The sequence below is a fragment of the Nicotiana sylvestris genome, chromosome 2 (assembly GCF_000393655.2).
Source record: "Nicotiana sylvestris chromosome 2, ASM39365v2, whole genome shotgun sequence".
NCBI classification, from domain to species: domain Eukaryota; kingdom Viridiplantae; phylum Streptophyta; class Magnoliopsida; order Solanales; family Solanaceae; genus Nicotiana; species Nicotiana sylvestris.
Window position 1 is genome coordinate 103,160,591 of NC_091058.1, and position 72,089 is coordinate 103,232,679.

The window sequence follows — 72,089 nt, forward strand, 5'->3', positions numbered from 1 at the left end:
AGCCAACCAAAGTGTTATTTTCGGGGTGTCATAACTTCATCATCTCGGTATAAACACCAACTTGGAAAAAGTGGTGGACAAGCTTTGAAATTACCAAACCAATCAGGGTCAGATCTTTGCATGAAATCGAAATTATGTTTGATATCTATCCAAAGTCCGCGTCTCGCTGTAGCGATAGGTCTGTTACATCGTACGAGTACCAAAGGCGGGATTACGACCACTATACACTTAGCACGTCCGCAATCCTATTCGCCATACTAACGTTACATACCGATCTATACTTCCACCTCTTAGGAAAGGACGATAGCTTACTATGATGCTTTAAAACAACCGGTTCATCCTGCCTTATTTTTGCATCCGTGCGCATAGTGGGTAATTTATGTACAAAGTATAACTAATGTTTCACTATTTTTGCGTGCATCGGACGGGATCGGACCGGGGCCCGAGCTCGAGATCCCAACGGGCAAAGTATGTCAGCCCATAAGAGGCCTAGATGCGATTAATGACGAAGCCAAACTCGAGACTACCAAATCTAAAACCGTCATTCGAGTACGAGATAAAGCGAGTCATCCTACAACGCTTTGCTCCTTTCGCCGACTCATCAGGTCAAGGTAACAAGCAATTTCATTTGAGCTTAACTTATCGTTTTTCTTTTTTGGATCGGGATAGGAACACGAGTACTCTCACAGGCGCGCGAACAAGGAACAAATACCGCCGAACACGTCAGAACAACGTTTCGTACCATACCACCTCGCAGGCGACGGTCGAGCAAGACCCTCCACGCCATGCCATATTACAAATAATGGACAAATAGCTCAGAACAAACCAGTATGATTAAGAAAATTTCCATGACCTGGGACTGGGCAGAACGTAAGCACAAAAAAAAAAACTTGCACGGCTGCTCGTTATGGCAATCCTATGCCGGTTCAACCGACTAGATATCACGAATCACGCCTGAACTGCATTCGAAATTAATCAAATCCCAAGGCCTCCAGAAGCACAAGCGACAAAATTCATCGCCCATCCCGCCAAAGAAGGGACTACACAAATCGGGACTCACTCCAACAAACAGTACTCTCTAATGAAAACAAAATAAAACAAACCGGGACTCACCCCGACGCATGCATAAACAATGCAACAACGTGTAATGTTCTCTAATAAAAGTAATGCAACAGGCAAATCTCACCACCCCACCAAGCCATCGACCAACGCTAAGTGAAATCAAAGTTCTACTTCGTTCGAACTCGCAACGAGTTACAATTTTGACCTCGCTCGAATTTATACCCTTATAGCCAATGACCATCGCCAAGTGAAATCAAAGTTCGACTTTGTTCAAACTCGCAACGGGTTACAATTTTGAACTCGTTCCAATTTATACCCTTATGGCCATCGGCCATGGCCAAGTGAAATCAAAATTCAACTTCGTTCGAACTCGCAACGGGTTACAATTTCGACTTCGCTCGAATTTATACCCTTATGGCCGCCATCGCCAAGTGAAATCAAATTTCGACTTCGTTAGAACTCATAACGGGTTACAATTTTGACCTCGCTCGAATATACAAGTTAAAACTGACTTCGCCCAAGTTGGTAAGTCTAAATTCGACCTTGCTCGAATATACAAGTCAAAACTGACTTCGCCCAAGTTGGTAAGTCTGAATTCGACCTCGCTCGAATATACAAGTCAAAACTGACTTCGGCCAAGTTGGCTAGTTTGAATTCGACCTCGCTCGAATATACAAATCAAAACTGATTCCACTCCAGTTGGCAAATCAGAAGTCAACCTCGCTCAAACTTGCAGATCAAAAGTGACTTCATTCGAACTCACAAAACGAGATCAACCTCGCTCGGATCAAGCAAACTGATCCGCTCTCATTCGAATTCCCAATTAAAAAATCAGGGACTCATCACAGAGAAATCCAAAGATCCTCTTCAAAAAAAAAGGAGGGAAGGAGAAAGAAAATCAAAAGATATATAACCAAAGGAAAAGCAACTATTTTATTTAAATGTACATGCGCAACCGCCATGACTTACAGAAGGCCAAAAACGGGCCCTCAAGAAAAAGATGAAAATAAACAACAAAAGAACAAAAACAACTAAGTACAAAAGCTGCAACAAATTTTCACTCGGCGTCATCTCCACCGCCGTTCTCCCAAACATCATCGTTATCAAAAGGAAGCCCATCTTCAATCTTAGCACCCTCACCAGCCTCTGGTGTCGTAGGGTCATAACTGCAGGCAAGACGAGCTTTGCGTGCCTTCGCCCGACCACCTTCAAAAACGGCCTCAGGAATGCTCCCCGCTTCCCACAAGCCTTTATATATATCTCGTTGGGCCTCGACATGAATGCATAACTCGTACAAGCGGCAGGGGACAACATCAGAGGCAGATTATTGAGGGCGGGCCTGAGCCAACAGCTGTGCCTTCTCAGCCTCGAGAGCCGTAACTCGATCTCCCAAACTCGAAGCAACCGATCAAGCTCATCGATCCGCTCCTTAAGTCGTGCCTCCCTTAGTGTGGTCGTCGCCCTCTCGGCTTCCTACTCAAACCTAAGAACGCAAATAGTGTCTTCCACCGCTTCCGCCCTTGCCAAAGCCGACACCCGAGCACATCGGCTTTCTCCAACTCGGCCACTTTCTTTTCTAGCTCATCCACTTTCTCCATCCATTCCGCGCTTAGGTCGGCGACTCTGGTGGCGTTCTATTCAAGTTCGGCTCGCAATGACAACACCTTCGCCTGAAGGTCTTCGCACTCCACCGCAACCCCCTTGCCCAATTCGAGCTTCTCGTGTTTGGCATAGAGCAACTCCTCGAGCTCACTGCCTCATCCTTTTTCTCCAACTTCTCCCTAACAGATTGAGTGCTATCGCCCGCCCTAAGCTGCGCATGCATCTCACGGCACTTGGTGTGATATCGGTGATACTTCGCGGCCATTTTCAGAAAAAATTCGGCCTCGATCTCGGCCCTACGAGCACTCTCGATCTCCAACATGTAAGTCTAAATAAAAAGGAAAAAGAGGGGAAGAATCAGCAAAAACAAAATAGCACAAAGGGGGGGCAAAAAGAAACTCACCCTCAAGGCCATCCCGGCCACACCATACGACAAGGCGGAATCATTAATCTCCCGAAGAGACTCACTTTCAGCGGCGGAACACAGAAGGTCAAATTGAGGCACCAACTCCACCATGTCCTCCAATAGGTTAAGATCCGATGGAATCTCGAGTACACGAGAAGGACCCTCCGCCCTTACATCGACCCTAGTAAAGCCTTCCTCGAATATCCGTATGTCCTCAGGATCGATGTCGGAATCCGACGCATAATCATCCACCACCACACCCTTCAACCTCTCATTTGCCGAAGAGGGGCGCGACCCTGCCGAAATGATGATGGACCACTTGGAACAATCACCGCGGGCCCCGAACTCTGTCCCCCTGCCGTGGTGGTCTCCTCCACGACCAAAATGGGCATCGCCTCTGCGCCCAGGTCGGTGTCACCACCGTATTCAGATACAACTGTAGTAGGGTCGCCCTTAAAGGACGTCTCAACCAAAGATGCCCTCGTTGCAACCTCCGTCTTTTTTATGGTGCTTCTTTGCCACTGTTGTGAGAAGGTTCATTAGTTGAACAGACTGTGAGAACCGGAGTGTCTGACTGGGGAGCAACCTCCAAACGAACAGGTCCAGCCGCGGGCATGGTCTGCCAAGTAACCAAACTTTGGGCGCCACCCGCAGTTGCCCTTGGAATGGGCCGAGCAGAGGAAAAGCAAGTGCAGGAGCCTTTTCCCTTCTCACTCCTCTCTGACATACCAACAAGAAGAGTATCGATCAAGCAAACAAGAGGCTTGCGCCCAAACTTCTCATGGAAAGGCGCCTATTCGAGAATATCCATATGGGGAAGAATTGCGCTCACCCACTCGCGAATATCAATAACTGGCAGAGGAGGTACTCTCTCGGCTACAAAAACAAAGACAAAAACAAACCCTCAACGAGGTCATTAAAGGGAGATGACCGACGACCATCTTAAGAGAAAATGCATAAAGTAAAAAGGAAAGAAGACCTACGGGCGAAATTCCACGTCTCAGGAAACCCCGTCGGGTCCGACACGACGTGCTCTGTTAGATGTAAAAGAAGCTCTCCCAAAAGCGACAATTTGCCTTATCATCCATTTTTACCACCAAACTCTTGGTTCCTCGGTGACGCATGTGAATCATCGTACCCCGAAGAAAATGGGGGGCGAAGTAGTGAAGCGTGTGTCGTAGAGAAATTCCTCAGCCGTTCAGCGCCGCGTACTTGATGAGCATAAGGAAAAGCTTGTACGCGTAACGAGAGAGTTGAGCCGGGCACACCTCATATAAGCGGCAGAAATCCACCACCAAGGAAGGAAGGGGACACGTGTACCCGATGACAAAGGGATACACATAAAACGTGCAGTATCCCGGACGGTATAAATGCACTATGTCCTGATCCGCCGACACCAGTTCAATGTGATTAGGGATCCCCCATTTGGCTTTGAACGTCGTGAGCATTGCAGCATCCATCGTAAAAGGAGCGGGCTCCGACTCATCTCTAGCAGGGCGCTATTAAAGTAGGTCCTCGCCTTCCCCAGGCGGGGAACCACCTCATCTACCGTCAGAAAACCTACATCCTCCACCATCTCCACCTCCTCTTCGGTTAGGGATACATCATTTTCCGGCACCGGAGCACCAGCAGCTCTATCAGAATTGAAAAAAGCACTAGCCATTTTTCCTTTGATTAAAAGAAACGAGAGTGATGAGGGAAAAAAGGTAGCAGTCACGGCAAATCCTCACAGAAGCAGAAATATGAGAAACTGGAGAAGAAGAATTGTAAGAGTCTCTTGAGCAATTGAGAAGCGTAACATTCAAATTGAAGATTTTCCCCTATTTATAGGGATATGAATTCCCTGAGCGGGAAACCCAAACGCCGCCATTTAGAAAATGGAAAGGGCACGGGAAACGATGCAATGCTTAGAAAATGTGCGCCATAATAACGCATGAGAAGTATTTATGACATCATGAATTGACGTAACGATCCAATCCTGAACTAACGTAACGGTTCGATGCAGCTCTCGAAATGTCATGTCACTACCTCGCCATGAGGTGCTCACCTCTCGCACAAAGCGTTCAGATTTCTCCCCATTTTCGAATCAACAGAGTTCGCTCATCGAGCTCGCCAAGAGACGACCCCAACGGGCGGAGGGACTAACTGTATGGGTTAAAATCTGAGCAGACAAGAATCGGCGTGGGAAAGGAAGGTGAAAGGTTACTTAGAATTGTCATGTCCATACGACGCAGTAACGATACGCACCTCGGCCACGATCGAGGTCGTGTATTTAGGATATCAGAGAGGCGAATTGGATATCATGGCATTTCAAGGGGTCAACCCGTAATAAAGTCAAATGACTTAAATACTATGGTTAATGATCGCTGGGTAAGAGAGAAGATCTAGTATATAAATTAAGTGAGAAGAAGAAGAAAGGGGGGCGGAACAAATCAAAACACAGACATATTCCCTAAAAAGAGGAGGGATCATCATCTTTCTCTCTCCATGAAGGAGAAAGAAGCAAGGAAGCTCAGATCTTCAGCATAGATCGTTAGCCTTATCACATGCAATGTATGGGGTTCTACCTTATTAAAGATCAGTGACCTTTCCATCCAAGTATTTCTCATTGATTGTTAAACATTGTGGAAATCGTCATCTTCTTCCTATATAGTGTGATTTAATCAATATTATAGTTAAATCTTATGTGTGCTATGCATGCTTACTCTCATCTTCTATCATAAATCTAGAATAGATTATCGTTGGCTAAGATTTACCTAAAGACTTCTTATTTAATTAGTTTAGAAAAACGCTGAACACTTTTTGGTAAAAAATATGTGGCCATTTTTCAAAATATTATGCGTCAGTTTCACCTATGGTTACTGAATTTTATTTACTGTAGCAGTAAAATCTATTTTATATAAAATCTCATCTATAATCTATTTGGCATTATGATTTGACTCTAGATGATGGCCTAAAAAGAAACATTATCAAAATGCTCTCCGATAGTATTCTATTCTACTTATATATAAGGGACAGTTAACGAGCTTCGGGTCGTGCTGTGTGTTTCCAATCGGGATAAAACTTAATTTGTACCTTCTTCTGTGTTATTTTGATTGGATCATTGTGTATTATTACTGTAGCCCTTTTATTTATGTTTAGTTGTGAAGACCAATTTGCCCATCTTTGATATCTCATTAACGTGTCACTTCGCCTGCGAAGTTATCTCATTACTGTGGCCCCACAAGAATGAGGAATCTACTCATTGAAGTTTCACTTTGGAGAAACAACGATTTTTATCTTTAGATTGTTGATAGGCTTTCTTCCTCCCAATATATAATTAACGATATTAACAAAAGGGGTTAATAATATTACACAAATAAAATACTTAATATAATAACTTTAAAATATTGATCATTTGAACATTACGACTTGCGAACCTAATGGTTAAAATAAGCAGCTTTTGTGTATCCCCTCATAATTGCAACAAAAATAAGTATATTTTTCATTGAAATTCATCATACTGTTCCAAAATAACTTATGAATAGGAATATATATATATATTTCAAAGTTTGGAGTTATAACATATAGAAGTCCTTATTCATCCTCAATGTTCATTTTATTAGTTAGTTCCCAGAATAACATTGGTAGAAACACCATAATACCACTCAGCTTGATAAATTCATCCTACTTATTTAAGTAATTGTAAGTGCTATGTTTCTGGAATAATTTAAACATCCATGTGTACATATTTGTGGTTATAGAAGTCAACAGTTTTAAGGGGGAAAACGAAAAGTCTTTTGAGAGTTTCAATTGATTATATGATTGAACAGTTCTTCTAAATGTCTAATTGTCTTTACAAGAGTAAAGTACACCACATTGAGATGCTAAACAAAACCCATTACTTTTACAATATTTTTCAAATGTCACCAAGATTATAATTTAAATTCAAAAAGAGAGTGTTACGACCCAATTGCCCCTCCGTTGGGTTTCGTGATGGCACCTAGTCTTAAGGATTAGGTAAGCCTAACATTTACGGAATAACAACAATAATAAATAACATCTAAAATTCTTCTGGAATGAATCCTTTACACAATGAACATATTCCCAAAACCCGGTAGTAAAAGTCATAAGCTCTACAAAGTTAACTATCACTGCTATATAAATTGTTTGGAAAAGAGTGAAAACAGTTGAATGTAGTAAGAAGGTGACTCCGAAGCCTGTGAACGCATCAGCAAGTTTACCTCGAGTCTCCTCAGCAATGATCCACACAGCTACTAACGATCGATACCTGGGATCTGCACAACAAAAATGTGTAGAAGAGTAGCATGAGCACACCACGGCTAAGTATTAAGACTAACCTCGGTGGAGTAGTGACGAGGAACTGTCAAGACACCTACCGATCTAATAAACTATACAAATATAAACATAGGAACAATGGAACATGATGCATGTATATATAGACTACACAATATGGTTAACAATACAACAATCACAATAAAGGAAGAAAACAACAAGTAACAACGAAAATACCATAATAATGACATAGAAGAGCGAGCGAAATTACAAACCCAAAACCTAAATCACAAATACAGTAAAGGTAAGCAATAACTCAGAACCTACGACAGTGTTCACATCAGGTCTTAGCCAACAAACTCCATGAAGTACCGAACCTCAGACAAACTTACAGCTTACAAGTCACAATACCTAAACCCTAACACTTGGCATCCTATGCCCCCATCACACCTCATGGTCATGCTGACAACTCACTTGCTAACTAGAGCTACTCTAACATATATGACAAGTAAACGAGGGTGTACATCTATACTCAGCAATATAAGTAGAAATTCACATTCAATAGGAGTGTTCAACTACGTGTATGCTTGCGCAAGTGCTCTAACCTAGTTCCAACCAGTTAATAAGCATAAGGAAAAGAACGAACCGCACGTAAGACATTTTTGTCACAACTTTCCATGAGATAAAGCTCATACAAGTGAACGTACTACAACACAATATCAAACAGCAAGAATGCCCCTGGGCCATCACAAATCATCACAATATCTGACATAGCCCACCTTGTCTCGCCACGTTTGCAATTAATAACATAATAAGTGCCCGCCTTGTTTTGCCATATGTGCATAAAAAGTGTTCCTACCTTATCTCGCCACATGCGCAAACCACATATAAGCATATAGATACATATCCCTCCTTGTCACGCCGCATGTGCAATATATCAATAGTAGCAATAACAAGACAGAGACCTCGTGCAACCCCATAACAACAACCACACGGCAGAAATCTCATGCACCACCACAACAAGTACAACATCAACAATGACAGTATATATATGAACATGACAAGTAAATCAACTCGAGGACTTTCGATCACAAGGACATGGTAAAACTAGCTCACAAGGAATAACCATAATAGAGAATACTAAGCGTAATGAGAACAACTCAACAAGGGAGAAAATAATATGTAGCAACGATCCCACAATATATAGTTCAACAACAAGGAAGATAACACAAGTCTAATAATTCCAAATAAGGAAACATCAACTAAATATAGGATATCTAAACTTCTTTTAAGGTTGGGCAAATTACAAAGAATATACAATAATTTCAATTAAGGATGAGCAGTGGCAGATAATCATAACCTCAATTAAGACTAAATAATTACAGGAGAGATAATAATGATTTCCAATAAAGACAAGCAGTTATGAAAGATAGCATGACAATAGAAGAGGTAAAAATCTTCAGTTAAGCAAAATAAGAGTCAATTAGGCAATAAGAATGAATCATAAAGTAATTAATTCCAATTAAAGCATGTAGAGGTGAAACTAGTAAATAGGGAATTCAATCATATCAAGAACAACTTCATACTCAGTGAATATAAGGTCCCAAGAACTCAAAAAGGCCAGCTTTCCATAAATAAGTCCGAACACGCACTCGTCACCTTGCGTACACTGACTACAATCAACATAGAAGACTCAAATCCTAAGGGGAAGTCCCCCACACAAGGATAGGCAAGATACTTACCTTAAAGACGACAAACCGATACTGTAAAATGCACTTCTCGGGTGAAAAGGCCTCCGGACGGCTCAAATCTAACCAAATTAACTTCAAAGCACAAATAAAATACATAAGAAACTATTCCGGATCATAAAGTCTCAATCTTTAACAAAATCCAAAAATCGGTCCAAAAGTCCACCCTCGGGCCCGCACCTCGGAACCCGACAATTTTACAAAAATCGAATACTCATTCCGATACGAGTTCAACCATAAGAAATTTATCAAATTCCGATACCATTTGGTCCCTCAAATCACAATTTTTCATTTTAAAAATTTTCTTTCCAATATTTTTCTCAACTCAAAACACAAATTAAATGATGAAAATGAAGATAAAATCATGGAATATGTTAGATTCTAGGTAAAGAATACTTACCCAATCGATTTGTGTGAAAAGACCTCAAAGAATCGCTCAAAACCGAGCTCCACAAGTCAAGATATGAATAAAATGGTCTAACCCTCGATTTTGGGATATATTCTGTCTGCCCAGGCATTTGTGCATCGCAAACGCGGAGGGAGGATCGCGTTTGCAAAGAGAAAAATAAAAGCTGACCAGGTTGCTCATCGTGAACGCGAGAATGAGCTCGCGAACGCGGAGAAGGAGAGCAGGAACCTACGCGAACGCGTAAGGAAGGATGCGAACACGAAAAAGGAAAATGCAGGGGTTCGCGAACGCGAAGTGCTGAACGCGAATGCGAAGAAGATTTCGAGGTGTTCAGCAACAAAGCATCGCGAACACGAAAGGCTGTTCGCGATCGCGAAGGAGGATACCAGAAGCAGAAAACAGCAGTTGTAAAATGGAAACAATTACCCGTAACACACCCGAGGCCCCCCGGGACCCCGTCTAAACTCACAAACAAGTCATATAAACTAACACGGACTTGCTCGAGGTCTCAAATCATATCAAACAATGCCAAAACAACAAATCACACCATGATTCGAACTTAGGAACTTTCAAATCTTCCAACTTTCAAAACTCGCGCCAAAACCTATCGAATCAACCCGGAATGACGCTAAATTTTGCGGACAAGTCCAAAATGACATAACGGAGCTGCTCCAACTCTCGGAATCGTATTCCGACCCTGATAACACAAAAGTCAACTATGGGTCAAACTTCTCCATTTTCCAAACTTCAACTTTTCCAACTTTCACTGAAACGCCTCAATTTACCCTACGGACCTCTAAATCTGAATCCGGACGCACGCCTAAGACCCAAATCACAATACAAAGCTGTTGAAATCACCCAAAACCCATTCCGTAGCCGTTGACTCAAAAGTCCAATATCGGTCAAATTCTCACCGTTTAAATTTCCAAAACTAGAATCCTTCTTCCAATTTGACTCTGAATCCTCCGGTAACTAAATTCAACCATGCACGCAAGTCGATACACATAATATGAAGTTTTTCAAGACCTTACGCTGCTGAACGGAGCTTAAATTCTCAAAACGACCGGCCGGATCGTTACATCCTCTCCCTAAAAACTATCGTTCGTCCTCGAACGTGCCAAGATTCGCTTCGGAGTCCTCAAGACACTGAGTGCACACTTCCAACATACACCAGCGGGTGATCCCACGTCACCCCAATCCACATAAACCTGACGACGCCATCTCAATTGAAATTTATCCTTTCTAGCAATACCAATAAGCCTTAGAGCCAGGCTTCTTATAGCGATTTAGGTGTCCATGGGTCTCGGAGTACCCGTACCGCACAGTTCCCACAACCTCATCAGTAGAGAGGTTGCTTTGAGTGTGGAGATACTAGCCATATGGTGAGAGATTGTCCCAGACTTCGGGTTGATGTGTAATAGAAAGGTATTCAGGCGAATAGAGGGCGCCCAAGAGGAGGAGGCCCATCCTGTTAATGTGTTTTCATATAGTAGGCTTAAGGCCGCTACGCCAGATGATATCATTTCAGGTATGATTTTGATTTGTTATAGAGGAGCACCATCCGTAGTTCGTTACAGTTCTGCTTATCGGGGGTGAGTTCCTCTATCTGTTGCTCCACTTATGGATGTGTTTCATGATTTGCACTTTGTTTATATGATTACCTTGTTGGGAGGTTCTATGAGTGATAGCCGTGCCTATCGTCTGTATCTAGTCCTTGTTGAGAGTTATGAGACTAGTAGTAAATTCCTGTTGTCCTTTTCGATAGGCTTGATGTGATTTATGAGTATTTTTTGCTACGGGCCGTGATGTTTATGCTCCATCAGTGTGGGAGCCAACACTTGTTGTAAATTATGACTGAATTGATCTAGTGAGAGTTTCCAGCTGGTTTGATATGTACCCTACTTGTGATACAGAGTTGAGGGCGGGACCCTCATAATTTTGTGTGATTGATATGTTGAGACCGGGTTGTGTACTGCGGTGGAAGTTATAACAGTATGAGATCCTTGTGATTCTTTTATATGCTTTAATTCTTTCTTGTTAGATTGTTTTGTAGATTACTGTTTATTGAAAAATTTGTGCTTGTCCAGCTTGTTTGAGTGTTCCCTTATGTGTTTTCCTTTCCATATTCAGTCATTTTTGTTCTATGCTTCTTGAGTTTTAGCTTGTAGGGTGTGTGCCCGTTAGTATTTGCTATGTTTTGGTGATTCGGGTATTTAGTTATGTGGCTTTCGTGGTTATTCTATCGCCGCTAGTGTTGCGGAGGTTTGAAACTAGTAAATAGGAAATTCAATCATATCAAGAACAACTTCATACTCAGTGAATATAAGGACCTAAGAACTCAAAAAGGCCAACTTTCCACAACTAAGTCCGAAAACGAACTCGTCACCTCGCGTACACGGACTACAATCAACATAGAAGACTCAAATCCTCAGGGGAAGTCCTTCACACAAGGTTAGGCAAGATACTTACCTCAAAGACGACAAACCGATACTCTAAAATGAACTTCTCAGGTGAAAAGACCTTCGGACGGCTCAAATCTAACCAAATTTACTTCAAAGCACAAATAAAACACATAAGAAACTATTCCGGATCATAAAGTCTCAATCTTTAACAAAATCCAAAAGTTGGTCCAAAAGTCCACCCCCGGGCCCACACCTCGGAACCCAACAAATTTTACAAAAATCGAATACCCATTCCGATAAAAGTTCAACCATAAGACATTTATCAAATTCCAATACCATTTGGTCCCTCAAATCACGATTTTTTATTTTAGAAATTTTCTTTCAAAACCAACATTTTTCTCAACTCAAAACACAAACTAAATGATGAAAATGAAGATAAAATCATGGAATATGTTAGATTCTAGGTGAAGATCACTTACCCAATCGATTTGTGTGAAAAACCCTCAAAGAATCGCTCAAAACCGAGTTCCACAAGTCAAGATATGAATAAAATGGTCTAACCCTCGATTTTGGGATATATTTTGTCTGCCTAGGTATTTGTGCATCGTGAACGCGGAGGGAGGATCACGTTCGCAAAGAAGAAAAATGAAGGCTGACCAGGTTGCTCATCGTGAACGCGACAATGAGCTCGCGATCGCGGAGAAGGAGAGCAGGAACCTACGCGAACGCGTAGGGAAGGACGCGAACGTGAGAAGGAAAATGCAGGGGTTCACGAACGTGAAGTGCTGAATGCGAATGTGAAGAAGGATTTCGAGGTGGTCAGCAACAAAGCATCGCGAACACGAAAGGAAGCATAAAACAACAGTTCCAAAAATGGGAAAAATGACTCGTAGCCCACCCGGAACACACCCGAGTCCCCCCGGGACCTAGTCTAAACACACAAACAAGTCATATAACCTAACACGGACTTGCTAGAGGTCTCAAATCACATCAAGCAACGCCGAAATAACGAATCACACCATGATTCGAACTTAGGAACTTTCAAATCTTCTAACTTTCAAAACTCGCGCCGAAACATATCGAATCAACCTGGAATGATGCCAAATTTTGCGGACAAGTCCAAAATGACATAACGGAGCTGCTCCAACTCTCAGAATCGCATTCCGACCCCGATAACACAAAAGTCAACTATGGGTCAAACTTCTCCATTTTCCAAACTTCAACTTTTCCAACTTTCACCGAAGTGCTTCAATTTACCCTACGGACCTCCAAATCTAAATCCGGATGCATGCCTAAGACCCAAATCACAATACGAAGCTGTTGAAATCACCCAAAACCCATTCCGAAGCCGTTTACTTAAAAGTCCAATTTATGTCAAATTCTCACCGTTTAAGTTTCCAAAACTAGAATCCTTCTTCCAATTCGACTTTGAATCCCCCGGTAACTAAATTCAACCATGAACGCAAGTCGATACACATAATATGAAGTTGTTCAAGAGCTTAGGCCGCTGAACGAAGCTTAAATTCTCAAAATGACTGGCCGAGTCGTTACATCCTCCCCCTCTTAAAGCTAACATTCGTCCTCGAACGTGCCAAGATTTGCCTCGGAGTTCTCAAGTCACTGAGTGCACACTTCCAACATACGCCAGCAGGTGATCCCACATCACCCCAATCCACATAAACCTGACGACATCATCTCAACTGAAATTTAGCCTTTCTAGCAATACCAATAAGCCTTAGATCCAGGCTTCGCATAGTGATTCAGGTGTTCATGGGTCTCGGAGTACCCTTACCACACAATTCCCACAGCGTCGTTAATAGAGAGGTTGCTTTGAGTGTGGAGATACTAGCCATATGGTGAGAGATTGTCCCAAACTTCGGGCTGATGTGTCACAGCGAGGTATTCAGGCGAGTAGAGGGCGCCCAAGAGGGGGAGGCCTGGCCCGTTGATGTGTTTCATATAGTAGGCTTAAGGCCGCTATGCCAGATGATGTCATTTCGGTATGATTTTGATTTGTTATAGAGGAGCACCAGTCGTAGTTCATTACAGTGCTTATCGGGGGTGAGTTCCCCTATCTGTTGCTCCACTTATGGATGCGTTTCATGATTTGCACTTTGTTTATGTGATTACCCTGTTGGGAGGTTCTAGCCGTGCCTATCGTCTGTTTCTAGTCCTTGTTGAGAGTTATGAGACTAGTAGTAAATTCCTGTTGTCGTTTTCGGTAGGCTTGATGTGATTTATAAGTATTTTTTCCTACGGGCAGTGATGTTTATGCTCCATTAGTATGGGAGCCAGCACTTGTTGTAAATTATGACGGAATTGATCTAGTGAGAGTTTCCAGCTGGTTTGATGTGTACCCTACTTATGATACAGAGTTGAGGGCGGGACCCTCATAATTTTGTGTGATTGATATGTTGAGACCGGGCTGTGTACCGCGGTGGAAGTTATATCTGTATGAGATCCTTGTGATTCTTTTATATGCTTTAATTCTTTCTTGTTAGATTGTTTTGTAGATTAGTATTTATAGAAAATTTTGTGCTTGTCGGGCTTGTTTGAGAGTTCCCTTATGTGTTTCCTTTTCCATATTCAGTCATTTTTGTTTTATACTTCTTGAGTTTTAGCTTGTAGGGTGTGTGCCCGTTGATATTAACTATTTTTTGGTGATTCGGGTGGTTAGTTATGTGGCTTTCGTGGTTATTGTATCATCGCTAGTGTTGCGGAGGTTTGAAACTAGTAAATAGAAAATTCAATCATATCAAGAACATCTTCTTACTCAGTGAATATAAGGACCTAAGAACTCAAAAAGGCCAACTTTCGACAAATAAGTCCGAACACGCACTCGTCACCTCGCGTACACGGACTACAATCAACATAGAAGACTCAAATCCTAAGGGGAAGTCCCCCAACACAAGGTTAGATAAGATACTTACCTTAAAGACAACAAGCCTATACTCTAAAATGCACTTCTATGGTGAAAAGACCTTCGGACGGCTCAAATCTAACCAAACTAACTTCAAAGTACAAATAAAACACATAAGAAACTATTCTGGATCATAAAGTCTCAATCTTTAATAAAATCCAAAAATCGGTCCAAAAGTAGACCCCCGGGCCCGCACCTCTGAACCCGATAAATTTTACAAAAATCAAATACTCACTCCGATACGAGTTCAACCATACAAAATTTATTAAATTCCGATACCATTTGGTCCCTCAAATCACGATTTTTCATTTTAGAAATTTTCTTTCAAAACCAACATTTTCCTCAACTCAAAACACAAATTAAATGATGAAAATGAAGATAAATTATGGAATATGTTAGATTTTAGGTAAAGAACACTTACTCAATTGATTTGTGTGAAAAACCCTCAAAGAATCGCTCAAAACCGAGCTCCACAAGTCAAGATATGAATAAAATGGTCTAACCTCGATTTTGGAATATATTCTGTCTGCCTAGGCATTTGTGCATCACGAACATGGAGGGAGGATCGCGTTCGTGAAGAAGAAAAATGAAGGTTGCCCAGGTTGCTCATCGCAAACGCGATAATGAGCTCGCAAACGCGGAGAAAAAGAGCAAGAACCTACGCGAACGCGTAGGGAAGGACGCGAACACGAAGAAGGAAAATGCAGGGCTTCGCTACCACGAATGCGAAGAAGGATTTCGAGATGGTCAGCAACAAAGCATCGCGAACGTGAAAGGCTGTTCGCGATCGCGAAGGAGGATAGCAGAATAAAAAAATTGCAGTTCCAAAAATGGAAAAAATGACCCGTAGCCCACTCGGAACACACCCTAGACCCCCCGGGACCCCGTCTAAACACACAAACAAGTCATATAACCTAACACAGACTCGCTCGAGGTCTCAAATCTCATCAAACAATGCCAAAACTACGAATCACACCATGATTCGAACTTAGGAACTTTCAAATCTTCCAACTTTCAAAACTCGCACTGAAACCTATCGAATCAACCCGAAATGACGCCAAATTTTGCGGACAAGTCCAAAATGACATAACGGAGCTGCTCCAACTCTCGGAATCGCATTCCGACCCTGATAACACAAAAGTCAACTATGGGTCAAACTTCTCCATTTTCCAAACTTCAACTTTTCCAACTTTCACAGAAATGCCTCAATTTACCCTACGGACCTCCAAATCTGAATCCAGGCGCACGCCTAAGACCCAAATCACAATACGAAGCTGTTAAAATCACCCAAAACCCATTTCGGAGCCGTTTACTCAAAAGTCCAATTCCAATCGAATTCTCAGGGTTTAAGTTTCCAAAATTAGAATCCTTCTTCCAATTCGACTCTGAATCCCCCGGTAACTGAATTCAACCATGCACGCAAGTCGATATACATAATATGAAGTTGTTCAAGACCTTACGCCGCTGAACGAAGCTTAAATTCTCAAAACGACTGATCGAGTCATTATAGAGAGATATGCTCAGTTAAACAATGAAACTAAATTCTAGATACTATGTTAGTATATTTAGGAAGGCATAAAAATAGTTTTTCATTTAGGAAATAAAAATTCTAAATGGCATACATGATTAATGGTTAGACGACTGCAATAATTTCAAAGGACATTTTTATCAAATGAATCTAATTAACTCGGTACATGCTTAAACATATTGTTTTTCTCTTGAATGTCATTTAGAATAGCTAGATATAAAAGTAAATACTCTTTCGGTCAGTACTTCCATTGTCAAATTTTACTAAGTTAGGTTAGGTAATGGCTTTTAATGAAAGTCTTTATCTTGCGTTTGGGAAATTTAAGAACTATTAATAAAGTTATTGATATAAGTAATTTGTTTTATTCCGCTCATCATTTTTACTATTCAACATCATTAAATCATATGCTTGATTACCTTTTTTTATTTTAAAACTGCAATTTAGTTATTATATAGGCAAGTTCATAACATAGATATTAGAAAAATGAGAAAAAAACGATATTAAGAAAAATTTAGAAGAAATATAAAAATTGATAATATAGAGGTTAATAAGCATTTAAAAAATTAATTAGAAAGTGAGGGGGAGAATGATAATTGTTCAAATGTTGGGGGGGGGGGGGAATTGATTTTTAAAGCAGAGTTAGTAAGATGTAAATGATTTTCACCCAGAAAGAAAAGAAGACTTTTGAAATTTATAAAATAACCTTAAGCTATTTTTGTGGTTACAAATCATCTCATTAAGAGTAAAAAAGAAATTTTATAATTAAATTATTTTAAATATAAAAATGCATCTTTTTAGGGCTATATTGGACTGCATCAAAGATTAAACTCTCTTAAATTGAGAATTGCATTAAATTATTTTGAAGGGAAATAACTTTTTCCTCAGGATTTAGTTCAAATACTTTTGTAGAACCTAAAGTGTCTTTTTTGACTCACCCTTAGCTCCATATTCATCGCCAACAAAGGCTGATTTCCACCTTTTGCATTTGGTATTTCAATTGGGTTAGTAGCAACCATGAGTAGATTCAGAAATTCGTTTACCTTCATATGATATTTGCACCAGATTAATATTGTTGCTTAATTCCAAGTGTAAAGTTAATTTGTTTTGGAAAAAGATCTGCAGTTTGACAAAAAAAAAAAAGAATATAACGTCTTTACTCTTAAAAGCTATCTTCATTTCTTAATATCTATTTATAAGACACAACATAGAGAGGCAAATAGTAGTAGAAGAGAATTGAACAAACTATAACACATTACGTCTAATCTGGGTTAATATGAAAAGGAGTTCAATAAATATTTACAGAAGAAAGTTGGTTACACTTAATTATTAGAAAATGCTTTTGTCAGTTCTAATTCATTTATCAGACCATGCTGCTAACTCCATAACCCTACTCATAAAATTACTAAAAGGAAAAACAAGTGAATTCTTAAAAGAACCACCAAAGATGCTACCATTTGTTTAACAACAATAATGGCCGCAAGGCTGAGAATATTTTTTGCAATGCATATAATAGATCACTTGCAACAATAGATAGAAAAACATATTTTGGGTAAATTTTTAAAGGTGTACATTGACTAATTTGTCTATTACAAGAAAAGTGGACAAATATACGAGCAGACAACGTTTTAATATAATGCATGGTACAAGTCTTAGAGCATAAATTTTGAAAAGTAAATAACATAGAGAACTTTCAATCTAAACTAAAAATGTTCGTTTCATGCTATTTGGTGAATATAGCCAATTATGTCGACCTTTTAAAATGCTAAGATTTTTTTTTTGAATAGTATCAATATAGTGTTACACTATCGTCAAAGAAAAAATAATTAAACCAAGATATACATTTATACATTACTGCTCACATAACTGTTGGATCCGGGCTTAGCCCGGGCATAACCGCACTAGTTAAAAGTAGATGAGGTACTTGTTGCACTGTCAAACTGTAACATTGAACTTTTTCTATTTTTTTAAAACTTTTTTTCCGAAAAAAATCTAGTACTTTTTAATCACCCGGCACTCGCGTTCCTCCTCTTTACCTTGTCACAAACGATGTTTTTGCCTCTTTCTCTTCCTGTATCTCTCTGTTTTCAATTCAATGATCCATTTACTTTCAATTCTTCGCTATAGGTAATCCCTTATCTTCTTTTTGGGCCTTAAATTTCTCTGATCTCTCGCTCTCGCAACACTGCGCTTTGGTTTCTCTTTCTAGTGTTTTAAGCAATGGCGGCTCCATAAAATTAGTGGCCTAAAACGAAATTTAATAAGAGACTTTATATTTTTTTATTAGTATAAATACACACACATGCAGAAAAAAGATAGTGTTGCCATTTTTTCATACTTGTTATTTATAGTATAACATGCTTAAATGATAAAACATTTAACCTCACATAGTAGTATTATCATTTATATTAGTAAGAGGTAATTTAAATAAATTGGATGTAAGACATGTTTTTTCAATATGTTACATTTGATATTGTTGTAAAAAATATAGTTACTAATATGAAGATCTAAGTAATTTAATTCAAAGTTCTAAAATATTTTTAATATTAAAGAGCAGATAGTCTTTCTTTCTTTATTTCTTTCTTTTGTCCAAGGATTGTTTTTTGTAAACTTTAATATTGTCTTACTTGAAATAAAATCATAAAATCCATTATTAAAAAATTTTGGGGACTTAAATTAAAGCTTTACTAGTTTCCTAATCGAGCCACATGTCCACCTCTCTGCTATTCTCAATCAAATTTTACAGAGTCTCAATTAAGATAAGACAACAATCAGTGGATGTGTTATTTGGTTACCAAATGTGAATGAAGTTGGTTGAATAACACGTTCATTTGCATTGCAGTGGTCTATAAATAATTGTTGATCATTAATGAGGGCGGCTTACGGAACTGGTGGCTTAAACCTAAAATGTATTAAAAGACCCTGAAATTTCTTTCATAAAATTCATATAATATTGAGACAAAAAAAGTGGTGAGAGAACAACGTATAATATGGGGATTAGGCATAAGTCATATGGTATTGAACTCCCTATAAAAAAATATAGCATTAAATGATTTGGTAAAAGGATTGAGCCTATTATTGATCGTGTTTTGAACCTTATGATACTTGTCTCTGGATTTCTAAGTTAACAAAAATTAGACACAAAAGAACTTGCTTACTGATATGTGGATCAATCAAATATGAAAAAAAGAAATAGCTAATTTAGAGAATTTGATTTTAAAATTAGAAAGTAAAATAATAAAAAATATGAAAAAACAAAGAAGGAAAGAAAAATAGAATTGATGAGAAGATCAATACTATTATTTAATTTAGTGAGATAAATTTTTTATCCTATTAACTCATTCAATCCTACCAAATGTTAAATAAATATTAGAATTTAAAATATCTTATCAATAATTGTATAAATATAAATTACATATATTATATAATGATATAGTAGTACTTTATATTTTTGGGGCCTTAAATTTGGGGGCCTAAGTAAGAGCTTCACTTGCCTTACCGTAGAGCTGCCCTTGGTTCTGTTTTACGATTCTAAAAGTCTAAAAGAAGCCTCTTTCCAATTCAACTCAATTCATTGTAATAGTTGTTAGTTGTTAATCATTAGCTGTTGGCTGTTAGTTAGTTACAATTCACGTGACTAGCACGCGCGCAGGAATAAGCAACTGTTGGGATCCAAAAGTTAGTTATAACTAACTTTCCTACCTTTTCTATATAGGGGATATTTTTCCCATTTTGGAGGAATTATCAGATAGTTTGGAATAAAATCTCTCTTTTCTCTCGTCTATTTCTCATCCCTGTTTTCTAGAACTCTGTTGAGTTCTGCTCGAGCAAGCTGTTCAAGAGCAATTCTTCTCATTTTCTCTTTAGGTGAGCTCATCTTCTTTCTATTTTCGGTCTAATCTACAGAGGTCGTAACATTGGTATCAGAGCATCGTCCCTTGGATATGTGAATATGGGCGATCACAACACTCGAATGCATGAGTTGAGGAAGGAAGTCGATAGCCTCAAGGGCTCGATCGAAGTAGTTACATCTTTTGTATCAGAACTACAGAAATCTGTGGACAATCGAGTAGCTCAGGCTATGGATGAAATTAAGAAGTTGATAGTGGGGAATTTGCAACTGGAGTTCAAAACCATGAGGAACCTGTGGAAAATGAAAGGCCAGATGTGGTAGGCCATCATCCTAGAGGCCATCAACATCCTAATCGTGAGTACCACACTGAATTTCCTGTTTTCGATGGGGTAGGGTTGAAGGATTGGTTGTACAAATGTGAGGAGATCTTTGTGTACGAGGAAATACCTGAGGATTCTAAGGTGCGAGCCGTTTCGTGCAAGCTGGAAGGCAGAGCACTACAATGGCATCAATCTTACATGAAGCACATGATGACTAGAGATTGGCCTCGTTGGGGTGAGTATGTAGCATGCTTATACGCCGGATTGGATCTGAACTTTTTGATGATCCCATGGGAGATCTCAAGGATCTAAGACAGGTAAGTTCAGTACAAGACTATGTTGATTTGTTTGATGAACTGCTAACTAGGGTGGAATTATCAGAAGAATATGTTGTTAGTTGCTTTATTAGGGGATTGAAACCAGAAATTGGGTTTCCCGTTAAAATGTTAGCACCTAGGACTTTAGCTAAGGCAATTAGTCTAGCTAAAATTCAGGAACAGACCTTGGTAGTACAGAAGCAAGTTTTTATGACCACCACAGTCCCATCCTATTCAACCAAAAACCTCCAAAAACTCCTTTCTAACTTTCAATTTTCTCAACCTTATGCCCCTACCAAATTCACCCAACCTTCCAATAAAACACCACATAACCATACCCCATCCCTAAAACCTACCTACAGAAATGCCAAGAGATTGACTCCTGCTGAAATGGAGGAGAGAAGGAGTAAAGGCCTATGTTACAATTGTGATGAGAAGTATAGCTTTGGGCATGTATGTAAGAATAAGAGGCAATTGTTTTCTATGAAGGCGGAGGAAGGAATAGAAGAGGTGGAGTTGGAAGAGGAAGTGATGTTTGATCCAGCACAATTGTTAACAATGATAGGCCAAGGGTTAGAGACTGATGCTGAGGGATCCATTTTACCTCATGTCTCAGTCCATGCCATAAATGGATTACATGACTTCAGAACTATGAGGGTAGCTGTATCAGTTAAGGGCAAGGCTGTACAGGTTCTAATTGATACTGGTAGCACCCACAATTTTTTGGACCTTAACATTGTCAAGAAGTTGGGATGTGTCTTGACATCTATATCTCCTTTTGATGTATCTGTTGCTGATGGAAAAAGGATGCAAAGTAATTATATCTGTAAGAAGTTGGTTTGGAAAATGCAGGGTGTTTCTTTTGATTCTGATATGTTGGTGCTACCAATAGGGGATTGTAGTATGGTTTTGGGAATCCAATGGCTAATCACACTAGGTGACATTATGTGGAATTTCAAGAAACTTCGAATGGAATTCAGCATCATGGGACATAAAGTATCATTGAGAGAGATCCAACCTCCTGCAACTAAGATGATTCCACATACCAGCATGAACAAACTACTAGCCAAGCCTGCAAAATTGTGTATGAGCTTCTTTACATTGTGGGGTTATTCTTGGAAAGTCAGCAACAAGGAGTGGAGGTTAGCTTCTTTACATTGTAAGGGTTGCCAAAGGAACCAAGTATGAGCTGGAATCTGCAAGTTATATTGCAAAAGTACAGTGATTTGTTTGAGGAACCAACACAACTCCCTCCCTCTAGATCACATGACCACAGGATTACCTTGAAGGAAGGGAGACCCTATCAACATCAGGCCCTACTGGTATCCTAATATTCAGAAAAATGAGATTGAGAAGATGGTGAATGAAATGCTAGCTTTTGGTATTATCAGGCCCAGTACTAGCCCCTATTCTTCTCCTATTGTGATGGTAAAGAAGAAGGATGGATCATGACGATTATGTGTGGATTACAGGGAACTAAACAGCTGCACAGTAAAGGATAAATTCCCTATCCCTGTGATTAAAGAATTGCTGGATGAGCTACATGGTGCCAAATACTTCTCTAAGCTAGATTTAAGGTCAGGTTACCATCAAATTAGAATGTTTGAACCAGACATTCCTAAAACTGCATTTAGAACTCATTATGACCATTATGAATTCTTGGTTATGCCTTTTGGATTAACAAATGCTCCCTCTATTTTTCAAAGCCTAATGAACCAGATCTTTCATGATTATCTCAGAAAATTTATCCTAGTCTTTTTTGATGACATCTTGATATATAATCAGAACTGGGAGGATCATTTGTTACATTTGGAGGAAGCTTTCAAGGTCCTTAGGATCCATACTTTGTACATTAAACAAAGTAAATGTGCTTTTGGGGTCACACAGATTGACTATGTAGGTCACATCATTTCTGAGCATGGTGTAGCTATGGACCAGCACAAGGTTCAGGGAGTGTTAGATTGGCCATTACCTACCTCTATTAAGGGGATAAAAGGGTTCCTAGGATTGATAGGCTACTATAGGAGGTTCATCAAGGGATATGGAATCATTGTTAGGCCTCTCAATGATCTGCTCAAAAAGGGTAACTTTCAGTGGAACCCTACAACAACTACTGCATTCCAAGATCTGAAACTAGCTATCACTTCAGCTCTTGTGTTAGCTCTTCCAGATTTTTCAAAAGAATTCACAGTGGAAACTGATGCTTCAGGTGGAGGAATTAGAGCTGTGTTGGCACAAGACAACAAGCCAATTGCTTTTTTCAGCAAGGGGTTATCAGACAAGAATAAAGCATTGTATGTCTATGAAAGGGAACTTTTGGCACTAGTTTTTGCTGTGCAAAAGTGGAGGCCATATCTGCTTGGCCCTTCATCATCAAAACCAACCATCACAGTCTCAAATACTTATTGGAGCAAAGAATTACCACTCCCAGTCAACAGAAGTGGCTAGTCAAACTACTTGGCTATGATTATTCTATAGCTTACAAGAAGGGCAAGGAGAACATTGTGGATGATGCTTTATCCAGAAAAGAAGAGTCCATCCAACTCTATAGCATCTTAGGTGTCAATTCAGATCTCTTAGACAAAGTAAAGCATCATGGAGGCAAGATCCTACACTTCAGCACATTATCCAATCCATTCAAGATGGACATGCTGACAAACCTTATTACAGGTTCCCCAATGGAGTCCTAAGCAGGAAGAACAAATTGTTGGTGGGAGTTGATGCTACAGTCAGAAACCAACTTATTTCCTTTTACCATGATAGCTTTATGGTGGCCACTCTGGCATCACAACAACTTTAAAAAGGCTCAAACAGGATTTTTAATGAAAAAAGATGAAGCAGGATGTCTATCCTTATATAAGAGCATGTGATGTATGTCAAAAATGAAAAAGTGACAATGCAGCCTATCCTGGTCTCGTTCAGCCTCTCCCCATACCTGATAAGGTATGGTAAGATATCTCAATGGATTTTATTGAGGGACTCCCAAAAGCTGCTGGCAAGGAGGTGATCTTTGTGGTGGTTGATAGATTGAGCAAGGCTGCTCACTTCATGCCCCTTAAACACCCTTATACTGCCTTAGATGTAGCTCAGTTGTTCATGGATTAGGTATTCAAACTACATGGAATGCCTAAATCAATAATATCTGACAGAGATGTTGTCTTTACAAGCAAATTTTGGAAAGAGTTATTTCGATTGCAGAAGGTATCACTACTAACTTCCACTGGTTACCACCCTCAGACAGATGGTCAAACTGAGGTTGTTAACAGATGCTTGGAATGCTACCTTAGATGCATGACATTTGAAAAACTCAAGTCTTGGCCCCAATGATTACCTTTAGCTGAATGGTGGTACAACATAACTTATCATTCCAGCATAAACATGACTCCATATGAAGCAGTTTATGGCCAAAAACCTCCTCCCTTGCTCCCTTACATGAGTTTTGATTCTTAGCTGGATGTGGTCGACAGGAGTCTTCAAGCTAGAGAAGCCACTATGCGATTGTTGAAGTTTCAATTGGAGAAGGCTCAAAATAGAATGAAGGTTCAAGCTGATAAACACAGAACTGACAGGACATATTCCATTGGTGATTGGGTTTATGTTAAACTATAGCCTTACAGACAACTATCTCTTAAACAACATGGGTTTCAAAAGCTCTCCTCCAAATATTTTGGCCCTTTCCAAATTCTTTCTAGGGTGGGATCTGTAGCTTACACCTTGGACCTCTCTGCTGGTACCAAGATCCACTCTACTTTCCACATCTCCCAGCTGAAGAGGAAGATAGGATCTCACTCAGCCTCAGTCACTTTACCTGTAGTACTCTCAGAGGATGGTCATGTCTTGCTAGAACCTGAAGCCATACTTGATCGACGGATGATTCAGAAGAATGGGAGAGTTGTTTCCCAAGTTTTAGTCAAGTGGTTTAACGCAACCCCGGAGGATAGCACATGGGAAGAATACCACGACCTCAAGCATCGATTTCCCCAATTCAATCCTTGAGGACAAGGATTATTTGAAGGGGGGAGTATTGTTACGATTCTAAAAGTCTAAAAGAAGCCTCTTTCCAATTCAACTCAATTCATTGTAATAGTTGTTAGTTGTTGATCATTAGCTGTTGGCTGTTAGTTAGTTACAATTCACGTGACTAGCACGCGCGCAGGAATAAGCAACTGTTGGGATCTAAAAGTTAGTTATAACTAACTTTCCCACCTTTTCTATATAGGGGATATTTTTCCCATTTTGGAGGAATTATCAGATAGTTTGGAATAAAATCTCTCTTTTCTCTCTTCTATTTCTCATCCCTGTTTTTCAGAACTCTATTGAGTTCTACTCGAGCAAGCTGTTCAAGAGCAATTCTTCTCATTTGCTCTTTAGGTGAGCTCATCTTCTTTCTCTTTTCGGTCTAATCTAGAGACGTCGTAACATTCTGAGTTTGCACTCGTGAAGAATCATAAAATTTCTACTTAGTTGTAGGGTTTTTGAGATCACTGTACGGTAAAGGGATTTTTCCTCTAGTTTCAAGCTGAGTTCTTGCAATTGGTTTCCCTCAAGGTTTGAGCTCTTTTTATAGTTAATTCGCGCTTATTGTTTAATGACGACTTATATCTCAAATTTTAATAAATAATAATTAATTGACGGCTTAATTTGGTAGATAATATAGCATAATAGTAGTATTTATATTCCTGAAGATTTTTGTTCTAGAGTGCATCCATGAGAGAGAACGGTCAGTTAAGGTGGGAATGAGACGAGGAATAGAGGAGTAAAAAAGATGCAATAAATTTGCTTGAAAGGCAATACCCATCCGAGAGTAAAAAAGCTCCTTTTCTACTCTTTTTTTTTTGCTTTATTACCTCAGATGTTTTTCACTTTTAATGAACTTTTATTTTTAGGATCATAAGTAACACAGTTCTTTAGAGTAATAGTTCTTCAATCCCTCATTATTATTTCATTTGATCGGTAAAGGATCTCACTTTTGATGAACTTTTATTTCGGATCATTAGGAAAACAGTTCTTTTAGAAGTACTTCCTCAACCCCTCATTAGATTTTCAGTTTGATAAGTGAAGGTCTTCAGTGTCTTCACTATCCTATCTTGTCCCCTTTGGTTCACTTGACCCATTTCTTTACATGCCGAACTTTCCTTTTGTGAAAGATCAAGCTGTTATAAAGATATAGCCATTCATATTAATTGTATTTTGTTATTCAAGTAACTCTTCACTCTTTTCACAGCGGTAAGGGCGTAGTGTGATGTATGAATTAGGCCCGCATCATGAATTCCTACCTTGCCGTAGATAGAAGCCATATTTAAGTGGAGAAGTGTAGAGGGATGGGTCCAATATCTATCGAGTTTTGAACTATGCTCTTAGCCTTCGGGATTTCTCTTATAAAAGAAAGTTCAACTTCCGGCTAAATGAATGCCTATATTCTCTTCCTCCCCAAAAAAAAAAGTTTCAACTTCGTAATATTTGGAATTCTTTATTTTTTTTTACGTGTTTATGCATCAGTGTCCTAAGCAACAGAGTTAAATGTGAACTCTGGATGGGAGCATAAGGTAAACCCATAACTCGTGAACAAAACAACAACAACAAACTCAGTGTAATTCCACAAGTGAGGTCTGACAGGATAGTGTGTACATGAACAATATCATGTACGTAATGTCTCCAAGGGTTAATTCATGGACCTCCCTTATCGTTCGAGGTTAGGTCAGTTTCCTCGAGTTCTCAAAATTATATTTATGCTTTAGTTCCTCTTTCATAGATGGTTTTGCTCATGTAGACATAATTATCCTTATTTGGAATTCAAGGGTGTGACCTAGTGATTAGTGAAGTAGGTTGATAACCATGAGGCCTCGAGTTCATCCCAGCAAAGGTAAAATTACTAGGTGATTTCTTTCCATATGTCCAAGTCTTGGTAGATAGAGTTACCCGATACCTGTGCTAGCGGGATGTAGCAGGTATCTCATGAAATTAGGCGAGGTGTATCTAAACTAGCCTGGATACCACAGTCGTCAAAATAAAAGTATTACCTTTATTTTCCTTCTCACTTCACATATACGGTCATTCATAAACAACCTCTTTCCTTCAAAAGTGACCATGTTGCAAATACCACCTCTTTTGCTTAAATTTTATTTTGTAACATTTGAAAGCGCATAATTAAATCCTAAGATTTTTGTATGTGTGTGTGTGATTTAGTTAATTTTGACTTTCTAATTAAGTCGCCTCTATTAACAAAGATTTTGCATTGCCAAACATGTAATACATAATAATGAAGTTAATGTGTATCATTTGTTTGAATTTGAGGTCCTATGATTTATAGAATGATTTATTTGATATGCTTTTGCATAGTAAATTGTTTCCTTACCATTATATTCACTTAGTTGACCGTCAAGTTATGTTTTATCACATCGTCCATATTACTTATTTACTATTTTGAATTTTTTAATATATCAGTTCAGGTACGAACATAACTAAACTAGAATATGGGAAATTGCCTCAATGGACTATATTTTCTTTAGATATACAAAGTTGGGATGGTATTTATGTTGCAGCTGTTAGTTCTATTTCACAAAAACTAACAGGAGGATATAACTTGTTAATTTTGAAATAGTTCAGACACTTTTTTTTTTTGCTCCTCAATGTGGTAGCATGAAGATGTAGTTTAGTGATCACGCCCAACTCCAGTCCTAAAAAGGATAGACGGTCACTGCAAATATAATCCGGTCTAAAAGTTTGGAGTCGAATACTACAGAGAACTAAGGCTTAGCTATATCTATTTAATATCACTAAAAAGACAAGTTTGAACAATTTTCTAAATTGTAAAGATCGAGATTTATATTTCTAACTAATTAACTAGCAAATACTAGAAAGCGGTAAAATTATCAACTAACGAGACAAAGTGTTGGAGACTAAATTAAGGAGGTCTAGTTATGATTTCCCCAATTGTCGGAATCCTTCTAGCTATATTCCCTACAATTTTGCCTATGTATTCTCTACTGATCGTGAGCATTTTAAGTGCCGTAATTCTCTCTCGAGCAACTACAACAATTTACTAGACATATTCTCTCGAACTACGCTAGTTAGCTTTATCTAACCGCTCATTATGACCACGTCAAGGTTTTACTATTTCTAAACCTGCCTTTAAACCCGTTGTATTGATTTCTCACATACGTTAGGAGTGACGTTGTTCAACAACCACCTAAATATGTATCCTTTCTCAAGCAACACATAATAAATAGGCACACTCAATCTATGGCCATTCAATTAACAACAATAAACACGTAGTTGAACAAGTGGAGAAATCCAACGGCTCAATGATATAAAAACATAACAAGAATTTATCCTACAAAAGGTTCCATCAAAACCCAAGATAACAAATTAGCTATTCATAATAGTATGTAAAACTACAATACTAAAAGTCATAACCAACAATGAAAAATAGGAAGAGGGAGGAAAAACTCGTAGAAGAATTCCTCGCCTTGCTCCTATTGTGTCTCTGCCTCCTTAAGTCGAATCTGTGTCAAAAATATGTCCTCCCTCATCAAAATACCGTTTTCCATGTATATATACCAAGTAGGGTCGGGCCCAAACAATTATACTTTCTCCTACGCGAAAAAGGATTTCAGGTTTGGACGCTCACGGTCGCGGTCCGGGCGCGGTATTTTCCCAGTGCACTGCCTGATCAGTCCGCGTCTAGGTCAGCGGTTGCGAATTCGACCGCATTTTTCACCTTGTTTCGTTTGGAATTTGGAAAAACGTAAAACATGAAAGTTGTAGCCCTTTGAGTTAATTTCCAACTATATATTATATAGCCCAAATGGAGTTCGGAGCAAAAAGTTATGTCCATTTTACTAGACAGTGCGTAATATGCCTACTCGAATCTTCATTCGTTCTTAACTATCAAATTTGACCCCCGAACACGATCCTGACTTAATTCCTTGGGCTTTTACTCAGACTTCAAAACTCCAAATCACTTGAATTCATTCCATAACATCTATATAGCTCGGAATCACTCCTACAAGGCATAAAACACACAGTTAGTGCAAAATACTAGCGATTAAATCTCAAACTCAACTAAAGTACAGTAAATTAGAATGTAATAAGCGACTAAAATACGCAATTATAACCTACCATCATTTATCTTTGGACTATAATTAAAGAATGTTTTCCCATTCACTGGTTAGGTAATTAAGGAGTGCATTTGTTTAATATGGTAGTACAATGATAAAGCTCAAGATAATCTGAAGCCTTCAGAAGAAAGGGAAGATTTTTTTAATTTTAATTTAGTTTCTCCGAGTGCTAAGCGATTAGACAAACCTCTGTCTTCGTATAACCAAAATATGAATATATGAAGGAAGAAATTCTTTACTCGCTCAAGTAGTATATTTAAACTGAATAATAACCTCAGTCTCTTATATCTTGGAACATAGTGGTAAATTGTGTCATTTAAATACATTATACAACAATAACAAAAGGAGCATTGTTATCAGAGGCGGACACATACTTTAACGAGAGGGGTCACCGACAGCCGATAACTTCCGCAAAAAATTCATATATGATTGCAAATGTCTTCAAGAAATAGTTAAATATTAGCATATGTCCCCGTATCAATCTTTATGAGTAATGATAAATTTATATTGAATGTCATGGTGCCCCGCGATCACTGAATCCTGGGTCCGCCTCTGATTGTTATTTGCACTTAAATTTACAAAAAGTTTGAACAAAAGAGTTCTTATTTTGGGATTACTACTCAGTGGTGTTGTTCCATGTGCATGGGTGATAACTAACCTTCCTCAAGTCCAAAAAATGCCGATAACTTGTGTTTACTGCCACATTGTGCTGAAAGCTATGCATAAAGTTTCCTCTTTGGTGGGTGAGGTTAGATTAGATAAAGAAAACATATTCTACTTCTGACTTGTTTCCTCTCTTTGTGAAACTCCTAGAGCTGTTAGATGAAGGCAAAAAAAAATCTATTAGAGGGAATTAACTACTGAAATGTTGTGAAACATATTCTGCGGTGAGAGTAGGAGATATGTCTCAACTACGACTATCATTTGAAAGTAGAGTCAAGGATTTGGAATGACAATCTCCATGCTTATAAGTTCGAGTCTTTAGAAGACATTATACCTTGCTTTTCTCGACAAACGCGGAATTTTTTACCACCAGATTGTTTCCTTTGCTTTGTTTATCTTATTATCTTGTTACTGTTACTTCTTGTTATTACTGTCTCCTTTTTATATCTCCTTGAGCCGAGGGTCTATTGGAAACAACCTCTTCATGCTACTACGTAGGGTTAAGGTCTGTGTACACTCTACCCGCAAAATGATGAGCACAAGTCTAGAGTGTCTATGTTTCCTCTGCACTTTACCTGTTTCCATTTATGTGTCATTACCACCCACGACCCTCACTGGCTTTCTTGAGCATGCTGCATTTCTTGTGCACTTTACCTGCTTTCATTTATTTAAAAATTATTGTGGCCAATTTCATTGATAACAGATGGCAACCCCAGACAAGGGAAAGGAAGCAAAGATCGAGGAAACTAGGAAGAACTTGAGTTCATCTATAACTGCATTGAAGGAGTTTTGTAGGAAAAAGATTAGAAAGACTCTTGTTCAGTTTTTTCAATAAATTCATTATTGTATTTCTCCCCTCAGCCTAATATCTTGTAGGGAATGTACCCGAAGCTTGTATCATTGCTATATGCTATTCGGATTGGTCGTGTCTCAGTACGGGATGAAGAGAAGATTGAATTTAGCTGCCAACCCTAGTCAGCAAGCTGAAATTTTTTCTCAAGAAAAAATGGGATGAAGAGGAGTAAGTTTGCTAGCTTCTTTAATGAAGTCTTTGCAAATATTGTTCAAATTTGTCTCAATATTTTTTAAAATTGTCTTCGAGTTATAATTTTAAGACAAATTGTGTGTGAGTTAGCAGTGCAATTTTTTTCTTTTCATAATTTATGATATATATGTCATGTTGAACTGAAGGAGAAAAAGACTGGATGAGGCCAAGAGCCTAAGGTGCAATTCTTATTATGAACTTTTCTTTTTTTGAAACCGGTAAATTTGAATTCCTCAGCGCTGGAGACCATCAAAAAGAGTTGAACTGAAGACAGAAAGAGGAAAAGAAATACTTACAGTGATCTTAATAAATTTACAAAAGGATTTATAAAAGTAGAAAGACACTATACAGTTCTATGTGACTATCTGAATGGAATTGGATCTATCTTCAAAACACCCAGCATTCCTTTCTTTCCAAATAGTCCATCAATTACAATGACGGATAATCCTCCACCACTTTTTCTGGATCTTGCTACTTCTAATCCAACAACTTAGTAGATCTGCAGTATGCTCAGGCATACTGGCATAGCCAATTAGTCTTTGTCAGGTAGAAGAACAAAGACCAAAGTTGTGCTGTGAATTTGCAATGAAGAAAAAGATGGTTGTTGGTTTCATCTATTTCATTGCAAAGATAACATTTGGATACTATGATGCTTCCCTTTCTCTTCAATACTTCACGTGTTAAACAAGCTCTCTTTGCCACCAACCAAGTGAAACATTTCACCTTGGTTGGGGCTGGACACTTCCATATTTTTATCCAAAATTTTGGCTGCTCCCCAGTCTGCACCATGTCCTCCTTTTTATAAGCCTTGTTTACAGTGAATTGTTTACCATTATTGTTCCTCAAAGTGTCTGGAATTATAACCTAGTTACACTTATAAAGTTTATGTCGAAGACCAACATTGGAACTACTTTAACAGCAAGACAGTAACACAAATAAACCTTGTTTATACTCAGACGATTCATATACACGACTCACAGTGGAATAAACCTTGAACCAAATAAATAGAATGTTACTCACCATCTGATGATCTCTGTTTCCGATCGCGACCGTGAGGCGTGACCACGTTGTAAACATTTTCCAAGTGGTTGCGGGGAATGGTCGGAATGGGTGGTGTATTGAAAAAATTTGTATTTAAATATAAAGGTAACGTGTCGAATACATATCTAAACACATAGACTGGGCAAATGGTCAAAGAATTACAACTAGCCAAGAGGCACGAGTTGCAATAGATACGAGCAAATGGCAGAGGAAGAGGCACGGGCAGGAATACAAATAACCCAACACCCGTACCTATCTAAGTCATTTATGTCCGAGAATCAAAAGGAATGAATCTGACAATAGAAAAGAGTGCAGATACAGCATTTAATAGGCATTAAATGTGGAATACGTTAGAGAATTTGTATTGAATATAATGATTATGTAACGTAGCATTAAATGTCTTTAATTACTCATAATAGCCTCATTATGATTTGGGCAAAACGTATATCTCCAAGATATCTATAAAAGGGAGACATCTGATCAATTGTGAGGACACGAAATACTATTGATATAAACTTTGGTTTACTTGTTTTTCTCTTGATTACTCTCTTGCTACCTAAATTACTTCCTTTTATACACTCTTTTGATTATCAGTAACCCGTGTTCTTCTAAATTCTAGCTTTGACTAAAATTTCATTTTTTGGTTAAACAAATTGGTTCCGTTACCGGGAATATGATAATCTATTTTCTTTTCGCTTAACTTTCCTTGTTGCATCAACTATGTCGAACAACAATGACAACATTCAAGGAAACCAAGAAAACCAAATAAACCAACAACTTCAGAGAGACCCTCAGGATAATAACGCACTGATTATTTCTCCACAAGGCTCTCCTCGGCGATCTCGTGAAGGCACTCCTGAGGGATCTCATACTGATGGACAGGCTCAATTCGAAAATGTTGAAGCTATGGATGAGGCTTTGCAAAAACTTATTACCGCATAGGTCAATAAAGTCGTTCAGGCCTTGGTTAGCCAGTTACCTGCTGCACCCCCCACACCTACTCCAAATAACAACACTCTAGAGAACCCTCGTTCCGGGCTTGTTAATTCAGGCAGCGGTGGAACCCCCAGTGAATCGCAGGATGGAGAACCAGGTAATTTAATTAATTCAAATTTACAAAACTTAGTACTAACCTTGCAGAAACAGCTCAAGGAGCAAAGTGAGCGCATAGAGCAGATACCCGGGGTGCCGCCCATAATCAAAAGGGTAGATATGGATAGATATTCGCAACAACCCTGGAAGCCTAGTGCTGCTCCATTCCCAATTCCAAAAAAGTTCAAAATGCCTGATATTCCAAAATATGATGGAACAACAGACCCACGAGATCACGTGATTGCATTCACGACAGGTGTAAAAGGCAACGATTTGACTAAGCAGGAGATTGAATCAGTATTAGTCAAAAAATTTGGTGAAACACTCACCAAAGGAGCGCTAATATGGTATTCTCTTTTACCCGAAAATTGTATAAATTCTTTTGCTGAGCTTGCAGATTCTTTCATCAAAGCACACTCGGGAGCTCAAAAAGTAGAGAAAAGAATGGAGGATATTTTCAAAATCAAGCAAGGGGACTCAGAACTGCTTAGAGAATTCGTGGACAGATTTCAACGAGAAAGAATGACATTGCCGCGTGTACCTGACAACTGGGCTGCTATAGCTTTCACAAGTAATTTGAATGAAAAAAGCTCGGAAGCTATAAGGAGGCTCAAGGAAAGCCTTCGAGAATTCCCAGCTACAACGTGGAATGATGTTTATAACAGGTATAGCACGAAGCTGAGGATTGAGGAAGATACTGTTCCACGATTTCAAAAAGAAGAAAAGGTAAGTTCGAGACGTGCGGAGATCGAAAAAATATTCGGTAAAAATAGGTACGAGCCTTACATGGGACCTGGGGGAAAGGATTCACGGTCAAAGTAGGATTATCAAAGGTACGATCACAGATCAAGAAACAGAGAATCGGGTTCTTCATCAAGATTCAGGAACGAGCGAAATAACTATGAGTCACGAGATGATGATAGAAATTTAAAAGCGAAATTCGGTGGTTACAACTTCAACGCCAGCACCTCCGAGCTCGTAGCCGTTTTGAGAAGCATTGGAGATAAGGTTCGATGGATAAAAGGAAATGAGATCGAATCCAAACAGGTGCAACCCTGACCATTGGTGCGAGTTTCATAATGACCACAGACATAAAATAGCAGATTGCAGATTTTTACAAAGTGAAGTTGATCATTTATTAAAACAAGGGTATCTTACTGAGTTGTTCAGTAAGAAAGGCAAGCAAGCTTACATGAAGAACAAGTAGGAGCCTCCAAAACCACCTTCTCCCAAAAGAACTGTCAACGTTATAAGTGGGGGTGAAGACGTCAAGGGTATATCATACACTGCAGCTATCAAAATTTCCAAAGTAATAATTACCCAAGGGAAACGGGTGCGACATGTTTTAGAGGAAGACAACATTACATTCAATGACGCCGATGCAGATGGCGTATTAACCCCTCATAACGACGCATTGGTAATATCTTTAATTATACATGATACTAATGTGAAACGAGTTTTGATTGATCCAGGTAGTTCCGTGAACATTATTTTACTGAGAGTATTACGTGAGATGCAAGCTGAAGATAAAGTGATACCAAAGGCGCATACTCTATCTGGATTTGATAATTCTAGTGTCCTCACGAAAGGAGAGGTAACACTCACCACATTCGCTGAAGGAGTCATTAAAGATACAAAGTTCTAGGTGGTAGATATGGAGATGGCTTACAACATGATTCTTGGGAGACCATGGATCCACGAAATGGATGCTCTTCCTTCAACCTTGCATCAAGTTATTAAATTTCCATCGCCATGGGGAATCTGTCAAATTCGTGGAGATCAACATACAGCCAGGGCTATCAACTCTATTGTAGATACAAGCACGAGAAATGAAGGTAAATAGCAATCACAAAAGGCAGTTGAGGTCACCACAACACAAACCTCAACTGAACAAGGCCAAACAAATGTAGATTCAAGGCCTGATACCATTCAAGAACCAGAAGAGAATGAAAATATCAAAACAACAATAGAGGAATTAGAGCCTGTCATGTTATTTGCTCAATGGCCTAATAAAAAAGTCTATGTTGGAGCCAATCTTAGCCAAGGTATGAGAGGTAAGTTAATTGAATTTTTGAAAACTAACGTGGATTGCTTTGCTTGGTCCCATTCTGACATGACAGGAATACCCCCGGAGGTGATGGCCCATAAACTAAATGAAGATCCATCATACCCTCCTGTCAAGCAAAAGAAAAGAAAGCAAGGAACTTTCAAGAATCAGGTGATTCAGGAAGAAGTCCAAAAATTGCTAAAAATTGGTTCCATTCGTGAGGTAAAATATCCTAACTGGTTAGCTAACACTGTTGTAGTTCCAAAGAAGAACGGTAAGTGGCGGGTTTATGTAGATTACACAGATCTTAATAAAGACTGCCCTAAAGATTCTTTTCCACTACCACACATAGATCAATTGATTGATGCAACTGCAGGTCACGAACTATTAAGTTTTTTAGATGCATATTCAGGTTATAATCAGATTAAAATGGATCCGGGAGATGTATAAAAAACTTCATTCATAACAGACAGGGGGACGTACTGTGATAAAGTAATGCCCTTTGGTCTAAAGAATGCAGGTGCAACGTATCAGAGGTTAGTTACCAAAATATTTCAAAAGCATTTAGGAAAGACTATGGAGTATATACAGATGATATGCTTGTTAAAACTCAGTATTCAAAAGATCACATATCACACTTATCTGACACATTTTCAATTTTGCGCAAATTTAATATGAAGTTAAATACCTAAAAATGTGCATTTGGCGTTGCATCAAGCAAGTTTTTGGGTTTTCTTATTTCTAACCGTGGTATTGAAGTAAATCCTGCACATATCAAGGCCATTGAGGAAATCCCTAATATACTTTCAAACAAGAAAGAAGTTCAAAGATTAACAGGGAGAATTGCAGCCTTGGGAAGATTCATTTCTAAATCATCAGAGAAGTGTTTTAAATTCTTCTCAGCCCTTAAGAAGCAGGATCATTTCGAATGGAATGAGGAATGTCAACAGGCACTCAGGAATTTGAAAACGTACTTATCAAATTCACCTTTGCTGGCAAAACCAAAGGCTGGGGAAAGACTACTCATTTACCTTGTTGTTTCGGAAGTTGCGGTAAGCGGTGTTTTGGTCCGAGAAGAACAAGGTAAATAATCCCCTATCTACTATTTTAGTAAATCTTAGTTAGATGCGGAGACGCGGTATCCTCAGTTAGAAAAACTTGCACTTGCGTTAATCATGGCATCTAGAAAGTTATGACCTTACTTTTAGTGTCATCCTATCACCGTAGTAACTGTCTACCCTTTACGTAATATATTACATAAGCATGAGCTATCAGGTAGGTTAGCTAAGTGGGAAATAGAGTTAAGTGAATGCGAAATCACATACCAACCCAGAACTGCTATAAAATCACAAGTGTTAGCTGATTTTGTGGCCGATTTTAGCCAAGAGATGCAATTAGAAGCAAAAAAAGAATTACAGGTATTCAATGGGGCTAACCCGGGAACTTGGATTTTATTCACTGATGGCTCATCTAATGTAAAAGGTGCAGGTTTAAGGATTGTCTTGGTTCCAACTACGGGTGAGACCATTCGACAAGCTATTAAATGTCACTCCATAACTAACAATGAAGTGGAGTATGAGGCTATGATTGCAGGTCTAGAATTAGCATGAGAGCTTGGCATAAATCATTTAGAGTGATTCGCAACTCTTGGTTATTCAAATGTTGGGGACTTATACAGCTAGGGAAGCAAGGATGCAACAATACTTAGAAAAGGTACGGGAATTGATAAAGCAATTTCGAACCTGGAAAGTTATACAAATACCAAGGGATGAAAATGTTGAAGCGGACGCCCTAACTAATCTCGCATCTGCAGCTGATGTGGCAAGCGATGCAAATGCCTCAGTTATACATTTGTTTCATTCAGTTCTCGATCCTGATAAGAATGAGGTAAATTTTAATAATTTAACTTGGGATTGGAGGAACGAGATTGTTGCTTTTTTGCAGTATGGTATCGTCTCTGATGATAAGAAGAAAGCTCATGCGCTTCTAAAGAAGGCTGCTCGGTACTGCTTAAAGCAAAGCAATTTATATCGTAAAATGTTCGGTGGTCCCTTAGCAAGATGCCTCGGACCTTCGCAAACGGAGTATGTAATGAAAGAAATACACGAGGGACATTACGGGAATCACGTAGGAGGAAGGTCATTGGTAAGAACCTTAATTAGGGCAGGTTATTACTGGCCTAAAATGGAAAAATAAGCAGAACGTTTCGTGGCCAAATGTGATAAATGTCAAAGGTACGGTAACAATATGCATAGACCTGTAGAATTATTACACCCGGTCATTGCCCCATGGCCATTTATGAAATGGAGAATGGATATCGTGGGTCCATTACCACAAGCAAAAGGACAGGGTAAAGTTTCTGCTTGTACTCACTCATCATTTTACTAAATGGGTGGAGGCAGGAGCATTTAAACAGGTGCGAGAACATTTTTGAGATCTGTTTTGAGAGTATAAAGCAGCTGAACTTGGGATTTCATGATTTTAGCCTATTTTGGGCAATCTCTTCTAGTATTAACGTGGATTTGAGTAGATTAACATTGTAGTTAATTGTTATGTCAATTTCATCTATTATTTCTTCAATTCTGTTCCTATTATGGCTAGCTAAACCCATTAGCTAGGGTTGTGGCTCAACCTTAGTATGGGTAATTAATGGGTGTGATTGTTTAGTGCATGAATGATGTTGGGTATTTGTTATTTGAATTAATCTTATGTTTTCATTAAGATTTGGTGGTTGCAAACACTAAGTCTAGCTTAGTGAGTCTTGACTCTTCTTGAGAAAGAGAGTCTATGACCCCAAGATTAATTCTAACAAGGAATTGGGATGGACCCATGAGAATGGTAGTCCCAATTAACGGGTTAAACCTCGAGAGAGTAATTACCCAACTTGAACCATAAGTTGCTTGGGCAAATTGGCTTACCCAATTGGTCTCGAGAGAGTCAATTGGGCAAAATCACTCTCTCTACCGAGAGGTGTGAGAGTGAGTGCAAAAGTGCAACAGTTATAACATAAGTCTCATAGTCATCATTCTTGCATTAGGAATCTCTACCCGTTAGTTGACCACCTAGGTACATGTCACGGCCCTAGTGCCTTTCTCTGTATTGCATACAACTTAGAATCATAATTTTAGCATAACTTAGCTTTACAATTGTAGTTGATAAATTATAGCTATTAATCAAAAGAAAACCAAAAATGTTAGAAGATCAATTAGGAGAGAGTGATTTTGCCCAATTGTCTCTCTCGATAACTGTGATTTCTACATGTTTTATACCCATTCTTACCTAAGCTTTGTGCATTAACTGTCAGAAATTAGTCCCAAAATGCTTACAAGTTGCGCTTGATTGCAGGTTTGAGCGACAAGATGACAAATACTAAAGATCGGCTCAAAAAGGAGTGAAATCTGCCAAGTGTCAAAAGATAACTGGAAGGGGTGATCAAAAGGACCTGCGCGGTCCGCACTGTTTTGTCACGCGGCCGCGCAGGAGAGTTCAGAAGCTGGACATCTTCAAGTTCAACCTACGCGGTCCGCACTGTTCTGCCACGCGGCCACGCAGGAAAGTTCAGAGGCCATGATATCATCAAGTCAAGCTGCGCGGTCCGCGCCTCTTTTCGCGCGGTCCGCGCCCCTATTCGCGCGGTCCGCGCCCCTTTTCATGCGGTCCGCGCCCCTTTTCACGCGGTCCGCGCCTAAGAGTATCAGAGACTCAATCATTCAAGGCAAAAGCCCACGCGGCCGCGCACCTAATCAGTGCGGTCCGCGTGGATGAAGTGCACGCGGCCGTGCGTCATTTGTTCGCGGTCCGCGCCAAACCCTCAGTGGTATTTTTATCCGGTTTTTCCTGTGTAGTATTGTCACGACCCAAAATCCCAACCCGGTCATGATGGCGCCTCTCGTGAGGACAAGGCCAGCCAATCAACAAAACAGTACATCTCTTTATAATTACTTAGCAGGAATAAGTCTAAATCATGAGCAATATAATCTTAAATGCGAAATAAACGTGATAGAACAAGGAAAACCCTCCCAACTCAGCCCGAAATCGGGGTGTCACAAGTCATGAGCTACTACAGAGTTTACTAATATTTTACAAAGTCTGGAATTATCATAAATAACAAAGATAAGGGAGAAAACGGGGCTGCGGACGTCAACAGCTACCTCGTTACTCCTAGTCACCGCCTGGTCTGGAAAGAATCAGCGCTCAGGAGCGAACTCAGCTCTGCCTGTATCTGCACACATGGTGCAGGGAGTAATGTGAGTACTCCGACACAGTGAGTAATAAAAATAAATAACGACTGAAAACATGAAATCTCATAACGGCACAATATAGCGCTATCCCAAGCAGTAAAATCAGTTATACAGTAAAATAGTGAGTATCAGATAATTCTTCTTTTAAAACAGTAAAGACAAATAATTTCCACAGTAAGGATAAATCAAAAGCTTGCCCCTCGGGCTCAATATGTAAATCTCAGTATAGTATCAGCCCCTCGGGCTCACTCCCAACTCACCAGCACACAACATCAGCCCCTCGGGCTCACTCCCAACTCACCACACACAAGCAACGGCCTCTCGGGCCCACTCCCAACTCACCTGGGTACCCTGCGCTCACTGGGGGTGTGTACAGACTCCGGAGGGGCTCCTACAGCCCAAGCGCAATATCAATAGGCCTGAAAGCCTTCACACATCACACACGAGGCCTGAAAGCCTCCTCATATAACACTCGAGGCCTGAAAGCCTCCTCACATCACTCAACATATCCTCACGTATGGCCCTCGGCCTCAATCAGTCCAGAAAATAATCATAAGCCTCTTGGGCATCAGTAAAACAATAGTGCTCAGCTCAACAGCATTATAAATATCATTAAATCTCGAGTTGAGTATAAATGTAGCTGAGTTCACAAAATAATATAATTCAATTGGACTGAGTTCAAATAATATTTCAATTCGTGAGGAAAATAGTGATGTAAATTCACAAAAGATTTCAGATAATTGGCACGAAGCCCAAATATGGCAATAAGCCCAATCATAGTGAAAAACAATAAATCTTTATCAATTACGCGGTAAAAATATCAACTGGGATGGACCAAGTCACAATCCCCAATAGTAAATGACCCCGCGCTCGTCATACAACGCGTGTCTCATCTCAACATAGCAGTATGTTGTGCAATCCGGGGTTTCAAACCCTCAGTGCATCATTTAAAATCATTACTCACCTCAAGACGGTCCAACGTCTACTCCGCTATGCCCTTGCCTCTCGAATTTACCTCTTCGCGCGTCGAATCTGGTCAAAACCACAACGAATACATTACAATAGGCTAAGGGAATATAACCCAATCGAAAAGACTCGAAAAATATCGAAATTCACGAAATTCGCAAAACCCGAGCCCCGGGCCCACTTCTCGAAAAATTACGAAAGTCACATCAACGGATTCCCCGTCTCTCCACGAGTCCGTACATATAAAATTTACCAAAATCGGAGTTCAAATGACCCCTCAAATCTTCAAATCTTATTTTCAAATCCCTAGGCCTAAATCTTCAATTTACTCCTCAAAAACATGTAATCTAGTCGGATTATTCGATGATAATTCAATATTATGGAGTAGAAATAATCACAAGTGACTTACCTCAAGATTTCCCAAGATTTCTTGCTAAAAATCGCCCAAAATCCGAGCTTAGAAGTCAAAAAAATGACCAAACTCGGACTGCTGGACATTAAATCTGTCCAGAAATTTTCGGTACTGTTCACGCGGGGGCACTGTTCATGCACGTGAGGTCACTGTTCACTGTTTACCTCCGCGAGGTTACTGTTCATGCGTGGGTACTGTTCACTGCGGCAGAAAATACAGCAGCTTTTAAGAAATTTGCAGCACAGCTATTTTTCACTAAAATGGCTCTAACTCCATCATACAAACTCGGAATTAGACGATTCTTGTTCCTATGAGTCACAAATAATAATACAAACACAACCCTTCAATCAAACCTCAATTCGGAGCTTGTTTGCCCAGTTCGATACCCATTTCGCTCGTTAAACAATTAACTCACATTTCACGTCAAAAACCCAATCGCGACTTGATAAAATTAAACCAAAATTTCCAGATCAATCCTATAATTCATGATTTAAATTCTGGAAGTCTCGAAATCAAATTTGGATCTCTAGAACTAAAAATGAACCTTTAGATCATTACATTTATGCTCAAAACGGCAAAAATCTTCCAAAAATGACCCGTTGGGCATCCGAAACACACCTGAGGCCCCCGGGACCCCGACCAATAATACCAACCAGTCCCAAAATACATTGCGGACTTGTTCGAGGCCTCAAATCACATCAAACAACGCTAAAATCATGAATCAACCTCCAATCCAAGTTTTATGAACTTTAGAATTTTCAACTTCTATTTCCGATGCCGAAACCTATCAAATCATGTCCGATTGACTTCAAATTTTGCACACAAGTCCAAAATGACATAACGAAGCTACAGAAATTCTTGGAATTCCATTCCGATTGTCGGATCAAAATTTCACCTATCAACCGGAAATCACCAAAATACTAACTTCGCTAAAATGAGCTAATTTCTTCACCGGACCTCCAAAATTAATTCCGATTGCGCTCCTAGGCCTTAAATCATCCCCCGAAACTAACCGAATCATCAAAATTCAATTCCGAGCCCTCTAACTCACAAGTCAACGTCCGGTTGACTTTTCCAAACTAATTCTTCCTTAAAGAGACTAATTGTCCCATTTCATACCAAACTCGATCCGAATTGACTCAAATTCACCAAGTTCACATATTGAAACATGAATAAGCATTTAACGGGGAATACGGGACGAAAATACAGGAAACGATGGTTCGGGTCGTTACATTCTCCCCAACTAAAACAAACGCTCGTCCTCGAGCGAGTTAAGAAACATACCTGGAGTTTCAAATAGGTGCGGGTACCTGCACCGCATTTTCTGCTCGGTCTCCCAAGTAGCCTCCTCCACGGGCCGACCTCTCCACTGTACTTTCACTGATGCTATATCTTTTGATCTCAATTTTTGAACCTGTCGACTCAAAATAGCCATTGGCTCCACATTATAAGTCAAATTTTCATCTAAATGTACTGTCTGAAATCTAAAATATGAGACGGGTCCCCAATGTACTTCCGGAGCATGGACACATGGAATACCGGATGAACACCTGACAATCTAGGCGGCAAAGCAAGCTCGTAAGCCACCCCTCCAATCCTCCTAAGTACCTCAAATGGTCCAATAAACCGCGGACTCAACTTCCCTTTTTTTTCCGAACCTCATAACACCCTTCATCGGCGAAACCTTCAGCAAAACCTTCTCGCCCTCCATAAATGACACTTCTCGGACCTTCCGGTCCGCATAACTCTTCTGACGCGACTGAGCTGTGCGAAGTCTTTCCTGAATCACCTTCACCTTTTCTAAGGCATCATGGACCAAATCTGTCCCCAACAACCTAGCCTCACCGGGCTCAAACCAACCCACTGGAGTTCTACACCGCCTCCCATATAAGGCCTCATACGTTGCCATCTGAATACTGGACTGATAGTTGTTGTTGTAGGCAAACTCTGCAAGTGGTAAAAATTCAACCCAAGAACCTCCAAAATCAATCACGCAGGCACACAACATATCCTCCAATATTTGAATAGTATGCTCGGACTGTCCGTCCGTCTGAGGATGAAATGCTGAACTCAACTCCACCTGAGTGCCCAACTCGTCCTGAAAAGTCCTCCAAAATTGAGAAGTGAACTGAGTACCTCTATCCGAAATAATAGTAACTGGAACACCATGCAGCCGCACAATCTCCTGAATAAAGATCCTAGCCAGCCGCTCCGCAGAATATGTGGTACACATCAGAATGAAATGCGCTGACTTGGTCAGCCTATCCACAACGACCCAAATCGAATCAAAATTCTTCAAAGTCCGAGGAAGGCCACTCACGAAATCCATAGTAACTCTCTCCCATTTCCACTCAGGAATAATCATCTGCTGAAGCAAACCGCCCGGTCTCTGACGCTCATATTTTACCTGCTGACAGTTGAGACACCGAGCCACATATCCCACAATGTCTTTCCTCATTCTCCTCCACCAGTAATGCTGTCTCAAGTCCTGATACATCTTCGCACACCCGGATGGATAGAATACCGCGAACTGTGGGCCTCCTCAAGAATCAAATCTCTAAGCCCATCAACATCGGGCACACAAATACGGCCTTGCATCCTCAATACGCCATTATCACCTATAGTCACATCTTTGGCATTATCATGCTGAACTTTGTCCTTAAGGACAAGCAAATGCGGATCATCATACTGGTGCTCTCTGATGCGATCATATAAGGAAGATCGAGAAACCACACTAGCCAATACCCGACTAGGCTCAGAAATATCTAACCGCACCAACTGATTGGCCAAGGTCTGAACATCAACTGCAAGAGGCCTCTCCCCAACTGGGATGTAAGCCAAACTCCCCATACTGACTGCTTTTCAGCTCAATGCATTGGCCACTACATTGGCCTTTACCGGATGATATAGAATGGTAATATCATAGTCTTTAAGTAACTCAAGCCATCTCCGCTGCCTCAAATTAAGATCTTTTTGTTTAAATAAATGTTGAAGACTGCGATGATCAGTGAATACCTCACAAGATACGCCATATAAATAGTGCCTCCAAATTTTTAAGGCATGAACTATAGCAGCCAACTCCAAATCATGAACAGGGTAGTTCTTCTCATGGGGCTTCAACTGACGAGAAGCATAAGCAATAACTCTACCCTCCTGCATTAGCACACAACCAATCCCAACTCTGGAAGCATCACAATATACCGCGTATGAACCTGTAGCTGATGGTAACACCAACACTGGAGCTGTGGTCAGAAGTGCCTAGATCTTCTGAAAGCTCTCCTCACACTCGCCGGACCATACAAATGGGGCACCTTTCTGAGTCAACTTGGTCAAAGACGATACAATAGAAGAAAACCCCTGAACAAATCGGCGATAATAGCCTGCTAGCCCAAGAAAACTCCGAATCTCTGTGACTGAGGACGGTCTAGACCAACTCTGCATTGCTTCTATCTTCCTTGGATCAACCTGTATACCCTCGCTGGACACTATGTGTCCCAAAAATGCCACAGAACTTAGCCAAAATTCACATTTGGAGAATTTTGCATAAAGCTTCTCCTCTCTCAATCTCTGCAACACTACACGCAAATGCTGGGCATGCTCCTCCTGGCTACGCGAGTACACCAGGATATCATCAATGAATACAATAACAAATGCATCCAGATAAGGCTGAAATACACTGTTCATCAAATGCATGAACGCTGCTGGGGCATTGGTCAGCCCGAAAGACATAACCAAAAATTCATAGTGACCATATCTAGTCCTGAAGGCAGTCTTGGGAATATCCGACTCCCTGATTTTCAACTGGTGATAGCCCGAACGGAGGTCAATCTTAGAAAATACTCTCGCTCCCTGAAGCTGATCAAATAAGTCATCAATGCGAGGCAAAGGATACTTGTTCTTCACTGTTACCTTATTCAACTGCCTATAATCAATGCACATTCTCATTGTGCCATCTTTCTTCTTCACAAATAAAACAGGTGCACCCCACGGGGACACGCTAGGCCGAATGAACCCCTTATCTAGGAGTTCCTGAAGCTGCTCCTTCAATTCTTTCAGCTCTGCTGGTGCCATACGATATGGCGGAATAGAAATGGGCTGAGTGCCCGGCACTAAGTCAATGCCAAAATCAATATCCCTGTCCGGCGGCATGCCCGACAGGTCTGCAGGAAATACATCAGGAAAGTCCCTCACAACTGGGACAGAATCAATACTAGGAGTCTCAGCTCCAACATCCCGCACAAAAGCCAGATATGATAGATAACCCTTCCTAACCATACGCTGGGCTTTCAAGAAAGAAATTACTCTGCTAGAGACATAATCAGTCATGCCACGCCACTCGATCCTCGGAACATCCGGAATAGACAAAGTAACTGTCTTAGCATGACAGTCTAGAATAGCATGATATGGAGAAAACCAATCCATGCCCAGAATAATATCAAAATCTACCATGCTCAACAGCAATAGATCAACTCGGGTCTTCAGACCCTTAATAATCACAACACATGACCGGTACACACGGTCCACAACAACAGTATCGCCCACCGGGGTAGATACATGAACAGGTAAAGAAGGAAACTCTCGGGGCATACCCAAATAATGAGCAAAATATGAGGAAACATAAGAATAGGTGGAACCGGGATCAAATAATACAGAGGCATATCTGTGGGAGACTGGACAATTCCTGTAATGACATCATTTGAAACAATAACATAAAAAAACAGGCCCGTCCACTGCCTGATCGACCTTAATCCCCGTAAGCAATAACCGACTCACCAACACGCCTCAAACTGGAACCAATATAGTACAAAATCGTGCAATCAACTTATTTAATAGCAAACTCCCCAACTTGGCTCAAAGACAGATCAAAACGCACTCAATAAATCATAACGCACATACTCTATTATTTCCGTAATACCATAGTGAGATTGAACTCACTCCTTCATAAGCTTGTGGAAACACAAATCATCTAGAATTTTAACTCTTCTGCAATTCTTGCATTCACTCACATAACAGTTAAGCCCACTCTCTAGGTGACCAAATTTAGATTTCAACGCATATTTTTTACTTGTAAATGAGATCTTCTAATAGACAGTATAAGAATCGCACCACCGTAGAACACTCCGTAGGAGATAACCCACATGTTTCACTTCTAATTAATATTTTTGTATACCTTCCACCGTCATTCACATTACACAATCACTTAGTCTTCCCGAGTCTAAACTCAAACCGTAACATGAAATTTACTTCACTCCAAACAGGAGACATGAAAAGATTCTTCACGCGCCCATAACTCGGGGCGACACATCAGATCACAATGAAAATCAAACACTTAATAGTTCATCTATTATCCTGACGCCCTTCCTCGTCACCTCCAAGTCATATAGATATATCTCGCAGTACTAACATACTCCTCACGTGGCTATCCAACCATCATTCCCACTAATAGGGACAATACCGGACATATAATTTCAAAACTCTTGCTCGCACAATCAGCACTTCGGTGCTCAAGCCATAGGCAAGGATTAAGCCTCAAGTCCTCCAGACTGGCCAAACATCAAACTCATAGCGATTACGTCTCGCCCATGGTCCGGGGAATTACAAGCCATCAAGGCACATCTAATACTGAGCGCTCGTTCGCGCATACGAACACGTGGATGGAATTGTAAGAGTTACTTTTTTTCCAGCTGAATCAAGGACGCACGATAAGAATTCAAGAATATGAAGTTTTCCTAAAGGTTCTGCAGCCTCTCGAGGATAAATACAGACGTCTCCGTACCGATCCGCGAGACTCTACTAAACCAGCTCATGACTCGCGAGACTTAGTAACCTAGGCTCTGATACCAACTTGTCATGACCCAAAATTCCAACCCGGTCGTGATGGCGCCTCTCGTGAGGACAAGGCCAGCCAATCAACAAAACAGTATATCTTTTTATAATTACTTAGCAGGAATAAGTCTAAATCATGGGCAATATAATCTAAAATGCGAAATAAACGTGATAGAACAAGGAAAACCCTCCCAACTCAGCCCGAAATCGGGGTGTCACAAGTCATGAGCTACTACAGAGTTTACTAATATTTTACAAAGTCTAGAATTATCATAAATACAAAGATAAGGGAGAAAACGGGGCTGCGGACGTCAACAACTACCTCGTTACTCCTAGTCACCGCCTAGTCTGGAAAGAATCAGCGCTCAGGAGCGAACTCAGCTCTGCCTGTATCTGCACACATGGTGCAGGGAGTAATGTGAGTACTCCGACACAGTGAGTAATAAAAATAAATAACGACTGAAAACATGAAATCTCATAACGGCACAATATAGCGCTATCCCAAGCAGTAAAATCAGTTATACAGTAAAATAGTGAGTATCAGATAATTCTTCTTTTAAAACAGTAAAGACAAATAATTTCCACAGAAAGGATAAATCAAAAACTTTCCCCTCGGGCCCATTATGTAAATCTCAGTATAGTATCAGCCCCTCGGGCTCACTCCCAACTCACCAGCACACAACATCAGCCCCTCGGGCTCACTCCCAACTCACCACACACCAACAACGGCCTCTCAGGCCCACTCCTAACTCACCTAGGTACCCTGCGCTCACTGGGGTGTGTACAGACTCCGGAGGGGCTCCTACAGCCCAAGCGCAATATCAATAGGCCTGAAAGCCTTCACATATCACACACGAGGCCTGAAAGCCTCCTCATATAACACTCGAGGCCTGAAAGCCTCCTCACATCACTCAACATATCCTCACGTATGGCCCTCGGCCTCAATCAGTCCAGAAAATAATCATAAGCCTCTTGGGCATCAGTAAAACAATAGTGCTCAGCTCAACAGCATTATAAATATCATTAAATCTCGAGTTGAGTATAAATGTAGCTGAGTTCACAAAATAATATAATTCAATTGGACTGAGTTCAAATAATATTTCAATTCGTGAGGAAAATAGTGATGTAAATTCACAAAAGATTTCAGATAATTGGCACGAAGCCCAAATATGGCAATAAGCCCAATCATAGTGAAAAACAATAAATCTTTATCAATTACGCGGTAAAAATATCAACTGGGATGGACCAAGTCACAATCCCCAATAGTAAATGACCCCGCGCTCGTCATACAACGCGTGTCTCATCTCAACATAGCAGTATGTTGTGCAATCCGGGGTTTCAAACCCTCAGTGCATCATTTAAAATCATTACTCACCTCAAGACGGTCCAACGTCTACTCCGCTATGCCCTTGCCTCTCGAATTTACCTCTTCGCGCGTCGAATCTGGTCAAAACCACAACGAATACATTACAATAGGCTAAGGGAATATAACCCAATCGAAAAGACTCGAAAAATATCGAAATTCACGAAATTCGCAAAACCCGAGCCCCGGGCCCACTTCTCGAAAAATTACGAAAGTCACATCAACGGATTCCCCGTCTCTCCACGAGTCCGTACATATAAAATTTACCAAAATCGGAGTTCAAATGACCCCTCAAATCTTCAAATCTTATTTTCAAATCCCTAGGCCTAAATCTTCAATTTACTCCTCAAAAACATGTAATCTAGTCGGATTATTCGATGATAATTCAATATTATGGAGTAGAAATAATCACAAGTGACTTACCTCAAGATTTCCCAAGATTTCTTGCTAAAAATCGCCCAAAATCCGAGCTTAGAAGTCAAAAAAATGACCAAACTCGGACTGCTGGACATTAAATCTGTCCAGAAATTTTCGGTACTGTTCACGCGGGGGCACTGTTCATGCACGTGAGGTCACTGTTCACTGTTTACCCCCGCGAGGTTACTGTTCATGCGTGGGTACTGTTCACTGCGGCAGAAAATACAGCAGCTTTTAAGAAATTTGCAGCACAGCCATTTTTCACTAAAATGGCTCTAACTCCATCATACAAACTCGGAATTAGACGATTCTTGTTCCTATGAGTCACAAATAATAATACAAACACAACCCTTCAATCAAACCTCAATTCGGAGCTTGTTTGCCTAGTTCAATACCCATTTCGCTCGTTAAACAATTAACTCACATTTCACGTCAAAAACCCAATCGCGACTTGATAAAATTAAACCAAAATTTCCAGATCAATCCTATAATTCATGATTTAAATTCTTGAAGTCTCGAAATCAAATTTGGATCTCTAGAACTAAAAATGAACCTTTAGATCATTACATTTATGCTCAAAACGGCAAAAATCTTCCAAAAATGACCCGTTGGGCATCCGAAACACACCCGAGGCCCCCGGGACCCCGACCAATAATACCAACCAGTCCCAAAATACATTGCGGACTTGTTCGAGGCCTCAAATCACATCAAACAACGCTAAAATCATGAATCAACCTCCAATCCAAGTTTTATGAACTTTAGAATTTTCAACTTCTATTTCCGATGCCGAAACCTATCAAATCATGTCCGATTGACTTCAAATTTTGCACACAAGTCCAAAATGACATAACGAAGCTACAGAAATTCTTGGAATTCCATTCCGATTGTCGGATCAAAATTTCACCTATCAACCGGAAATCACCAAAATACTAACTTCGCCAAAATGAGCTAATTTCTTCACCGGACCTCCAAAATTAATTCCGATTGCGCTCCTAGGCCTTAAATCATCCCCCGAAACTAACCGAATCATCAAAATTCAATTCCGAGCCCTCTAACTCACAAGTCAACGTCCGATTGACTTTTCCAAACTAATTCTTCCTTAAAGAGACTAATTGTCCCATTTCATACCAAACTCGATCCGAATTGACTCAAATTCACCAAGTACACATATTGAAACATGAATAAGCATTTAACGGGGAATACGGGACGAAAATACAGGAAACGATGGTTCGGGTCGTTACATTCTCCCCAACTAAAACAAACGCTCGTCCTCGAGCGAGTTAAGAAACATACCTGGAGTTTCAAATAGGTGCGGGTACCTGCACCGCATTTTCTGCTCGGTCTCCCAAGTAGCCTCCTCCACGGGCCGACCTCTCCACTGTACTTTCACTGATGCTATATCTTTTGATCTCAATTTTTGAACCTGTCGACTCAAAATAGCCATTGGCTCCACATTATAAGTCAAATTTTCATCTAAATGTACTGTACTGAAATCTAAAATATGAGACGGGTCCCCAATGTACTTCCGGAGCATGGACACATGGAATACCGGATGAACACCCGACAATCTAGGCGGCAAAGCAAGCTCGTAAGCCACCCCTCCAATCCTCCTAAGTACCTCAAATGGTCCAATAAACCGCGGACTCAACTTCCCTTTTTTTTCCGAACCTCATAACACCCTTCATCGGCGAAACCTTCAGCAAAACCTTCTCGCCCTCCATAAATGACACTTCTCGGACCTTCCGGTCCGCATAACTCTTCTGACGCGACTGAGCTGTGCGAAGTCTTTCCTGAATCACCTTCACCTTTTCTAAGGCATCATGGACCAAATCTGTCCCCAACAACCTAGCCTCACCGGGCTCAAACCAACCCACTGGAGTTCTACACCGCCTCCCATATAAGGCCTCATACGTTGCCATCTGAATACTGGACTGATAGTTGTTGTTGTAGGCAAACTCTGCAAGTGGTAAAAATTCAACCCAAGAACCTCCAAAATCAATCACGCAGGCACACAACATATCCTCCAATATTTGAATAGTATGCTCGGACTGTCCGTCCGTCTGAGGATGAAATGCTGAACTCAACTCCACCTGAGTGCCCAACTCGTCCTGAAAAGTCCTCCAAAATTGAGAAGTGAACTGAGTACCTCTATCCGAAATAATAGTAACTGGAACACCATGCAGCCGCACAATCTCCTGAATAAAGATCCTAGCCAGCCGCTCCGCAGAATATGTGGTACACATCAGAATGAAATGCGCTGACTTGGTCAGCCTATCCACAACGACCCAAATCGAATCAAAATTCTTCAAAGTCCGAGGAAGGCCACTCACGAAATCCATAGTAACTCTCTCCCATTTCCACTCAGGAATAATCATCTGCTGAAGCAAACCGCCCGGTCTCTGACGCTCATATTTTACCTGCTGACAGTTGAGACACCGAGCCACATATCCCACAATGTCTTTCCTCATTCTCCTCCACCAGTAATGCTGTCTCAAGTCCTGATACATCTTCGCGCACTCGGATGGATAGAATACCGCGAACTGTGGGCCTCCTCAAGAATCAAATCTCTAAGCCCATCAACATCGGGCACACAAATACGGCCTTGCATCCTCAATACGCCATTATCACCTATAGTCACATCTTTGGCATTATCATGCTGAACTTTGTCCTTAAGAACAAGCAAATGCGGATCATCATACTGGTGCTCTCTGATGCGATCATATAAGGAAGATCGAGAAACCACACTAGCCAATACCCGACTAGGCTCAGAAATATCTAACCGCACCAACTGATTGGCCAAGGTCTGAACATCAACTGCAAGAGGCCTCTCCCCAACTGGGATGTAAGCCAAACTCCCCATACTGACTGCCTTTCAGCTCAATGTATTGGCCACTACATTGGCCTTTACCGGATGATATAGAATGGTAATATCATAGTCTTTAAGTAACTCAAGCCATCTCCGCTGCCTCAAATTAAGATCTTTTTGTTTAAATAAATGTTGAAGACTGCGATGATCAGTGAATACCTCACAAGATACGCCATATAAATAGTGCCTCCAAATTTTTAAGGCATGAACTATAGCAGCCAACTCCAAATCATGAACAGGGTAGTTCTTCTCATGGGGCTTCAACTGACGAGAAGCATAAGCAATAACTCTACCCTCCTGCATTAGCACACAACCAATCCCAACTCTGGAAGCATCACAATATACCGCGTATGAACCTGTAGCTGATGGTAACACCAACACTGGAGCTGTGGTCAGAAGTGCCTTGATCTTCTGAAAGCTCTCCTCACACTCGCCGGACCATACAAATGGGGCACCTTTCTGAGTCAACTTGGTCAAAGACGATACAATAGAAGAAAACCCCTGAACAAATCGGCGATAATAGCCTGCTAGCCCAAGAAAACTCCGAATCTCTGTGACTGAGGACGGTCTAGACCAACTCTGCATTGCTTCTATCTTCCTTGGATCAACCTGTATACCCTCGCTGGACACTATGTGTCCCAAAAATGCCACAGAACTTAGCCAAAATTCACATTTGGAGAATTTTGCATAAAGCTTCTCCTCTCTCAATCTCTGCAACACTACACGCAAATGCTGGGCATGCTCCTCCTGGCTACGCGAGTACACCAGGATATCATCAATGAATACAATAACAAATGCATCCAGATAAGGCTGAAATACACTGTTCATCAAATGCATGAACGCTGCTGGGGCATTGGTCAGCCCGAAAGACATAACCAAAAATTCATAGTGACCATATCTAGTCCTGAAGGCAGTCTTGGGAATATCCGACTCCCTGATTTTCAACTGGTGATAGCCCGAACGGAGGTCAATCTTAGAAAATACTCTCGCTCCCTGAAGCTGATCAAATAAGTCATCAATGCGAGGCAAAGGATACTTGTTCTTCACTGTTACCTTATTCAACTGCCTATAATCAATGCACATTCTCATTGTGCCATCTTTCTTCTTCACAAATAAAACAGGTGCACCCCACGGGGACACGCTAGGCCGAATGAACCCCTTATCTAGGAGTTCCTGAAGCTGCTCCTTCAATTCTTTCAGCTCTGCTGGTGCCATACGATATGGCGGAATAGAAATGGGCTGAGTGCCCGGCACTAAGTCAATGCCAAAATCAATATCCCTGTCCGGCGGCATGCCCGACAGGTCTGCAGGAAATACATCAGGAAAGTCCCTCACAACTGGGACAGAATCAATACTAGGAGTCTCAGCTCCAACATCCCGCACAAAAGCCAGATATGATAGATAACCCTTCCTAACCATACGCTGGGCTTTCAAGAAAGAAATTACTCTGCTAGAGACATAATCAGTCATGCCACGCCACTCGATCCTCGGAACACCCGGAATAGACAAAGTAACTGTCTTAGCATGACAGTCTAGAATAGCATGATATGGAGAAAACCAATCCATGCCCAGAATAATATCAAAATCTACCATGTTCAACAGCAATAGATCAACTCGGGTCTTCAGACCCTTAATAATCACAACACATGACCGGTACACACGGTCCACAACAACAGTATCGCCCACCGGGGTAGATACATGAACAGGTAAAGAAGGAAACTCTCGGGGCATACCCAAATAATGAGCAAAATATGAGGAAACATAAGAATAGGTGGAACCGGGATCAAATAATACAGAGGCATATCTGTGGGAGACTGGACAATTCCTGTAATGACATCATTTGAAACAATAACATAAAAAAACAGGCCCGTCCACTGCCTGATCGACCTTAATCCCCGTAAGCAATAACCGACTCACCAACACGCCTCAAACTGGAACCAATATAGTACAAAATCGTGCAATCAACTTATTTAATAGCAAACTCCCCAACTTGGCTCAAAGACAGATCAAAACGCACTAAATAAATCATAACGCACATACTCTATTATTGCCGTAATACCATAGTGAGATTGAACTCACTCCTTCATAAGCTTGTGGAAACACAAATCATCTAGAATTTTAACTCTTCTGCAATTCTTGCATTCACTCACATAACAGTTAAGCCCACTCTCTAGGTGACCAAATTTAGATTTCAACGCATATTTTTTACTTGTAAATGAGATCTTCTAATAGACAGTATAAGAATCGCACCACCGTAGAACACTCCGTAGGAGATAACCCACATGTTTCACTTCTAATTAATATTTTTGTATACCTTCCACCGTCATTCACATTACACAATCACTTAGTCTTCCCGAGTCTAAACTCAAACCGTAACATGAAATTTACTTCACTCCAAACAGGAGACATGAAAAGATTCTTCACGCGCCCATAACTCGGGGCGACACATCAGATCACAATGAAAATCAAACACTTAATAGTTCATCTATTATCCTGACGCCCTTCCTCGTCACCTCCAAGTCATATAGATATATCTCGCAGTACTAACATACTCCTCACGTGGCTATCCAACCATCATTCCCACTAATAGGGACAATACCGGACATATAATTTCAAAACTCTTGCTCGCACAATCAGCACTTCGGTGCTCAAGCCATAGGCAAGGATTAAGCCTCAAGTCCTCCAGACTGGCCAAACATCAAACTCATAGCGATTACGTCTCGCCCATGGTCCGGGGAATTACAAGCCATCAAGGCACATCTAATACTGAGCGCTCGTTCGCGCATACGAACACGTGGATGGAATTGTAAGAGTTACTTTTTTTTCCAGCTGAATCAAGGACGCACGATAAGAATTCAAGAATATGAAGTTTTCCTAAAGGTTCTGCAGCCTCTCGAGGATAAATACAGACGTCTCCGTACCGATCCGCGAGACTCTACTAAACCAGCTCATGACTCGCGAGACTTAGTAACCTAGGCTCTGATACCAACTTGTCATGACCCAAAATTCCAACCCGGTCGTGATGGCGCCTCTCGTGAGGACAAGGCCAGCCAATCAACAAAACAGTACATCTTTTTATAATTACTTAGCAGGAATAAGTCTAAATCATGGGCAATATAATCTAAAATGCGAAATAAACGTGATAGAACAAGGAAAACCCTCCCAACTCAGCCCGAAATCGGGGTGTCACAAGTCATGAGCTACTACAGAGTTTACTAATATTTTACAAAGTCTAGAATTATCATAAATACAAAGATAAGGGAGAAAACGGGGCTGCGGACGTCAACAGCTACCTCGTTACTCCTAGTCACCGCCTGGTCTGGAAAGAATCAGCGCTCAGGAGCGAACTCAGCTCTGCCTGTATCTGCACACATGGTGCAGGGAGTAATGTGAGTACTCCGACACAGTGAGTAATAAAAATAAATAACGACTGAAAACATGAAATCTCATAACGACATAATATAGTGCTATCCCAAGCAGTAAAATCAGTTATACAGTAAAATAGTGAGTATCAGATAATTCTTCTTTTAAAACAGTAAAGACAAATAATTTCCACAGTAAGGATAAATCAAAAGCTTGCCCCTCGGGCTCAATATGTAAATCTCAGTATAGTATCAGCCCCTCGGGCTCACTCCCAACTCACCAGCACACAACATCAGCCCCTCGGGCTCACTCCCAACTCACCACACACAAGCAACGGCCTCTCGGGCCCACTCCCAACTCACCTGGGTACCCTGCGCTCACTGGGGGTGTGTACAGACTCCGGAGGGGCTCCTACAGCCCAAGCGCAATATCAATAGGCCTGAAAGCCTTCACACATCACACACGAGGCCTGAAAGCCTCCTCATATAACACTCGAGGCCTGAAAGCCTCCTCACATCACTCAACATATCCTCACGTATGGCCCTCGGCCTCAATCAGTCCAGAAAATAATCATAAGCCTCTTGGGCATCAGTAAAACAATAGTGCTCAGCTCAACAGCATTATAAATATCATTAAATCTCGAGTTGAGTATAAATGTAGCTGAGTTCACAAAATAATATAATTCAATTGGACTGAGTTCAAATAATATTTCAATTCGTGAGGAAAATAGTGATGTAAATTCACAAAAGATTTCAGATAATTGGCACGAAGCCCAAATATGGCAATAAGCCCAATCATAGTGAAAAACAATAAATCTTTATCAATTACGCGGTAAAAATATCAACTGGGATGGACCAAGTCACAATCCCCAATAGTAAATGACCCCGCGCTCGTCATACAACGCGTGTCTCATCTCAACATAGCAGTATGTTGTGCAATCCGGGGTTTCAAACCCTCAGTGCATCATTTAAAATCATTACTCACCTCAAGACGGTCCAACGTCTACTCCGCTATGCCCTTGCCTCTCGAATTTACCTCTTCGCGCGTCGAATCTGGTCAAAACCACAACGAATACATTACAATAGGCTAAGGGAATATAACCCAATCGAAAAGACTCAAAAAATATCAAAATTCACGAAATTTGCAAAACCCGAGCCCCGCGCCCACTTCTCGAAAAATTACGAAAGTCACATCACCGGATTCCTCGTCTCACCACGAGTCCGTACATATAAAATTTACCAAAATGGGAGTTCAATTGACCCCTCAAATCTTCAAATCTTATTTTCAAATCCCTAGGCCTAAATCTTCAATTTACTCCTCAAAAACATGTAATCTAGTCGGATTATTCGATGATAATTCAATATTATGGAGTAGAAATAATCACAAGTGACTTACCTCAAGATTTCCCAAGATTTCTTGCTAAAAATCGCCCAAAATTCGAGCTTGGAAGTCAAAAAAATGACCAAACTCGGACTGCTGGACATTAAATCTATCCAGAAATTTTTGGGTTACTGTTCACGCGCGGGTACTGTTCACTGCTGCAGAAAATACAACAGCTTTTAAGAAATTTGCAGCACAACTATTTTTCACTAAAATGGCTCTAACTCCATCATACGAACTCAGAATTAGACGATTCTTATTCCTATGAGTCACAAATAATAATACGAACACAACCCTTCAATCGAAACTCAATTCGGAGCTCGTTTGCCCAGTTCAATACCCATTTCGCTCGTTAAACAATTAACTCACATTTCACGTCAAAAACCCAATCGCGACTTGATGAAATTAAACCAAAATTTCCAGATCAGTCCTATAATTCATGATTTAAATTCTGGAAGTCTCGAAATCAAATTTGGATCTCTAGAACTAAAAATGAACCTTTAGATCATTACATTTATGCTCAAAACGGCAAAAATCTTCCAAAAATGACCCGTTGGGCATCCGAAACACACCCGAGGCCCTCGGGACCCCGACCAATAATACCAACCAGTCCCAAAATACATTGCGGACTTGTTCGAGGCCTCAAATCACATCAAACAACGCTAAAATCATGAATCAACCTCCAATCCAAGTTTTATGAACTTTAGAATTTTCAACTTCTATTTCCGATGCCGAAACCTATCAAATCATGTCCGATTGACTTCAAATTTTGCACACAAGTCCAAAATGACATAACGAAGCTACAGAAATTCTTGGAATTCCATTCCGATTGTCGGATCAAAATTTCACCTATCAACCGGAAATCACCAAAATACTAACTTCGCCAAAATGAGCTAATTTCTTCACCGGACCTCCAAAATTAATTCCGATTGCGCTCCTAGGCCTTAAATCATCCCCCGAAACTAACCGAATCATCAAAATTCAATTCCGAGCCCTCTAACTCACAAGTCAACGTCCGGTTGACTTTTCCAAACCAATTCTTCCTTAAAGAGACTAATTGTCTCATTTCATACCAAACTTGATCCGAATTGACTCAAATTCACCAAGTACACATATTGAAATATGAATAAGCATTTAACGGGAAATACGGGACGAAAATACAGGAAACGACGGTTCGGGTCGTTACAAGTATAAATAGAACATTTTACTTTTTAGCAGTTTTGTGGAGATCTGTTTTGAGAGCATAGAGCAGCTGAACTTGGGATTTCATGATTTTAGCCTATTTTGGGCAATCTCTTCTAGTATTAACGTGGATTTGAGTAGATTAACATTGTAGTTAATTGTTATGTCAATTTCATCTATTATTTCTTCAATTTCTGTTCCTATTATGGCTAGCTAAACCCATTAGGTAGGGTTGTGGCTCAACCCTAGTGTGGGTAATTAATGGGTGTGATTGTTTAGTGCATGAATGATGTTGGGTATTTGTTATTTGAATTAATCTTATGTTTTCATTAAGATTTGGTGGTTGCAAACACTAAGTCTAGCTTAGTGAGTCTTGACTCTTCTTGAGAAAGAGAGTCTATGACCCCAAGATTAATTCTAACAAGGAATTGGGATGGACCCATGAGAATGGTAGTCCCAATTAACGGGTTAAACCTCGAGAGAGTAATTACCCAACTTGAACCATAAGTTGCTTGGGCAAATTGGCCTACCCAATTGGTCTCGAGAGAGTCAATTGGGCAAAATCACTCTCTCTACCGAGAGGTGTGAGAGTGAGTGCAAAAGTGCAACGGTTATAGAATAAGTCCCATAGTCATCATTCTTGCATTAGGAATCTCTACCCGTTAGTTGACCACCTAGGTACATGCCACGGCCCTAGTGCCTTTCTCTATATTGCATACAACTTAGAATCATAATTTTAGCATAACTTAGCTTTACAATTGTAGTTGATAAATTATAGCTATTAATCAAAAGAAAACCAAAAATGTTAGAAGATCAATTAGGAGCTAAAACATAGTCCTAGTTCCCTGTGGAAAATTAACCCCGATACCGCTATTGGTTAAAAGTATTAGCGCCCACTCTTACTCAGGTTGAGTCCGCTACGATCAGGCAGGAGCATTTAAACAGGTGCGAGAAAAGGAAGTCAAAGATTTTCTTTAGCGGAATATCATATGCCGATTCGGTGTACCAAAGGAGATCGTGTGTGATAATGGCCCTTAATTTATTGGAGCTCAAATCACGAAATTCTTTCAAAGTTGGCAAATTAAAAGGATTACGTCAACACCTTATCATCCGGAGGGTAATGGGCAAGAAGAATCAACGAACAAGATTATTATCAATAATTTAAAGAAACAACTAGAGGAATCAAAAGGTAACTGACCTGAAGTGTTACCTGGAGTTTTACGGGCATATCGCACAACTGCAAAAACAAGTACAGGAGAAATACCATTTTCATTAGTTTATGGAGTTGAGGCTTTAATTCCATTTGAGATAGGGGAACCAAGTACGCGGTTCACACAGGCGACACAAGAATTTAATGACGAGGAGATGCAGGTCAATCTTGATTTACTCGAGGGGAGGAGAGAAACTGCATTGATAAGAATGGCAGCACAAAAGCAAGTCATAGAACGATCTTACAACCGAAAAGCACGCCTCAGATTCTTCAAAGTGGGGGACTTCGCGCTTAAAAAGGTTTTTCAATCTACAAAGGCAGCTAACGCGGGTAAATTAAGTCCAACATGGGAAGGACCCTATAGAGTTCATGATATTGCAGGCAAGGGAGCATATGAGCTGGAGACAATGGATGGCAAGATACTACCTTCACATTGGAATGCTGTTCATTTGAAGAGATATTATTTCTAAGGAATACCCGCGGTCAGGTATCACTATTTCAAATTTAATTTTTGAATTGTTAAAATTTTACTAACGATTTTAGATGATAGGCAAAAAGCTAACCCGTACTAAATGATGAGTCACGACATGTAAGGCACACGGAATAACCTAAAATTCCTGGCCTAGGGTTACAATTATTCTGATAGAAATTCATACGGGTTAAGCAGTCTTCATCTAAAATCGCACCTCCGAGTCCCGTATGTTTTTCCTTTTCAGGAAAAGGACCAAATGAGAGAATCTATCTAGTGCTTGAGGCTTCATACTTCAACACTCAAACACTTGGGGGACTACATAATATGCACAGATATGTGTATAAAGAAGGCAAAGAAGATTAAGAAAAATCAAGCCTAAAAGAGTCAAGTGCAAAGTAAAAGTCACAACGTCACGAGATGAAGCCACGAGCTAAGGCCAAAGAAAAACCTCACTATAGTTAGGGTAAAGGCTATGTATTAAAACGGGTTATAAGAAAAAACCCCGTGTCTATTATTCTTCTTTTGAAAAAATCTGTTCCAAGAAAAACAGTTACAAAAAAGTTATAGATGTAATTCAAATACATGTAAAGTATTATTCAAAACTAGTCAAAGTTATTTCAAAGAAACATGTGTGTTCCTATTTCTTTTATCGTACGACAACACCATTATGAAGTTGAGACATCTTCTCCATTAAGTGTCGAAGTATAAAAGGACCCTCTTTTATAAAACTCATGTTTAAATTAATTAGTCATGAGGTTAACAGAAGCATTTTCGAAAAACAAAAATGCAAATTATTCTGTAAGTCCTTAAAAATAAAGGCAAGAATAAAGCAAGCAGAAGTTTAAGATAATAACATGAAAAACTTCTTAATATATAAAAAATCTAAGACTAAGTTCGAACTTAGTCATAAAACTATGAAATTGTTTATACAGATTGCCCCATAAAAGACTTGGGGACTTGCGTTTTCAAAATCAACCCTCAAATGAAGCTAAGGGTTTGATTACAATTTTTCAAAATAAAAACAAGAACAAAATCATTCAAATGATTAAAACTGGTCACTGAGAAGTTTGTGGAACTGAAGCAGGAACATCAATAGCAGCGGGCTCAATTTGGGCAGGTGCATCAATAGATGCAGTTTCAACTTGGCTTGTAACAACAGGCTCGATTGGGCTTGAAAGAGTTGGGATACCCTTATCAACTTCAACATTCACAGGAGCTTCAACCACAGGAGAAGGGAAGTCCTGAGTTTGCTGAGTTTTTTCAATGGTTTCATTGATCTTAGCTAACTCCGACTCCAGGTTAAAGTTTTCTTGGCCAGCTTCAATTAGGGTATCTCGACGTGAATTCAAAAATGCCCAACTTACCTCAACAACAGATTTTTCTTCAAGGGTCTCATAATCCTTTTCCCAATCAGCAATCTCATTCTTTAGCTCTTCATTTTCAGCCAAGGCGGAGTTGTAAGAAGCTTGAAAAGAGGCATGGGAGCTCTATAAAGCACGAACCTTATCAGCCAAGACTCGAAGGTCTTCTTGTGCTTGAGTTAAGTTTTGCACAAGCTCCCCAGCGTAAACTTTTTTTTGACTCAAAGGAGCCTTCAACTCTCTGTTCTCTTCGCTGGCCTTAGATAGTTGCTCTGAGAAGGAAGATTTGAGACGTTCTTTGTCTTTTTCTACTTGGCTTGAGGAGGATTTTGCAACTGCTAACTCTGAAGTTAAAGCCCGCACCTGCTATTCTAGGGTACTCTTGCCTTCTTGTAAATCTTCCATATCAATTTGTGCACTCTCAAATTGTTCCTTCCAATTGATCGCCTCCAACTGAGAATCACGTGCTACCTTCTCCAAGAGAGGGGATTCTATTCATCATTTCTGTGCCGATAAGATTGGCCTAAAAATAAGGGGAAGGGAAATAAGAATATAAGAATCCCAAAGATGAAAAATTTTTATAAGGTAAAGAAGGGAGAGAAGGAAAGTACCTTCAAAGTGGCATGCACGATATCATTCATTAGAGTCAGGGAACTATGGCTCTCCAGCTTTGCTTTTTCAATTGGACCGATTAAAGGTTCCAGCCATACATCTGCCTAACCTGACTTCCTCAAAAGGCTACTATCAGCAGGAACTTCAATGGTTACCCTCCTCATAGCGGCACTTCTACTTGAAGAGCCCGCTTACGTATGGTGAACGATAGGAGTGGGACTTGTCAAAGGAGGAGCGGTAGAGGAAGTGAAAACAATAGAAGAAGGAACAGAAATAGTTGGGGCTGGTAAGGAAGGAATCATAGGCACGGGAGTTGAGAAAGAAGATAAGGGTATTTCAGCTAAAACAGGCCCTAAACTTCCACTGTTAAAACCACTGAAGAAAAGTTGATCAATAGATTCATGGGTATCATGGGGAGTGACGTCACCGTCAGGAATTATTACTGGGGTTTCAACAAGTTCGGTAAGAGGAACAGAAAGACGAGGGGAAACTTCAGCTTCGTCATTAGAGACGATGCGTCTCCTAGCTTGTGGCCTCGTCACTAGGGAACCCCCATCTTCCTCTTCTTCAGAGTCTTCTTCTTAAACAGTTTTCCTTTTTACAGAAGAAGAACCGAAGACTATTTCTTGGGCTCTTTCTAAAGAGATACGAGTTCTCGAAGGAGTACGGATTCCCGAAGAGACATGAGAGGCCGCAACTGCTTCAGTAGTAACTACTCGAATAGCAAATATTGATAAAAAGAAGAATGGAAGTTAGAACCATAAAGAAAAATATATACATGCGTGAAAGATGAAATAAAAACTCTTACCATGAGTCTTTACTTTCCAACCATAACGGTTAGAAAGTGTTTTCCAAGACCTACCATCTATTGGTGCGGCCTTCAGCAATTTATCTACCCAACCACGAAAATTGGAAATATTTTTCACCACTCCTATGGTTGCTAAAAAAAAGCTAAAATTAGAGAAGTTGATAAACTTGAAGGAAAAAGGTACGAGATGGATAAAAGACTTACGTGCAAAATTCCACTTCTTAGGGAAGGGAACGTTATTCTCACCCACTAAACCAACAGTGGGTGAAGCAACAAATTGGGCGTACCAGCCACAGTCTTTATCATTTTCAGGGCTCACTAAAACCCTCTTACTCCTGGCCACTAGGGTAAAAACTCTATTACGGAAAAGTTTAGGGGAGTAAAGATGAATCAGGTGAGGGAAAGTAAAGGAAACGTCAGCCAAATTGGTTAAATGCCTCAAACAGGCAACAACCCTCCATATGATTGGGCCAATTTGACCCAAACTGACATTAAAGAAACGGGAAAATTCAAGAATAACTGGGTCAATAGCTGGTTTAAACCCTAAAGTGAAAGGGTATGTATAAACAAAAGAGAACCCAATCAAGTAAGAAGTAATTCTCTGATTTGGATTAGGGATAATAATGGGAAAATCATTACTCCAATGGCAGTCTTTGCGAACTATAGGAGTCAAAACTTCTATAATTTGAGTGGGGTAAGTGTCAGCACGATCTAAGGTGGAAACCTGGTTTCTAAGAGATTCCCTATCATGGTAAAAAGATAATTCTGTAGGGACTATCTCCTCTACTAAAGGTTCACGTAATGGTTCAGAAGGTTCTTTATCCATAGAAGAAGATCTGTGAGAAAGGAAACCTCTGTTTTTTTTTTTTGATTTTCAAGTTTTGGCAGTCAAAGGTACCTCAGGCAAAGCTTCACTTGGGCCTAACACATTTGCCTTTGATCCCATGGTCAAAGACATAATGTTGTGCTTAGGATGGTGAAAGTCGTGGCCTTGAGACTCTTGTGTTGACCAAACAGTCATCATGTAGTCGTACTGGACCATTGTGCGCTTGAATCATAACTAAGGTCGTTGTAGGCCCTCGACTCGATATCTTTAGCAATCCTTGAGAGTGTGTGGTGAGAATTCGATTTGCGAGTCCAAGTCCCGAGCCGATGGTCTAGAACTTGCCTCGAATGTTTGTTGAGGCGAAATCTTAGGTGAAATTTGGCTTGAGAAGTGATTGTAGGCTCTCCTTGATCCAAAATGCTAAGATTGAACAATTTCATGACCTGCCAATGAAATGATCCCTAGTTAACCCTTTTGAGCCTTGAACCTTCTTCTTTCAAGAACCAAAGCTACAAGTCTATACCCGTTCTTAATGATATCCTCTCTTGGCACCCAAATCTTCCCTTGAGTAGATGGCAAATATCTAATTTTGGGGGGAGACAAGAAAGGAAATAATGTGGTAAAAGGTACAAAAGCAAAAAGAAAAGAAAGGTAATGACAAAAAAAAGAAACAAAAAGAAAGACCTAATTGAATAAGGTCAAAAAGGGGATTCAAAGAAAACAAAAGTGAAAAAGGGTGTGAAAAAAGTAGAAAAAGGAGAAAAGTGTTGAATTGCATAAGAAAGGTGACAATGTATCTCTCTAACCCCTTTAAAAAGAAGTGAATACTCAAATGAGTCAAGAAAGTGTGCCAAAATGAATCAAAAGAAGTGCTTAAGGGAAGATTGAACCCACTTGAACAAAAATATGTCCTACCCTTACCCAAAAGCCTTCACAATGACTCCACAAAAGCCCTACATGATTTTGAGTTGAAGGGAACCTACATTAGTGGATACTTACATAAGGGGCAAGCATATGGTACTTAGAGCCGGACTTGTGGCCTCTTCCTTGAGAGAGATGAGTGAAAATCCATCAACCTCGGTTTGTGTGTCAATACTTTAAAAGGTGAGGTTCACTTAGGGAGAGTTGAGGATGTGTGAGTTTGGGTTCCACAATGGCCAAAGTAATTGAGAAAAGTTCTTTGATGAAATGTGTCAACTCTTGATGCTCTTGTGTCACACTCGATCCACAAGTTTTCAAAGTTTAAATGTGTTAATGATGCATTCGTATTGAGGGCAATTGTTAGTCCCAATTGATGCTTGTTGAGATTACTTTAGGATAAGCTGAAATTGCTTGGATGTTGCCTTTGAGGGGTGGGTCTTGTTTTGTTTGCTTGAGGACAAGCAAAGGTTTAAGTTTGGGGGAGTTGATAAGTAGGATTTTAACATGTTTTATACCCATACTTGCCTGCGTTTTGAGTGTAATTTGCTACAAAATAGTCCCAAAATGCTTACAGATTGCGCTTGATTGCAGGTTTGAGCTATAAAGTGACAAATCGTCAAAGATCGGCTCAAATCGGAGTGAAACCTGCTCAAGTGTCAAAGATCATTAAAGTAAGGACATTCAGAACTTGGTGCGGACCGCACCATCATGTCATGCGGCCGCACCATAGGAGTTCAGAGACTGTGAAACTGCAAGTCAAGCTCATGCGGCCGCGTCCCACTTCATGCGGCCCGCGTCTCACTCATGCGGCCGCACAATCTTGCTATGCGGTCGCGTCCAAAAAGTTCAGAGAGTGTCATATTCCAGAAGTAAACCACGCGGCCGCGTCCCACTTCATGCGGCCCGCGTCCCTCTCCATGCGGCTGCACTCTATGGTCAAGCGGTCCGCGTCCAAGAAGTTCAGAGAAGCTGCCAAACTATTAATGCGGCCGCACAACAACTTTGCGCGGTCCGCGCCAGTCTTCATGCGGCCGCATTCCATCTTTGTGTGGTCCGCATCACCATCTTCAGAGAGCAAGATTCAAAGGTCAAGCAACCCAGTGCGGCCGCGTGCCAACTTTGTGCGGTCCGCACTAACCCCGCAGGGGCATTTTTGTCCAGTTTTTCTAGCCCACTAAAAATAGAACATTTTACCATTTTTAGGAGAGGTTTTTACAGTTGATAGCTGCTGCACTCGTGAGACTTATGTTTTGGCCTATCTTGGGCATTTTTAGCTTAGTTTCATCATAGATTATTATAGTTTAACATTAGCAATTAATTAATATGGTTGTTTCATCTTCTATTTCTTCATTTTCTTCTGTAATTATGTCTAGCTAAACCCATTAGGGTTGTGGCTCAACCCTAGTATGGGTAATTAATGGGCGTAGCTTCTTAATGATAGATTGATATTGGGTGTTTGTTATTTGGGTTAATTTTATGGTTTAATTAAGGATTGTTGGTTGCAAACATTGATTCTAGCTTAGTGAGTCTTGACTCTTCTTGAGAAAGAGAGTCTATGACCCCAAAATTGACCCAACAAGGAATTGGGGTGGACCCATGAGAAATGGAAGTCCCAATTAACGAGTTAAACCTCGAGAGAGTAATCACCCTACTTGAACCCTAGTTGCTTGGTCTAATTGGCCTACCCAATTGGTCTCGAGAGAGTCAATTGGGCAAAATCGCTCTCTTTACCGAGAGGTGTGAGAGTGGGTATAATTGTGCAACGGTTATAACATTGATCCCAAATATGTCAATCTATTATTAGTAGTCTCTACCTGTTAGTTAACCACCTAGGTGATGCCGCGACCCTAGTGCCTTTCTCTATATTAATCACAACTTAGAACATCTCTCTTTAGCATAAATTAGCCTAAATTTGTAGTTGATAATAGTAGTTATTAAACAAAAACCCCAAAAACTTTTAGAAGTACAACTAGGAGCAAGCACGCATTCCTAGTCTGAGCAAATACGCAACTCCATCCCAAGCTCCCTGTGGAAATTGACCCCGATACCACTATTCGGGTAAAAGTCTTAGCGCCCGCTCTTCCTACCGTTGTGTGAGGTTGAGTTTGCTGCGATCATCGAACCACCACCGCGAGTAGACCCTAAGCTACGAAGTCTACCTCTCCTTCTATGTCTAATGGGGGCATTAGGAAAGGTATCAACAATGGGAACTCTCCTAGGGTTAGGATTTGGTGAAGACATGGCGAAGAAGAATAACGTGAGGAATTAAGTGTTCAATAAGCTTTATGTGGTAAAAGACAAGGAAAGAAGTTATATTTATATTAATACGCTACCGCCAAAGGTAAAAGTGAAGTGATGGAAGGACCATAATAATGATAACTGGCACTTCGTGAATACCACAGCCGTAAAAAGCCTTGAAAAGGGCTGTAAAACTACAAAACCAATGGAAAAAAGACACGTGTACGGAGCATTAAATGGAAGCGACAATTGAAGCGTCAATTTTTTCATAGCATTAATGGTGACAAAAATTCTCTTTTAATGAAATCCACTTCCCAAATATTCAATTGATGAATAAATGGAAAGTGGGGAGACTATCTGTATTGGAAAAAATTGTATTTAAATATAAAGGTGACGTGTCGAAACACGTAGACTGGTCAAATGGTCAAAGAATTATAACTAGCCAAGAGGCACGAGTTGCAACAGATACGAGCAAATGGTAGAGGAAGAGGCACGGGCAGGAATACAAATAACCCAGCACCCGTACCTATCTAAGTCATTTATGTCTGAGAATCAAATGAAATAAATCTGACAATAGAAAAGAGTGCAGATACGACATTTAATAGGCATTAAATGTGGAATACGCTAGAGAATTTATATTGAATATAATGATTATGTAACGTAACATTAAATGTCTTTAATTACTCATAATAGCCTCATTATGATTTAGGCAAAACGTATATCTCCAAGATATCTATAAAAGGGAGACATTTGATCAATTGTGAGGACATGAAATACTATTGATATAAACTTTGGTTTACTTGTTTTTCTCTTGATTACTCTCGTGCTACCTAAATTACTTTCTTTTATACACTCTTTTGATTATCAGTAACCCGTGTTCTTCTAAATTCTAGCTTTGACTAAAATTTCATTTTTTGGTTAAACAGTTGGGAACAAAGAGATTTGGGGGAGTCCTTTTTCTTGAATTGCACCTCTTAACAACAGGAGGATTTTGACCCATTTCACCTCCCATCTCCGACTTTCATATGCAAGTTCCTTTCCAGCTTGGGCCATAGAGCTCTTATAGTTTTCCAAACTCCAACACCATAAGCACTAGGGCTCACGTTAGTACACCATGGATTGAGTTCACCAAATTTGCACTTAATAACCTCTCAGCTACTATATTGAAAGGTGTTACCACCGTAGCAACTCTTGATGCCGACGCTCACAAATCCCTTGCACAAGTAATGTCTAGTTAATGTTATCTGAAGGTACACATTCTTTTGCTAAATCAATTTTAGTAGTGTTTTCTGTGTTGAAACCTTGAACAACAACAACAATTACATGCCTCTACCATGTTACTCAATTTAAATTGATCTTAGGCCAATATACAAAATCAAAACAAAAATAGAAAGTACTAGAAGTTTTTATACAAAAAGTACTGATGTATAAATCTCTGAAGTGCTAATATGACCGAAACATATCCTCAACTAATAGGTATCGCTTGTCCAATAATTTTTTTCCTTTGTGTTTCGCTAAGTCTTCATGGATCCCAATGAATTGTAGGTCCTCCGAGCCAAAATCTTGTCCCTTTTTAACTTTTTTACTCACCATAGTTTCACATTTATGGACCGCTGCATTTGGTGGTCGACGCAGAACATGATAATACCATCTCAAACAACTTTCTCTCATTTTATCCTTGGTGTGTACTACCAGAACCTTCTTCCAAATATGATTACATATTAATGGTTCAGATGTATTTAACTATCAAATAGTCTTAATCATGGTTAACATACCTTTATTTTAGGAAAAATACTCTCTAACTTTAGTATGAAATCTTCATCTCCAAACATAATATTAAAATAAAGATACATAGACTAGATGAAAATAATCATATGAAACTTATTTACCTCCTTGGCGGAGGTTTTAGCCACACACAAAAAAAGTCGAACAAATTGCTGCAATCTATATATCCAAAATTTGACATTATCATCTCTATTTGTTATTGTTTTTGTTGCAAATATTCTTAATTAACAGCGCAGTCAATTAGATACAAGAGAAGCTGCAGCAAAAGGATCCTTGAATATCTATGGTTTACTCAAAGTTGCGGATATGGCTAAAAGATCATGAAGAGCGCAATGTAATGTTGCTTCACGCATTTTGTAGGTTATTAGTCAATAGCACCCTGGACCATGAAATAGGGGTGACTTCTGCCACGCTTGGAGTGTTGAGCTACTACGTTGTTGCTTATTGGGTTCTTAGCATATTGTATTATGTGTCAATGTGCTCATTCTAATTAATTAAACATAGATATTTTTGTGTATATGTTGTATCATTCAAATTTGGAGAACTACATTAATCACAATCCGTTGTGAGTTTCGATTCTGTGTTTATTTTTGTCAATATTTTTATAGTCTACTAAAATTTTCAATGTCCTTGATTAATTTTTGAACATCAAGGCATTAAAAGTTTTTGTGAGATGAACTAAAATACGCGCAGGATAAGCTTTCTTACTTCAAGAGTGCATCATAATGCTACTATTGATGGACATAGTTAGGGGTGTCAATAGTTCGGTTCGGCCAGTTATTTTATAAAATTTGTATCATACCAATTTTTAGGTTATTCTATTATATATAATCAAAATTAGATTTTTCTAAACCGTCCCGATCATGTCGGTTTTTCTTCGGCATCGGTACGGTTCGGTTAATTTTTGGTATTTTTTTAAATATCATGTAAAATTCACCAGTAGAAGTAGAATGCAATAGCATACGTTCTTTTATAGGACTTAGCAAAACTCTCTAGATATTTTTACTGTTTAGAGGGTGATGAATTACAAAAAAATAAAAGATGGCTAGAACATATATCCATCAACTATTCTACAATTATTGGTAATTTGTGTTCGAAAACAAAAAATCAAAGAAGAACGGAAATGTTAGTTCAATAAAACAAAACATAAAATAAATTTCCGAGCTCAAAAGTTGTTTGTGTGTCCTTAAGGAATTTAATCCCCACACTTTTGCCCAAGGTTATGGATTACTTTCTCCCAGGATAGAACTATTCTATAATACTGGCAATCAAAATTACAGAACTTTGGCGAACTCAATAAATGGAGCAAATCACACTTGACACTTTGTTTATTTGGAAAAACAATGGAACAATGTAGAGAAGAAGGGAGATATTTTCAGATTTTCATATGTGAAAAATGAGGCCAAGCCTCTAAATTTATAGACAATGAAAAGGTGAGATGAATAGCTGCAATCCAAAAGGTGCCTCTTCCATTTCCTATTCACACCCTTTAAAGAAAAACCCAACAATCCACCACATGAATGAGGAATGACTATATGATGAAAACATGCATAAAAATTGTGTGATTCGCAAGTAAGGAATAATCGCATCTGGATAAGTAGGCTTCCCTTTGAACTTTCCGTAGTGAACTTATGTCGAATATACTCGGTCAATCTATAGATTTGATATTTTTGAACTGTCGAACTTTGGTGTATACCTAGACAACCATAAGTCACACAATCAACCCCTAACAGTCTTTGGTTCTTATTGTTGTGTTTGTTTCAACCATGAACACCGCCTGGTTTCATAAGTGCATAGAGAATTGGCCTTACAGAACTCTCCTTGAAGCGGCTAACACTTCACACTTACATAGGTGATCTTTAAAAGTTATATCCCGCAGATACACTATTTGATATACCCCGTATCAATTTTAGAAACCATTAAAAAGCCTTAACGCTTTATCCTTGGTACTAAATATTGTCTCATCACGAGAATGGACCAAAAAGAAATTTTATTTGACAACGTTGTACCGTTATTAATGACTTTGTTTGAGCTCCTTGAACCTAGATCTTAGGATCTCCAGTCTAGGTAGAGTTACCGCCACAATGACTTGTCCTTAGCAATAGTCCCATTCCCCTCGATGATCTTTCAACTACCTCTCTATTTAGACTTTTTGTAAATGGATCCGATACATTATCGCTTGATTTCACATAGTCAATTTGTAGAATATTCATCTTACAGAAGTAAAGTCTACCAAGGAAAACCTAAGGGTCGAAAATAAAACATATTATCCCTTTAGAACAACAGAAACAAAGCTAGACAACATATTCCTTATGTACGTAGCAGACAACCGACTCAAGCCGTGGCCAACAATATCGAGAACTCTCTGGGACCCGCCCCCACGCAACTAAGCCATCAGGACTGCATCTCCCCAACTCAACCGAGTCACACAAATTGTCCAACCCAAGAGTACTATCACAAATGCTGGTAGAGAATTCCCATTCAAAAAGGACCAATTACTTCCATAAGCTTTGCTGACCCAATACCACAAAGTTGACCCATTTCTTCGGTTACTCCTTGTCTTTGGTAACACTTCTCCCTGTCGATACTCATCTACCCCAATCAAAACTCAATGCGGAAAACCCTAGCACAAACTACGTAGCCCAGAAGCTCATAAAACACTGTATTTCCTCTGAAGCACCCCATAATTTTCCGACCGAGATGCCCACGCTGAATAGACCTTATGTGAATCTGAAGTTGTTTCTCCGATCCCCTTTGATACTGAAATGTAGATCCATTAATGACGCAGAAACGCCGTCAACATTATCCCATGCAAGATCTCAGATCTTAGTCATAAACAAAGTTCGGGGAACCTTCCAATACCATATATATATACACATCTCAGGCCAAAACAGAGACAACACATGACTCTGCAATCTGAATGTCGTTAGTAGACTCTCCCACTTGGCACGAAGCCATATAAATAATTTGAGATCCGCAAATCTAACCTTCACAGCTCGTACAACACCAATTACAAGGTATTCCAAGTCATCTACTAAGCGCATGTCCATTCTCGTGACTGTCAAACTCGCTTCCTTTGGTGCCTTGAATGATAATATGTACCTTTCACTGAGTAGGAACTCCACACGAACCACATAGTCTCCAATACCACCAACTATTCTCAAATCAACATCCACCTCGTGGCACTACCACGATCGCGACCATTATTCAACCAGTTAAACCTTCCCAAGCTCGTACTTATCACTTAGATGCCAGAACCCGCTGCACCCCTATGTGAACAACTGAATAGTCTCTCAATACCTCTGTATCTTTAGTCTGGACGACATGTTGAGACAATGTTTGAGCATCCCTGGCTCCCTCGTAGCCCATCCACAGCATCACGAACAGTCGGTGCATAGCTGATATCAAGTGTGCAATATGATACATGAGTGGGTGCAAAAGAACATAAGATATATGCTTCAAGTTGAATCAATGTCGCACGATAAGGAATGAAAGAAGTGGAATTTTTAATAGTTTCTGTAGCCTCTCGAAGATAAGTACAGACGTCTCCGTACTGATCCGCAAGACTCTACTAAAGGTGCTTATGAGTCGTAGCACCTATGAACCTAGAGCTCTGATACCAACTTGTCACGACCCAAAATCCCTCCAAAGGAGTCGTGATGACACCTAGTCTCTAAAACTAGGTAAGCCTAACATTAACTGAAATAACGACAATGTTTACTAATATCGAGCAATTTCGAAATAGAAATCTCTATACAATTTACAATCCCAAAATCGGTAATACAAGTCATAAGCCTTTCTAGGAGTAATTATACATGATGAATACGTCATTGTTCCGGAATAAAAGGAAACAATGGAAATAATACAATAGAAGGCGACTTCGGAGCATGCGAACGCCCAGAAGGTGTACCTTGACGTTTCCAGCCTCACCAAGCATACGTCTCAAACCAACTCGATCCGAAGTACCTGGTTCTGCATAAAAAGATGTGCAGAAGCGTAGCATGAGTATACCATGGTGGGAGTAAGTATCAAGCCTAACGTCGGTAGAGTAGTGACGAGGCCAGGTCAAGACACTACCGAATATATAAATCTGCAGGGTATGACTTAAATCTAACAAGAAAGGACTATCAAGGTAATACCAATAGCAAAAGGATATCAAATTGTAAACAGTAGTAACGATAAGAGGAAAACACAAATGGCAACGAGAAATAACCAAGTAATTAAACAACAATGTAATTGGGGTCCGGATTAAGCATAAATGAGTCAAGTAGAGAAAACGATGTTAACTCAACTAATCGAATCGTTTCTAGTACACCATTTCAACAATCCCAATCCTCGTAATCTTATATCATAATCACAACTTCTAAACCTTCAACACACATAGCACCTTGTGCCCACATATTTCCATCACACTTTGCACGGCAAAATCCACGTGCTACTCAGTACATAATATCCGTGTCACATGCTAATTAATGTGTCCAAGAGATTCCATTCATATATCATAAATTAGGAAATCAGTGAGAAAGATGAGTTTATTTTAGAAATCATTTGAATGAAGAAAATAACATATTTCAAATAAAATACAACATCGAATAAGCCATTGAATTTAATATAGAATTTATTAAATTAAAACCTAACAAAGATGCCTTTTTAAGTGAAATAAAAATTTCAGACAGGTTAAGGATATTAAGTTGAGAAATCAATTGAAATAAAATATAACAACTATTAGAAATAGTAAATACCGAAATATACGACGAGTCTTAACATAGAAGTCACACAAGGTAGCATAATATTAATTCTTTTATTTTAAATCACTATATTACTAATAACTCGGCAGGGCAGGAGATAATGAATCAACATAATAAATTCACCTTGAAAATCAATTCACCAGAATAATAGTATTAGGACAAGAGCTCAGGAGATGACAGGAAGGCAATAAGTTAATGACAATATTTCAACCCTCAGAACACAGTGAAAACCAGAAATACAAATT

General features: G+C 39.9%; 1 protein-coding gene and 1 long non-coding RNA gene across 3 annotated transcripts; one reads left to right on the top strand and one right to left on the bottom strand.

The window, feature by feature from the left end:
- Nucleotides 1–20,770: 20,770 nt before the first annotated feature.
- Nucleotides 20,771–23,287, top strand: LOC138885340 (uncharacterized). Its single transcript, XM_070166281.1, has 2 exons — nt 20,771–21,981; nt 22,312–23,287. The coding sequence occupies exons 1-2, from the start codon at nt 20,771–20,773 to the stop codon at nt 23,285–23,287; spliced, it is 2,187 nt and encodes a 728-aa protein (XP_070022382.1).
- Nucleotides 23,288–38,928: 15,641 nt separating this feature from the next.
- Nucleotides 38,929–47,737, bottom strand: LOC138886367 (uncharacterized). Of its 2 annotated transcripts, none has more exons than XR_011405069.1 (3): nt 47,668–47,737; nt 46,615–46,685; nt 38,929–39,069 (listed from the first exon to the last, which is right to left on the bottom strand). It is a non-coding gene; the product is annotated as an uncharacterized lncRNA (long non-coding RNA). The 2 variants fall into 2 exon arrangements; XR_011405068.1 differs by lacking the exon at nt 38,929–39,069 and adding an exon at nt 40,053–40,120.
- Between the last annotated feature and the right edge of the window lie 24,352 nt (nt 47,738–72,089).

Coding starts and splice junctions, on each gene's coding strand:
- LOC138885340 (XM_070166281.1), top strand. CDS start 20,771: ATGCTTATACGCCGGATTGGATCTGAACTTTTTGATGATCCCATGGGA. Junction 21,982..22,311: donor GTCAGCAACAAGGAGTGGAG/GTTAGCTTCTTT, acceptor TGTGGATTACAG/GGAACTAAACAGCTGCACAG.